Here is a 72089-nt window from a genome sequence, read left to right on the forward strand (position 1 = left end):
TTAAACATTTTTTAATAAAATAAATTTGAGTTGAATAACCAAGAGTTTTTTATTATGATTTTGTTTAAATCAAGTTTTGGAAAATTAATTAAATTACCTATATTTCATGGGTTATAAAAAATTTACTCATAATATTGTGGCTTAAAAGAAAGTATCCAAATTTTGAAGGAGCTAAACAAAAATGTCTTAAAGATCCAAAAAAATATTAAAACTATTCTTCCTTTATTTTATGTAAACCATATATCTTCTTTTACACATACAATTTTACTTATTATTTGAGAAAGATTTCCAGAAAGAGAAAAAAAAGTTCGTGATCATGATTTCGAGTGAAAAAAAAGTTCATGATATCGAAGTATTTATATGTATTATAACTTCAATCGTTATTACTTTTATTGATAATATAATTATATATAGTGTCTTATATAATAATTTAAAGTTGCGTGTAAAAATTAAAATGATAAAAAATTATAGGAGGTATTTTGTAATCATAATAGTAAAGGGTGAAATGATATTTTACAATAAAGGATGTTAGATATATTAGATAATATTTAAGGATAAAATGATATTTTATAATGAATGATGTTGGAGATATTAAATAATATTTGGAGGTAAAATGATATTTGATGATATAGGGATAAAGTAATATTTTCAAAAAAAAAATATCAAATTATTCTAAGTATATTTACAATATATAGTAGAATTATGGAATAGGTGTAATTAAGCAATAGAAATAAAATTACGAAACTAGAACCTATTAATAAAATAATGTAACACAAATATTTAATTAATATTTTTTATTATGTTATCTATGTTGATTATATATTTCATTGTAAGATTAATTCAAATGGTAGATATGCTTTAATTAGATACCGGGTGGGGGAAGGGGGGAATGGATAGAAATGAGTGACAACGTAATAAAATATATTGAAGGTAATAAAAAATTGATTAAAATTCTAGAAAACATGACATTTGAGGGATTAATTCAAATGATAAATAAAAAGTGTAATATAAATTGAAGGGTAAATAACATTCAGATAAACATGAAACTAAAAAATATTGACGACGACATCTCTGTTGAAATTTCAAATGATGAAGATGTTGAGATTGTCAATGGTCTGTCTAATCTCTTCAAAGAATGTACTTCAGTTTTTGTAACAACTATACTTAATGATGATAATTATAAGATTCAATAATCAAATGAAAGTTTACAAGGTGGTGAGCTGAGTAGTCATGCATAAGATCATGAGATTGGTTTATGAGGGGTTTAAAATATCAAGATCAATCCGAAACAAGAATTTTTTAAGAAAAACTTTGCATACTTAAATGATGTTCATGTTGATGTATTATATAGTGCAAAAGAATTTGTTCGTGGTAATGAAAAAAAATTTTCAGATTGGAGTGAATTTGATAGGAAGGTTATGCATGATATTCCCATCGAAGAATTAAAGTTCGAAGAGAAGACATATGTTAATGAAGATATTAGAGGTATAAGTAGTTTCTCACAAACAAATCTTGATGGTGAGAATGCTTGTATTGATGCATTTCATTGGTTACCCAAATTTTCTAACCAATCATCCACATCCACATCCATAAGTTGAAGAGTGCAAAGAGATGGTGATTCTCCAAAAATTGGTACATTATTTCTAAGTAAACAATATGTCATAGATGCAGTAACTTGAGATGCTCTTGAGAAAGGATATTAGTTTAAAGTGCACAAGTTAAACACAATCAGATAAGAAATTAAATGTCGTAATCAGCAATGTAATTGGCGTGCATGAGTAAACAAGGCGGGATAAAGTAACAGTTTTGAACTACGTCATTTGGATAGTCAACATATGTCATAAAAATCATATATTGTCTTATCATAGGCAAGTATGGGCTCGAGCTTTAGGGCAAATTTTGAGGACAAGATTTATATTGGTTGATTGTGTATATCGACCTAAGGAGATCATTATAGACATGACCGACTGATATAAAATTGATATATCATATGCACAAGTATGATAGATGAGAAATTAGACACTTTAATCATTGAGGCGCATACCGGAAGAGTCGTTTATATTACTGTTAGATTATTGTTATAATTTAGTATATTGTAATCTGAGGACTATGACACATACACTAACAGATCAGTAGGAATGATTTAAATACTTTTACATGACACTAGGTTGTAATATCCATGCATTTTAACAACATATTTGTCTAGTTATTTGTATTAATGTTGTCTTCTTAAGGGGTAGATTTCTAGGCCAATTATTTATCACTATTGTATTGGATGGTAATAATCAGATACACCTATTAGTTTTTGGCATCAGTCTAAGGGAAGATTATAACACATGGTGTTGGTTTTAACAAAGTTGAAAAACTGTTTGGGCAAGGTACCTCATTTAGTAATAATTTCAGATCGATATATCAGTATCTTCTCTGCAATGGCTGAAGTCTTCCTAGATGTGCACCATGACTATTGTTGTCATCACCTTCACTATAACATGCGACCCAAGTATAAGAAGAATGCAAAAGTCATATGGATGTATTAGAAAACAGCTAAGATATATATAGAGTATGAATTTTGAGAGATAATAAAGTCATTGTTTTATATGCACCCTGATACAACAGTGCCCCTGTGTAAGGTAGGTTATGATCAATGGGCAAGGGCATATTTCTAAATTCATAGGTACAATATAATGACAACCAATATCGCCTAGTCATTGAATGCTTTTATTAGACATGTTCGGGGTTCACCCATTACTATGCTTGTTGAGTTCATCAGAGGTACATTATAGCGACGGTTTTATGACAAGAGAAATAATGCAAGTAAGTACATATTCAATAATATAACATGTTATAAATATGTTTATGTATACTTAATTATTTAACATATGTGTTCATATTTATATGATTTGCAGATGTTTGCATTAACCTGGTAACACCTTGGGCAGAAGAGAAGATTGCCAAATGCATGTGAAATTCTTCAAACTTGGAGGTATGTCCTATTACATCTCAACAATACAAGGTTTTGGATAATGACCAATATGATCGTATGGTTGACTTTATGGAGCGAACACGTACATGTTGAAAATTTCAACTATTATAGATTCCCTATATGCATGCTATCGCCATAGCAAGATATATAAAGCTTACCACTTATGTTCAATGGGTGCATCCTTACCACTTGTGATCAATCATAGTGGTTGCATACAGATGAGACATGTGTTATCCATCCACCATTCGTCTATTGTCGTCATATGGGTCATCTAACAAATAAAAACAGATGTCTTTCACAATGTAAGGTAATTAAACAATAGATTTGTAGTCGATATCAAAAACCTAGACATAAAAGACAAAATTGCAAGAGTCCTATTCTGATACCCAGTTTTGTACCATCAATTTTAGCAACTAAAAAGAAAGGGTGAAGATAACTATACTTATGATTGTACTTGTTCATTTATATATAAAATTTATGATTGTGCTTGTTAATTTTATCTATAAAACTTGTGATTGTACTTGTTAATGTATCTATAAAATTTGGTGATTGTAATTGATATATATATCAATGTTGATTTCATATATCTATTTTCCGTCATTTGTTATTAACTTGATCGTGCGATTAGAGTAACTATATAAAAAACTAGTGCATATATGTACATACACAAACATATGGACATACTAATGTATAAAACATATAAACAAATAAACATATATAAATATACTAATACATAAAACATATAAATGAATAAACATCTACACATATGCAAACACATATAACATAAAAGTCAATCAATATCCTGGAAAAATAATTATGTGGCTAAGCACGTGTGTAGGCATACTGAGTCCTCGCTCTCAAAAGATAAAGGTTGGCCAAGTGCTAGACACTTGATGTAACATAACATGAACATACCATAATCCCTTAATAAGGGTGTTTGCTGTAGTATATTGATGACCCTATGTAATGCAAATAAATTGCCTTATGGAGTACGACCCCGCATGAGACCAAAATGTCATCGCAACTAGCAAATACGGTATCATAAATGTATACTCCAACATCTTCGTACCAAATATCTTTGGGTTAATAGTAAAACTCTTTAACTAGTTGTAAACTGTAATCGTCCATTCCTTAAAATCCACAATGTTTGCCACCTAATGTGCATTATTGAAGTTTATTAGGATAAAAACCTATATACATTGATAAAACATATTTAAGAGACTTTACTTAAATGGTATTAATTAATTAATCATTGTAAGGTAATTGATCATCAAATTCAAACCTCATCCACCACACCCCAATGTTTCAAATGTAAGTTCGAGAAATAATCTGCATTGGTTGGTTTGGTGAAAAGTAGAGGAAACTTGTGATTATCCTAATCTTTCATCTATGTGGCATACTCATAAGGGAGATGTGTAACAAAACAAGCCAAAACTATCATCTAATTCTAACGGACCTCTTCTATAACATCATACTGTTGCTGACATAATAATCCCAAAAAACAATCCATGTGCTGTATAAACATATAATATAACATGATCATGTATCTCAATGATAATTTATCTGAAAAAACTAAATTAAGACCAAGTGAACTCACCTTGTCAGGCAACCATTCAGATGTGTCCATCATTGTATCCCAAAAGGAAATTTTGGTCTTCATCCTTATGTCGTACACCTCTCTTTTTAGAAGAGGTCAGGTTTATAATACCATTTCTTGAAATTTTTCTCGTGTTCAGTCCTTAATAACCGTTTAACATGCCTTACCCTTTAGACCCTCAGTTTTAATGAATTTGTGTAAAAACTATGAACAAGCGGTCTTTTTTTGACAAGTTGACCATGAAGTGTGAGAAAATACTATACCAAAAAAGATATGTCATTTAAAATTATATTTGCTTGTGAGATTTCCAAATATATTTAAACACATTCTGTAAGACATGAGTCATAGTCGGTGAATTCTCAAGAGAGGTTAGATCGACTATATCAAACTTCTGGACTGGCTGCTATTAAATACATAAAAACAATAAATAAATAATATACTTACTTTATTTAAAATATAATGAGAACTTTAATTATCTCCCTTTGTGATGGGATCTGAATCACATCGTCCCCTTGAGAGTTATATCAATCAACTTATCACCATGAGAGGCTATATTAATCATCTTTTTACCCTTGCTTGAGGTGTTGAGATAGAACAATCGAATATCTTGTTATAATGAAAGATAAAAGGTGAATGACCGCATTTGATTCACTTATGAACTAGTCAAATCATCGAGTACTTATCTCAACCATCAAGGAAGGTGATAATGGGGAATCTTCTGGGGATGATCCATCATCGCCAACATCCTGTAACAATATTAACATTTTATATTGGTTAAGCAAAGTATTTAACAAAGATTATAATGTACACAGTTGATGTTATATGTACCTCTACTGTCGAAACAAATGTTAATCTAGGATCCCTCTTCGATGCAGCCTCATCAACCCCAGGGTACTGTTACAATATTGACAATTATAAGTTAACAAAGAATCAAAAATCGAATGCTGAATTTAGATATAACATATACATATGACATTATGCTTACTTGAACTATCAAGGAAAGTGTTAATAGGGAACCTTCATGAGATGATCTCTCATCACTAACATTAAAAGTCCATGTAGGATCCTTCCTTGATGGTCCCTCATAAAAAATTTGACATTGTAACAATATAAATAATCACGTGTTAACAGATAATCAAAGTATTTATGAAATAACACCTCTTAGATACCCTAACAATTAAGTACTTACTTTAACTGTAGATAGAGATGTAAATGTGGGACCCCCCTTGATAGTCTGTCATTATCGTCATAAAGAGACTATAACAACATATACGAGTATATTAGGGTTTACATGTTTGCATATTTGATTAATGTGTCTATTATTAACTTTTTTACCTATACGACAGTATCTATATAGAGATGAGATCGTGTGTCCTTCATACGAGTTATTTTATCTTTCATATGACTTAGCCTATCCTCCATAAAAGTTATCTGATCTAAGATAAGATTATCCCATCGAGCCAATGCAACATCATTTGACGTGAGGATCATTTGACATATGTTCGGTGATAGGAGACACAATAAGGGCTCTGATGATATGCACTTAATGACACAAGTCATAACATAGGCATCGAAAGAAGTGCACTCGGTGATAGTAGGCTGAATAAGAGTCTTGATATAAGACGGATCAATGATTGGAGAAGTAATATTAGGAGAAACAGATGATGCTTCTTTTGATGAGAATGAGAAGGATGTCAATTAAGAAGACTATTTATATGACATTCCCGTGTATCAAACAATGTCATCAAACCAGTCTATAGCTTTCTCAACTGGAGTTAAAACTAGTGAGAAATTAACATCATCCTGTAAACGTTGTTTAAGTAAACTTTGTTATACCTTATTCATATTTGAATCAATAACAAATTATTACTTACTGCATCTCAGGTGAAGATAGTTAGGATATCATCCCATCATTGGATGTTTTTCGTGTGCTACCTCAACATGCGTGTAGATCTAAAACTGGCATGATATCCGCCCATTGATATAGTGTGTCCAATGTCTCATATATCTAAAACTACAATTTTAACTTAAATATGTTATTCTAAAATATTACAATCGTATTAAATTGTTTTTATTTTAATCACAATTTGTGTTTAATTAAGAAATAATACAATTACCTGGAAAGCTACTGGAAACCCAATGATATCATACTGTCTCATAAGGTTTTCTTTCTTTTTCACAAGGTTGGAATCTATACAAATTCGAGAGATATTGTCATAAATCAATTGATACATCATCTGTCACACACATACTCCTCATGAGTATGTATTGAATCCATTAAGATGACTAGTCAACTGTAATATCTTTCGGGGATTGTTTACCTCAAATTACTCTCTAATAATGCTATATGAAGGTAATACAACAAAACCAACTTTACTACATCAGTGTCGTCCTCCCCTTAAGGCCTTTGTTGGAAAACACGACTTAAATCAATATATATAACTAACTTATGCTCGTGAAAATATGTATGTTAGATCCAATCTAAGGCCTTTAACAAGTCAATATCTAACAATCGACTGAATCAAAGGTCTTTTATAATGGTGAACTCGTACAGGTTAAACCTGATGTCAACCTCACTAACTCTAAACCATAGCTCATACTCGAGTTTCTCTTATTTATCTCTCTTAGGATAAAAAGAGTGTACCAATACTCCACTGAATCAATTATCCTTAAGGTCGAAGAAGTGTCCAAAACAGGTATGTTGAAACATTTTTAATTGGTTCTTTGTCAATATTTTCTTAATTATGACTCTTACATCTTTATATCTATATATAATAACTTGAGTCTTGAAGTGTTTTTCGATAGGAAATCTTATTTCACTCTTTTCATCATCTCTTTTTCTCTTTTGTGGAGCTTTCTGTAAAAAAAAAATGAAATTACAATTATATCAATTTTATATTAAAAATAATTAAATTCTTAATATAGATATATTATTCAGAAAAATAGACCTTAAATTTGAATTTTATAGGTTAAAAAAACCCTAAAATAGAAAAATTTTAATTTGCCCCCTTACATGGAAAATCTCAAAAAACACTCATAATTTAAAATTTTCATTCTACCACCAACCCCTACCACGCAAATTCTTGTGGTGGAAAAAGTTAAAAAAACTACAATTTGCCCCCCACTACACGAATTCGTGTGTCCACCTATTTTTACAAATTTATACTTTTGCCCCACCACATGATTCATTGTTTATAAACTTGCAATTTGGCCCTTGACCATACAAATTTGTGTGGTCTAGAAAGTTTGAAAAATGCATAAAACCTTTCGTCTCCAAGAAATCTCACCACACGAATTCGTGTGGTGAACAAAAATTTCATGTAGTCACTACCGATTTCATGTAGTGAGATTTCACCTCCCAAATTTTGTTTTTCAAATATCATTTCATCAATAATCAATTCTATACCTAATCTAACATAAAAGTCCTAAGAAAATTAGACCAAAACACCAGCACATCAAACAATTTTATCAAATGTTTTAAATCAAAACTCTAAGTTTAAACACCGAAATACCATTGCAAATCAACTAAATCTTACACCAAAATACATATAAACATGTTCACTAATATTTTTATCTATTTTTGTTGTCAGAAATATCGTCAAATTTGCTTTAAAAAATGGGCTGGAGAAATTTTGGTTGGGAAGAAATTTTGTCTTTTTCTTTGTTTTTTTCATAAAAGATAGCTCATCTTTATAATGAAATAGGGTATTTTTGTTTAAATATAAAAAGTTTGGATAAATTTTTTTGACCCCTCAATTTTGGGTAATTTAATTAATTTCTCTTAAGTTTTTATATTTATAAAAATGAAATATAGTTACCAATAAAACTATGTGTATCCATTTTTGGTACACAATTTGTGTACACAGATGATGTGTTATCATGTGATTAGATATTTCTTTATCATGTGATGACACCTGTTTTAAAATCACTTAATTACATTATGATACATCACTGTGTATATGAATTGTGTATAAAAAATGAATACACATAGCATTGCTCTATAGTTACTTATAAAAGAATAGATTTTTCATATGAGCAAGTCTAGAGTCAAATCTTAATTTAAAATTTATCCTACTCATTCTTATTAATTATGTCTCAGATGATAAAATTTTTTGTTACAATATATATAGTTATTTTAGATATTTTTATAATAAAATTTAGGGGAAAGGACTATTTCCCACCCATTGTTTAGTTGCATCTCAAAAGCATACCCACACCAGATAAAAAACCCAAAAACCTACCCAAAGTTTAATCTGTTTGCATCCACCCACATCTGCCATTAAATTTTCCGTTAAATAGAGGGGTAAAACCGTCATTTTACTGTTTATATTCCACTGATTTAATTTTAACGCATTTTCCCCCTCCGATTTTAAAAGTTACACTTTACCCCCATCCCTAAACTTTAAAAAGTGACTTTCACCCCCTCAAATCCCTAATTTTTTTTCATTTTCCCTCCGGCCACCGGCGACGACGTGGCTGGAGGGAGAGTGACGAGGGCTCGTCCATTCTCTGGACGATGCTCGTCCTTGGAATGGACTACGATCGTCCATTCTCTGGATGACGCTTCGTCGTCCAGAATAGACGACGATTCGTCTTCCAGACTGGAAGATGCTTCGTTGTCCAGAATGGACGATGATTCGTCATCGAGATCTGGACGACGAAGCGTCATCCAGATCTGGACAAAGCGTCGACCGTTCTGGACGACCGTCGTCCTTCTTGGACGACGATCATCGTCCAGAGGTGGTCGACCTCTGGACGAAATCTTCTCAGCCGTCGTCGGAAAAAGTGGCTGCATTTCAAGGGGGAAAAGTGAATTTTTTAAAACTTAATTCAGGGGATAAATGTTAGTTTTTCAAATTAAAGGGGGAAATATGAGATAAAATTTTAATTATTTAATATTATTGATGAAATTACTAATTTGCCCCTTAATCTAACTGAAAAAATGTGGGTGGAAACAAACAGATTAAATTTTGGGTGGATGATTGGGTTTTTCATCTGACGTGGGTATGTGATTGAGAAACAGCTAAAACATGGGTGGGAAATAGTCCTTTGCCCTAAAATTTAAACAAAAATTTTCATATTATATATATTAAACAAATAGATTGACTAGCGTGGAATTCAGTCACATCATTTAAAAGAAATAAAACAAGATTATCAAGGCATGATACGTACAACCCAAAAGAAGATAAGGAAACAAATCACTATCAAGATGATGTTTTTTTTTTTTTTTGTTTTCATTTAATCTTTTCAATACTATGATTGCTCAATTCAATTATTGTGATGTATATAAACTTCTTAACAGGTAAAATTCAATATGTCAAGTATTAGTTTCCATGCTTTACTTGCCAAGTGAGATAAACTTTAATAACTGGAGAAATGAAAAAAAGGTAAAAAGAAAGATGAAATTCTTTGAGATGATATCTATATATCAATTATAATGAAGGGGAAAGGTTTCTATATCGACAAATTTTTCTTCAAGAAAATAAATTTAGTCTATTATGCATTAAATGCATTCATATAAAGTTTTCAAAATCTCTTTCAAAGTGGTGGAAAAATCCACCGTATATATAACACTCTACTTTGAATTTTTATTATTTACAGATAATTATATTAACTCTATTAAAAAAAAATTTATTGAGATAAAAATCAAAACAAAAGAATATAATTATTTAATATTTTGTAAAGTGATATTAAATGTGTTTAAATTACTTCATTAAAACTTTACTAAGAAAACCAAGTAAAACAAAACCTATTGAAACGAAAAAAAAGTATAGTGTACATTTTATCTAATATGTGACAAACTTAGAAAATTTGCTTCCCATAATAAATGCTCCATTTGATGAATGTTCTCCCTCTTTGTAGTAGGATTAATTTGGTTGTTTATTGAGTCATCACATACCAATATTATACACTAACTTTTCAAATATTAAGATCGATAATGTCTTGATAAGATATGTTTGGTTTTGTCTTCTTTAATGCACTCACCTCTAATTTGGTTGCTTATTGAGTCATTACATGTTGCATTGTCTTCATTTAAAATGGAAGGAGTATCTATTGTAGAAGGACGACTACACGTATTTCGAATATGATGGATGACAAACCGTAACCATATAGATTCTCAGTTGGCTTCATAGAGAGCTAAAATCTTTGAATAATTTAAAAATGTTGCAACTAAAGTCTAATTAGAAGAGCATCATGATATTGTTGTGTCATTATATGTGAAAATATATCCCGTCTACAAGTGGGTCTTATAAGGGTCAAAATGATAATTAACATCTATATCTTCAATTAAACTAGGATTTTTAGGGAATTTAATAGAATAAAATAATTTTAAATATTTAGTTTCACATAGGTAACAGAATATTTGTTTAATTTTGTTCCAGTAGTGACGGGTTGGTGCAGAGCTAAATCAGATCAATAAATTTACTACGAAGGATATATCCAATCTAGTGCATTGCGTCAAATATAATAAGATTCCAATAACATTAAGATATAGTACTTTAGGATCGAGTATCTTTTCATCTTCTTCTTTAGGACAAAATAAGTCATTTTTTAGATCGAGAGATCGAATAACCATTGAGGCGCTAAAAAAATAAGCCTTATCCATATTAAAGTGTTTTAACAATTTTTCAATATTCACGGATTGATAGATAAATATTCCATTTAAATTGTACTCGATTTGCACATCAAAACAATATTTTGTTTTTCCCAAATCCTTCAACTCAAATTCTTTTTTCATATATTCAGTAGTTTTTAGAGCTCTTTAGGAGTTTCAATTAAATTTATGTCATCAACATAAACTGTTACAATAGCAAATCTCAATTTTGGTCTTTTGATAAAGACACATATGCATATACGGTCATTCACATAACTTTCTTTTTTCAAATATTCACTAAGATGATTGTACCATATTCTTCCAAATTATTTTAATCTGTGCAATGATATTTGTAATTTAATTGAGTACATGCCTCTTGGATTGACCATTTTTGCTTCAAGCAATTTAAATCCTTCAAGGAGTTTCATATAAATTTTTGTATCCAAGTTTCCATACAAATAAGCAATAACTACGTCAATTAGATGCATATCCAGTCCTTCAGCGATTGTTAAATTGATTAAATATTTGAATGTGATTATATTCATTACAAGTACATATATTTCATCAAAGTTTATACTTGGCCAGTGAGAAAAGTCTTGGGCTATAAGTCTTGTTTTATATCTAGCAATATCACATAAATACCTATTTATATCCAACTAGTTATACGTCCTTAGGTATTGGAACTACAAATCCAAGCATTTGACATTTTATAGAGAAACTAATTTTGCTCAAACTGCTTATTCCCACTTAGGGTAATCATATTTTTGTTTGCACTTGTCCATAGTATATGATTCAAAATCATCATCATTCATAATTTTAGTATCTACTACAAATGAAAATACATCATCAAGGTTAACCGTTTCACGGTTTCACATCTCTCTTGTATAAGTATAATTTAAAGATATTTTAGTATTCTCATTATCCTATTTTTCAGAGGTTTGTATCACTTCAGGGGCTTGAATCTCTTCAAGGATCATAAATTCTTCTGGAGGAATATTAGAATGCGTGAATTTTTCATTCATTTTAGGATTATCATGATTGATTTCTATTTGATTATTTGTTTTTCTTTGTTGAGGGACAGTGTCCTTTGATTCAATAGGTTTACCACGCTTTTAGCATGTAGTAGATTGATCAATCATGGTTCAAATGGACTATTCAATAGTTACATTAATTCTTACTAGTGCTTTGACAATTAGTACTTGTAATTTTGTCATTTTTACTGTATCCACAAATGTATTAGACATTTGGCTGACAATAATTTATAAACGCAATAAGGGCATATATAGTATAACCAAATATCCTTAAATAAGATATATTAGGTTGATGACCAATAACCAATTATAGGGGGGAATATTGATGATAAGAAAAAGTTCACAAGTGAATTAACGTTACAATATATAATATAACATGTCCCCATAAAGAAGTTGGTAATTGAGTTCTTAGTAATAAAATATATGCAATTAACTGAAGTCGTTTGATAAAAGACTCAGCTAATCCATTTTGAGTGTAAACATGCAAGATTGGATGTTCAACATCAATCCCTATAGAGATGCAATAATCATCAAATATCTTGGATGCAAATTCATCAGCATTATCTAGTCGTATTAACTTGATCGAATAATCTAAGAAATGTGTCTTTAATTTGATAATTTGTGTTAACAATTTAGAAAAAACAATATTTCGAGTTGACAATAAATAAACATGAGACCATCATGCAGATGCATCAATTAAGACCATAAAATAACATAATGACCCATTTGATGGATGAATGAGTCCACATATGTCCCATTGAATCCCATATAGGAATGATGAGGATTCAACTCCAATTTTGGAGGGAAATAGTTTGATTATCAATTTGCGTTATGAACAGGCGGTGCAGAATTTGCACTAGACAATAAAATTTTATGATTTTTTTAATGTATGTCTATGTGAATTTTCAACAATTCTACACATCATTATAGATTCTAGTGACTTAGAAGGCCATGCCAAAATATAAAGATGTTTGGATCAAAGAACTTTTGGTTTCAATTGTCTTTATAATTGTATAATATAATCGAGATAATAAAACAAACAATTTTTCTAGTATAAGCTTTTTTCCAGAGACATTATCAGTAATACAAATAAATTCTGCACTATTTTCACTCATAGTTTCAATGTGATAACAATTATTTCTTATATCTTTAAAACTAAGTAGATTTCTTTTGGGTATAATTGAATATAATGCATTATTGATGCTTAGTTCGTCTCATTTTTCAACAAAATTATAGTGCTTTCGGAGCTTGCAATCAGATTTATTGATCTTGAAATTGTGTTTACTTTAGCTTTGATTAGTGCTAAAATTAACAATAATTTCTTTTCCTTAAGAATTGTGTGTATTGTTGCACTATCTACCAAACAAATATCTCCATCATCAACGTTTGAAGTCAATGCTTCAACTTTAGAGTCAATTTTCTTTCTTTTAAAAATTACGTTAGTCATAACGTACACAAAATTGTGAAAAGAAGGAGAATATGATAATAAAACACAAAGTAATATTCATGCTCCAAAACAATCATATGTGATGGATTCTAATTATAAAAATCTTGGGACCCATATTTTTATTCACATCACTAATCAAGTGACCCATATTTTTATTCTTGAAATAAGTTTTGAAACATTAAGATTCATTTGATCGACATGATCTAAATCATCAATATGGTTGCTTAATGTAGATCTACTCAATATTTGTATGTACTACCACACCTATTGTTTTGTGGTTTACTCTGTATTATTCTTTATTTTGCTACAGTCTTAGTCTACTTCTGGTGGTATGATTGAGATTTTTTATTATAACTATCTTCGGATCGATAATTATTTCATCCATGACTTTACTCACATCTATGATAACTACTTATGATAGTTGCATTTAGGGGTGGATATAAGCCGAGCCGAGCTCGAACAGGGCCTAACTCGTTTTCAGTGAGCCCAAGCTCGGGCTCGGGTTCGGGCTTGTCGAGCTCGTAAAACATATGTTCGTGTTCGGCTTGTTTCATAATTTTAGTGTTCGGGTTCGTGTGTTCAGGCTCGGGTTCGCTTTGAGCTTGTATTTTAAGGAACAAATGGTGTCGTTTTTTACTTAAAATTATGTTTTTTTATTTGAGTGAAAGCTCGTGAGTCGGGCTCAGCTTGCTTAATCGGTGTTCGGATTCGGGCTCGTATTCATTTTTTGCTTCAAATTCAGGCTCGTGTTCGGGCTCGGGCTCGTTCAAGGCAAGCTCAAGCTCGTTCTAGCAAAGCTTGTTTCGAGCACGAACAAGCTTGCTTCGAATCTAGCCCTAGTTATATTCACTTTGTGTAAAAAACCCATTTAATATTATTTATCATATTTTAAGAACTTCAGGTTTAAATATTATCATATTTACAAAAATTTTGATTTTGTAGACAATATATAAGAATTAATTTTTGAAACATCAGGTTCAAATATTATCTTATTTTACAAAACAACTAATTTTGTAGGGAAAATATTGAGCTTAATTTTTGAAAACTTCAAGTTCATATATTATTCTATATTTACAAAACTTTTGGTTTTGTAATTAATATTTAGAATATTATAATATGTATTTTAATTATATTTTGGACTTCAAGTCGATATTTTTCACAATTTATACAAACTTTAGGTTGTAAAATGTGATATCGTTATTATAAAATAAATATTTTGATGAAACTTAGGACTTTAGACCCATATGTATATATATATATTCTCTTGATTTTACAAACTTTATGTTACAAATCGGATATAATTATTATAATAAAAATAAATATTCAAATAATATTCAGAACTTTTAGGCCAGACACATGTCTTTGTAAACTTCATTTTATAAATGATATTCATGAGTTCAGTTCCAAATTTATGATTTTGTAAATTTTGGATTACAAATGATATTCAAGACTTCAGGTCTGGATTTATAGTTTTACAAATTTCGAGTTGTAAATATAATGTAATTATAAATGAAAAATTAAATAGAAGATAACAATAATTAAAACATCAATAGTTTCTATTTTGTAAATATGATAATATCATAACATAACTTGGGTATTCGTATTTATAATATATAAACGAAACAATAACATAATTGAAAAATGATTAATATGAAAATACCTAAGCTAATTGTATTCATAATGTGTTATAAATATGATAAAAAATTATGAGTAAAGGATGTTATAATTAAAGTAAATTTAAAGTAGAAGAAGAATATAAAAGAAGTAAATGTAAGCAGAATAAAAATGAAAAGCTGAAGAATGAAAGTAGAACTTGGGAGGATTGAATGAAAATTTTATTAGGTGTCTATGTTACAAATGAAGACAGGATGGTGTATCGATAGGAACTCTTGCCGCCTCTCCAATCAATGAGATGACCATTTTCCAAAGTAAATTTCCAAGACTATTTAATGTTTTCACATTATCTTTTGGCCAAAGTCTCTTTCACATGGTGGAAAAATCCACCATTTATAACATTTTCATCATTTATACAACTTTTTGAAAGTGTGAATAGATGGCAAAAGAAAGAGGTCACGTGTGTGTTTCACTTTACTATTACCACCTAATATCTATTTAAGTCTAATGTTTCATATCATTAGAATTATTTATATTTTTAAAATAAAAAAAGTAAAAGAATGATTCAAATTTTCTTAACTTATATATATATATATATATATATATATATATAGCTCATTTTAGGCATCTGGATATGACTATCCACATATAATCTCATGCCAACCACGTGCATATTGAACGAGAAATAAAAGAATTAATTTTAAAGTAAAAAAGAAAATAAATGTCAGATTATACAAATGTATTGTTTATTTTGCCTCTGCTCAATCGTGATATTACTTAATATTAATGTTACTTATCTGGATAGGGAGGCAATTAAATGGGTGGCATGGATAACGTTACTTCCATTAAAACAAAACAAATATTAAATTTAGAATAATTATTTTTAAATTATACATGTTCATAATGTTGGGGTAATAATAATGAGGTATATATAAAAACTACATAATACTGCTGTGGACCGTTAATGAGGACACGAAAGATGATCACCCACCACCACCACCACCACCACTAAGGACGACAAAGTGTCATTTGGATGATATGACAATGAAGAATAACGCTTTGTTGTCGTTCGTCACATTGTCCAGACGATGAACTTGTCCTTCATCGTCTCTTTCCTATCTAGATGACGAAGGGTCATAGATTGAATTCAATAAGATTGTCAATCAAATTCCCTAACCTTAAGATTGGTAACCATATTTTCTAAACCACTGAAGATGAAACCTATAAATAGAGGTGGAAGTGAAATTTTCAAAATTTAATCATGAATAAAATTATTAGTTTTTTAAAGTAAGAGAAGAAAATGATATAAATTTTTAAGGTTTTAGATTTTACTCTTATTTTTAACTAAAAATTTTAATAATAATTAACTCATATATGCGTGTTTAGGTTTTTCATTTGTTACGGTTATGCCTTTGGCCATAAAATCAATTAACCAAATTGCTAATTATTTTTCTAATTAACAAAAACACCCTCTATATAAAAAACTTAGGGATTTTTATATATTATTTTAATCAAATAATAAAGTTTTAGAAATGAGGAAAATTTTCGAGTGAGTCATTAGCGCGTCTTAATGCTTACAATTAATAAATATTTATTTAATTATTTTTAATAATAAAAAATTAACGATTGTGAACCAAAACTTAATCATGAAGTAAGCCTTTATAGAACAATGTGCTATCTTATTCTTCTACAAAGTTTCATTTACTATATGAGATATCTCAGTTTAAATATAAATAATATATACGGTGTGTTTTTATAAAATACAAAACGCACCGTTTCTTTTTTAGCAATACTTCAAAAGGAGAAATATCAGTTTTCCTCTCTTTCTACTTTCATTTGAGAGTATCCAGTGAGAAGCTAAGACTGTGTTTTGCGCTCTCTTCTCTTTACTGCAACAATGGATTATGGTGATTGCTGATCGTTAAACGATCATGATAAGTTTTCTTTTCTTTTCTATTGTATGATTAGATAGAGGGCTATGATTAATCTTGATAATGTATACCAATTTTGCATCTTTTGATGTATAAATATCTTGTATATCTCTAATTTGTTTGTCAATGAGAAAATAGAGAAACTTTCCAGTATTTTTTACTCTATTTAGGTTCTTTGTAGATAGATTTGTAAAAACATGTATATGGTCTTTATCTAAGCATATATGTAGTGAGTATGCAAGATAGAAACCAAAATTAAATTACAGAATATTAAACACTGACCTCCAACCATTGCTTGACGATTTGATGCAGTATAATCCTCTGAAAATTGCTTGTAAATTTCATCTTCCAGATGATCTCTTTTTCCACATAGAATGGTGTATGTTTTTCTCTTAGGAAAAAGCTCACCTAGGGACCCTATTTATAGCCTTAAATTAAGCATTCTACCATCAAGAATGCAACGCAACGTGTGGAGTTATGGCATGGGAGTTACAAACCATAATGCATGAGAGTTACAGACCATTACTCCATGAAGAAATAACTGCAAGAAGCAGTTACCAGTAAGAAGAAAAAACTGACATTCTCCCACTTGCTCTATAACCCATGAATCCACATACTGAAGTAAAGAAATAAAATATACGAATTATGATGATAAGTCCTCTAAGAACGAGTATTATCTTCCATGTATCACAATGTATTCATTCCTTTATAACTTAATGAATAAACCTTATGTTTATTCTAGGTCCAAAATTGATTATTTTCTCAACCAAAATGTGCACATAAAAATGAGAAAAATTAATCAATTAAAAAACTGAATAATTATATCATAGAAAATGTATATACATCAAATCACATGATGGAACCAACTCCCATCACAATTACAACATGAGACCAATTCCCATTCACTCTACATGATCTTTAAAACTTTTTGGAGGCATGCCTTTTGTCAAAGGATCAGCAATTCAATTCAGTGCTGATGTGTTCAATGATCACTTTATTCTCTTTTACACGTTCTTTAATGGCTAAATACTTAATGTCGATATGTTTACTTCGACTACTACTTTTATTATTTTTAGCCAAGAAAACAACAGCTGAATTGTCACAATAAATTTTTATCGGCTTAGAAATAGAATCCACAATCCTAAGCCCAGATATGAAACTCTTCAACCATACACCATGTGATGTAGCTTCAAAACAGGAAACGAACTCAGACTTCATGGTAGATGTAGCAATCAATGACTGTTTGGCACTCCTCCAAGATATGGCTCCGCTGGCGAACAAGAAAATATATTCAAATGTTGATTTTCTTGAATCAACACAGCCAACAAAATCCGAATCGGAGTAACCAACTACCTCTAAATTATCAGTCTATTTATATATAAGCATGTATTCTTTGGTCCCTTGAAGGTACTGCATCACTTTCTTTGTAGCTCTCCAGTGGTCTATACCTGGGTTACTCTGATATCTTCCTAACATCCCAACAACAAATGCAATGTCAGGTCTTGTGCAAACCTGAGCATAGATAAGACTTCTAACAGCTGAAGCATAGGGAATGTTCTGCATTTGTTCCTTTTCAAGTTCATTTTTAGGGCATTGGTTCAAATTGAACTTATCACCCTTCACAATTGGTGCTATACTTGGTGAACAATCTTTCATCTGAAATCTCTCTAAAACTTTGTTGATATAGGTTTCTTGAGATAGCCTTAGTATGTCTTGAGGTTTGTTCCTATGAATCTTAATGCCAATGACATAAGATGTCTCACCCATATATTTCATATCAAAGTTTTTAGAGAAAAATTGTTTCACCTCATAAAACAATCTTTTATCATTGGTTGCAAGTAATATATCATCCACATATAGAATAAGGAAACAAATTTTACTCCCACTGACCTTCTGGTATATACATTGATCCATGATATTCTCTTCAAAACCGAATGAAGAGACAACCTTATGGAATTTCAAATACCATTGACGAGATGCTTGTTTCAATCTATATATGGACTTCTTAAGTTTGTATACCAAATGCTCACCATCACTAGAGGAGAATCCTTCAGGTTGTTTCATATATACCTCTTCCTCTAGATCTTCATTAAGGAATGCTGTTTTCACATCCATTTAATGTAGTTCCAAGTCAAAATGGGCTACTAATGTCATTATAATACGGAAAGAATCTTTCTTAGATACAAGAGAAAAAGTCTCCGTATAATCGATTCCCTCCTTTTGAGTGAAACCCTTAGCAACAAGTCTTGTTTTATATCTTTCGATGTTACCTAATGAGTCTTTCTTTGTTTTATAGACCCATTTACACCCAATGGCCTTTGCCCCATTAGGTAACTTGACAAGATCCCAGACTCCATTACTCTTCATAGATTCCATCTCATCTTTCATAGCATTGTACCACAAAATAGATTTACTGCAATCCATTGCTTGTGAAAACGTAACAGGATCATCTTCGGCTCCTAAATTATGGTCAATTTCTTGCAAATACACTACATAATCACTGGAAATAGCTGATTTCTTCATTCTAGTTGATCTTCTTAATGTTGTAACACTATCCTCTTGTGGAGTAGAGTGTACAACTGGTGGTTCAACAATATCTGAAGGTTGTTGAACAATTTGATCTACTAGAGTATTATCAGCAACTTGTGGAACTTCATTAATTGGTTGTTCAACATCCATTTGAACTTGAGGGGTGTTATAAATTACAACCAATCTATTACTCGAAATGGGTGGTTGAGTATCTGAATGATCTTTCTCAAAAACTAAATCCTGAGATTGATCGCTCCTACTGATTAAGTCATTTTCAAAAAATTTTGCATTTCAAGATTCCACTATTCTAGTGCTATGTGATGGACAATAAATTCTATAACCCTTAGACTTGTCGGCATATCTAATGAAATAACCACTTATAGTTCTTAGGTCTAATTTCTTTTCATGTGAATTATAAACTCTTACTTCAGACGGATATCCCCAAACGCGTATATGTCGCAAACTTGGTTTCCAACCTTAAATAACTCAAATGGTGTTTTAGAAACAACCTTAGTTGGAACTCGGTTCAATATATACACTGCCGTTTTAAGAGCTTTTACCCATAGTGATTTAGGAAGTTTGAAGCTGCTAAGCATACTCCGCACCATGTCCCATAGAGTTCGATTTCTTCTTTCCGCTACACCATTTTGGTCTAGAGAACCAGACATAGTATATTGGGCAACAATCCCATTTTTTTCAAGAAACCTTGCAAATGGACTAGGTGCTTGTCCATTATGAGTGTATTTACCATAATATTCTCCACCTCTATCTGATCTCACGATTTTAATTTATTTTCCAGATTGTTTCTCTACTTCTGCCTTGAAAATCTTATAGGCATCTAATGTTTCATTCTTGTTATGGAGCATGTAGAGATACATGTATCGTGAATAATCATCAATAAATGAGATGAAGTATTTTTTACCATAAGCGTCCATATCAGGACAACAAATATCTGTATGTATGATTTCTAATATGTTTGAACTCCTCTTGGCACTTTTCTTTGACTTGTTGGTTTGTTCTCCTTTTATACAATCTACACAAGTATCAAAGTCAGTAAAATCTAAAGTATCTAGTACCCCATCATTCACTAACCTTTTAATCCTTTCTATGGAGATATGTCCCAATCTCCGATGCCACAATATAGAGGAATTTTCATTCATAACACTCATTTTAATACCAATATTACCTTGAACATGCATCAAATTAAATGGAACATTGTTTTGTAAATGAATTCGGAACAAACCATCAGACAATGTACCATTTCCCACAACTGCAGATTTATAAATCAAACCAAATGTAGTTTCATTAAATGTAAAGGAAAATCCAAAGGGTACAAGTCTTGAAACAGAAATTAAGTTTCTAGAGAAACTTGGAATATAAAAGGTTCGTTCTAAATCCAAAACAAAACTAGAATCTAAAACTAATCTACACGTTCCGACTGCTTCCACATGTGAACGCATCTTATTTCTTGAATAGATGTTTTGTTCACTGGCCATCGACTTCCTTTGGTTTAGAAAGCCCTGCAAGGTATTTGAAATATAGATTGTAGAACCAGAATCAATCCACCAAATGTTATGACAAACATCAACCATATTAGATTCATAACATACAAGTGAGATTGGATTACTTTTCTTTTCAAGCCAAGCTTTAAACTTAATGCAATCCTTTTTCACATGTCCTTTCTTTTTACAGAAAAAACATTTGGATTCCTTCTTAAATTCGGGCTGATTGAATATTTTATTCTTTCCCTTATACTTAGCTTGGTTCTTCTTCTTCTTCCATTGTGTAACCATATGTGCACTTTTATTCATTTCAATCAACAACCTTCATTCCTCTTGAACACACATGGTCAGAAGTTCATTGATTGACCATTTTTCCTTATGTGTGTTATAAGAGATTTTGAAAGGTCCGTATTGTTGTGAAAGAGAATTTAGAATGAAATGCACCAGGAAAGATTCAGACATCTCAATCTCAAGAGCCTTAAGCTGAGCCGTAATATCCCTCATTTGCATGATGTGCTCACGCGCACCTTTAACACTAGTGAGCTTCATTGATGTAAACTTTGTTATTAGAGTGCTAGCAAGTGCTTTATCTGAAGACTCAAACTGTTCATCAATAGCCTTCAATAATTGCCTGACATTATTACACTCAGGGATTGAACCACGAATACTAGCAGATATGTGTGTCTTGATGAACATCATACTCAAGCAATTAGATCGCTCCCAACGCTCATACAGGGCAATTTCATTCTGAGTGCTAGTTTCTATAGTTGTAGGTGGTTCATCCTTCCTAATAGCATAATCAATGTCCATACACCCTAATTGGAGAAGAATTCTCTCCTTCCAAATTTTATAATTGTCACTACTCAAAATAGGAACATTACATACATTATCAGATATTTTTGACCATAAGTGTCCATATCAGGATAGTAAATATCTGTATGTATGATTTCTAATATGTCTAAACTCCTTTTGGCACTTTTCTTTGACTTATTGGTTTGTTTTCCCTTTATACAATCCACACAAGTATCAAAGTCAATAAAATCTAGAGTATGTAGTACCTCATCATTCACTAATCTTTTAATTCTCTCTATAGAGATATGTCCCAATCTCTGATGCCACAACATAGAGGAATTTTTATTTATAACACTCCTTTTAATACCAACAGTACTATGAACATACATCAAATTAAATGAAACATTGTTTTGTAAATGAATTCAGAACAATCCATTAGACAATGTACCATTTTCTGCAACTGCAGATTTATAAATCAAACTAAATGCAGTTTCGTTAAATGTAAAAGAAAATCCAAAGGGTACAAGTCTTGAAACAGAAATCAAGTTTCTAGAGAAACTTGGAATATACAAAGTTCGTTCTAAATCACATACAAAACTAGAATTTAAAACTAATCTGCATGTTCTGATTGTTTTCACATGTGAATGCATCTTATTTCTCGAATAGATGCTCTGTTCACTGGCCATCGACTTCCTTTGGTTTAGAAAGCCCTACAAGGTATTTGAAATATGGATTGTAGAACTAGAATCAATCTACCAAGTGTTATGACAAACATCAACCATATTAGATTCATAACATACAAGTGAGATTGGTTACCTTTCTTTTTAAGCCAAGCTTTAAACTTAATGCAATCCTTTTTCACATGTCCTTTCTTTTTACAAAAAAACATTTACACTCCTTCTTAAATTTGGTCTGATGGAATATTTTATCCTTTCCCTTATACTTAGCTTGGTTCTTCTTTTTCTTCCTTTATGTAACCATATGTGCACTTTCACCCATTTCAATCAACAACCTTCCTTCCTCTTGTACACACATGGTCAAAAGTTCATTGATTGACCATTTTTCTTTATGTGTGTTATAAGAAATTTTGAAAGGTCCGTATTGTTGTGGAAGAGAATTCAAAATGAAATGCACAAGATAAGATTCAGACATCTCAATCTCAAGAGCCTTAAACTGAGCCACAATATCTTTCATTTGCATGATGTGCTCACGCACACCTCTAACACTGGTGAGCTTTATTGATAAAAACTTTGTCATAAGAGTGCTGACAAGTGCTTTCTCTGAAGACTCAAACTGTTCATCAATAGCCTTCAGTAATTGTCTGACATTATTACACTTAGGGATTGAACCACAAATATTAGCGGATATGCGTGTCCTGATGAACATCATACTCAAACGATTAGATCGCTCCCAACATTCATACAAGGCAATTTCAGCCTGAGTGCTAGTTTTTGTAGCTGTAGATGGTTCATCCTTCCTAATAGCATAATCAATGTCCATGCACCTTAATTGGAGAAGAATTCTCTCCTTCCAAATTTTATAATTGTCACCATTCAAAATAGGAACATCATATATATTATCAATGAAATTCACAGATTAAATAACTGCAAATAAATATTAACATAAATGCTTAAGTCACAAAATTTGAAGCAATCAAAAATTATATCATGTTCTACCAATGTATAAACATGTTGCAAATATATAAACCACATAACATAAAAATTGCCTGTGGGCTAAGTTTTTAATTTAAATAAGTTTATATACAAATATATAAATCGTATGATGAAACTACCAAATTATATTCATTTTCTTAATTTTTGTGGGTAGATTAAGAAAAATAATTTGCTATTTCATCATAATTAATCACATAAATATAATAAAAATTCCTATAGGATAAGATTTATCATATTTACAATTGATGTCATATGACTAATTATGATTCTAAAATACTCAATGTATAACTTTGATATAATCAAAGATGCTGTAACTACTTTATGATCAATCAAAATTATACTAATCATATGACATCTAATTTTATGCATATAATCCTTAAGAAATTATTTAAAGTATAATTTCATTTAAACCAAAATTATGCACAAAATTAACCATATAAACAATATTAAATTATTTAATAAACACTAAAAATTAGATAAATGAAACTTAAATTATCCCATCAGAAAATAACTTTGGCAACCACATACTATAAAAATATATTTTATTAAGGCCAAAATGTATAATATATTAAATTTACAAGCCTTCAACATCGAAAAACTGAAGTATATGGAAAGAGTGAAATCTTAATTCGGCTATATCTAAATTTAATAAATAAACCACAATGAGCATATATTGAAAAGTTGAACCCTATTGGCTTTTATTTTTCATAGCAGAGGAAGGTCACAAGTTCAAACAAACTAAAATTTTATGAAAACTAAAACTGAAATGTATAAGAAGATAAGTTGTCCCAAATTCCCAACAAAATGAAATTGGCTTGGGATCAATATCTTATGATATATAATATATATTTTATATAATATATCTTATGATATATATTTTATAATATGATATGATATAGATGAAAAATGATACATATCATAAAGTATATTATAATTAATATGATATAGCAAACGTATTGTACCGTATGATACTTATTAACGATATTAATTTATACACTTTCTAGAAAAAATGATGATGTAGTAGAAATATATATGAGAAATTTAAAATTTTTAAAAGTGTTTATGATATTTTTCAGAATGATGATATATCAATTATATTTTTTTATTATTTTATTTCCTAAAAGTTGTATTATACGATACGATACTTAATACATGATACGTAAAAATAAGTTTTTGATGTATGATTCGACTACTATGATTGAAACTGTTTCTAAGGAGTCGATGTTGATTATTTATGTGATCCTCAAACTAATGAATACAAGAGTGGAATGCCAATATAAAATTAGAATTTAGATCACAAAATAGCCCCCATTGGACCTAATGATTCTTATATATAATGATGTGTGCATAATTCACGTACATTTAGAGTCTATTCACTTGGTTTTTAGGAGAGTTTTAGTTAGGTTTTGCTAAGTTTCATTTGATTTTAGGTTTATTATATGATATTTTCTCATTATGTGTTTTATAATATGTCATAAACATACAATACCAAAAATGCCATTGTGCTCCCACAAATCTTCTTGGATACACTAGACTCAACATTGGTTTTTATGAAACTAAATTCCCGTATGGTTTTGCAACTTACACACTTTATTAGCTTGTCTCTCAAGAATGAAACTATCGGATTTTGTCGTGATACATTCTCTATAAGGTTTCTTATTGTTTTGATATCCATTTGTTAGATCTTAAAATTGTGCTATAATTTAGATATTAAAAAAGTTTATTTTTTTTTGTTAATTAGAAGTTATATGATAATTTAAAAAAATGAAATAGTAGAGACAAAATGATAATTTTATTTTTTAATATTAATTTTTTATTAATAAAGTTTGATTTTAAATGAAAAAATATTATTTATCCTAACTATTGGTGAAAAAATGTTTTAAGATCAAACGTTAACCTTAACCTTAGGTGAGAAAATGTAATTTACTCCAAGTAGTTTTATTGTTGGTGAAATCTACGTTGCGTAATGGCGTGTAAACGAAAAAATGAAAAGTAAATATAAGAATGAAAGTGTCATCCATTTTATATATATATATATATATAGATTTCCCTCCCGCTAAGCAACATGCACTGGCTGGATGATTTGGGCGGTTCATGCAGGGCTTGGCGGTGGATAATGGCCCATTGTTGCTGGATTGTGAGTAACTTAAGCTCTCCTTCATCTTAATACACGTACACTTGAGCTAATATTTTGCGCACTCTTTTATTTTTCTCTATCTTCCGTTTCAAACTCAAGTTTTATTTCCTCTTTTATTTTCAATTCTTAGTCATTTACAATTATATTGACAACATCCTTGACTTAAATTTTTAAGGCTAAAATTTAAGCCAAACTTAAAGGATGAAATGTCATTATCCTATCCAATTGATCCTAGCAAGTAGAATTGACAATTTTTAATATCATCTTTTAACATGATATGATGTAACATAAAAATAATCAGGTAGGGTTAAGCATTTTTAACCAAATTATAAGTTAGGTCAATTTGGTATTATTCAAAATTAAATCAAATCGTATTTTAGTTTAAACAAAAATAATTTGAATTAATCTAAATTGATTTGAATATTTAGAGAAATATTACTATAATAAAATTCATTATGGGTAGATTGAACAAATGTTGAAGAACAAGTATTAACCACTATTAAAATTTATTGTACCTAGTTTTATCTTTATATAATTATAACTGCTTTAATTATTAATAATTTTTTATAAAAAAATATTTTTTTTGACAATGAGAATAAAATTTGGTAATTGAAATGCTTTGCATATATGTTTTAAAACTACTTATAAACATTATATCATTTGTTTTAAATAATTTGTTAGAATAATTTAATGAAATAAATAAGAACGGTAAAAGAAAGTTAAGAGAGTAGATAATTAACGTCAATTCGGATTGTATCATAACAATTTGAATATGATTCATATTAAGTTTAGGGTTTGAAAAGTTTTAACAAAATTCTAATCAAATTAAAATTAGGTTAGGAGAACCTCAAAACCAAAATGACCCAATACGACACAAGTAGTGTTAAAAGTTCCACTTAGTTGCTGCTCCTCACACGTTTCTCTCCCAATCTCAACTTTCTGCTCCTTATATCATCACCGGTCCACGTAAAACAAACGGTTCAAAATCATAGTTGTGACAGGTCAATCACGCCGCGTTACTCCAAATTTCCAGTTATAAATAAATAAACGTGGCGTAAGTCGCTAAGATCTCGCCTCTTCTCAACCCTCTCATTACATAAGTTTCCATTGAAACAACCTTCGTTTCATTTCATCACATTTCCTTTGAAAACTGAATTAAAAATAAATAAGTAAATAAACCAAAATCTAACTGAAGGAAAGCAGATAGGAAAAGAGAAAAGATATTCAAAACGACAGATGTCGGACGCGTATTGTTCGGATTGCAAGAGGAGCACGGAGGTGGTGTTTGATCACTCTGCGGGTGATGCGGTGTGTTCCGAGTGCGGACTGGTGTTGGAATCGCACTCCATCGACGAGACGTCGGAGTGGAGGACGTTTGCAAATGAATCGGGTGATAACGACCCGGTCCGTGTCGGAGGTCCGACCAACCCGCTTTTGGCCGATGGTGGGCTTGCAACGGTTATCGCGAAACCGAATGGAGCTTCGGGCGAGTTCTTATCGTCGTCGCTTGGTCGGTGGCAGAATCGCGGGTCTAATCCGGATCGGGGTTTGATTATGGCTTTTAAAACCATTGCTACTATGTCTGATAGGTATGGATTGAGATTGCTTTTGTTTCGGATCTGTGATCGGGTTACGGATTCTGTATAGTTTGGTTGAATTTTTAATCGTTACCAGTAATCAATAGTGAAAATCAGATTATATAGAGCAGAGTTTCATTTTTTTAATCATTATTATTGTGTTCATTAAGATGGCTGAAAGTTTGGATATTTACTTTGATTTTTTCGTTTTTTCAATTACATCATCATATTCAACACGAGAATAAAATTAGGAAATAAGACCTGAAAGAAAGTTACTTTATTTCGTGCATTTTCCTTTCCAAGTGAAAAAGAAAAATGAAAGTGGACATGAACTGGGGCATTTCTTGTGTGTTTGGAAAAGGGTGATTGTGTGATTTTTTGATTGCACAATTGATGGTCCTTTCATGCTAATATAGTGAAATATGTGTTTCAGGTTGGGCCTTGTTGCAACCATTAAGGTATGCAGCTCATTCTTATGGTAGTTGGGTTATATGATTAATGGTTTGACACTCTCTCATGGGAGTAATGTGTGAGATTAATTTATGAGATTGAACTAGCTTCTTCGGCTTTAGAAATCAACTCACTACTATGAACATTACTCATAGAATGTATTATGTGATATTCGATAGACCAAATAAGGATAATTTATATGAATTTCATATGGTGAACGGAGAATATTGATATTGTCATTAGATTGACACTTGATGACTTCTTGCAGATTCTAGATGTCTTATTTTAATTAGGGTAATACAGTCTTTAGTTATTTTTGTGAGATTTCTCATGCTTCATTAAGTGACAGGATATTAGGCAAGACATTGGATTGACTCTATTAATTTTTGGGAAGCAATTGAATGATTTACATGGGAGGTCATGTTACAGGTGTATTGGAGGTTTTCCCTTAGGTGACTTATGTGTAGGATTTGAATATAAGAAGTCTCTTTTTGGCTGTTGGTGCACTATGAAGGCTAACATTATGAAGGATTTGCAATAGAGCAATGATGTGCAGCCTCTGTTAGTATCACTGCCTATCTTTTTCTTTTAGACAAAACTTAAAGTAACAAGTTGCCTTTTAATACTTGCAAATTTTGGAAATAATTTTGGCTAATAAGTTATTTTGGCTTATTCAAAAGGTTAGTTTCTGTTGATAAATTATTTTGACTTGTTTAAATGGATAGTAATTAGTGTGAGCTTTTATAAGCATCTGCCTGCAAAATCCAACCAAACGGAACAAGCAAGCCAAGAGGGCATGGATGATTATGAATATTTTGGTCGTTTATTTACTCCCTTTTCACACTTACTGCTACTATCAGAATTGTATGGATATAACAAAAGATTGACAATTGGATAATCCCTACAATTCAGGAGCTGGTGGCCTCCCTGCTACCTAGCCACAAACACTTAATCCAAATTCCTTTTTCTGCATTCTATTTCCCCATATATTATTCTCCTCTAAACTTTTTCCTATTTTCACTTCGCTACTGCCTCGTAGCCTCTTTACCTTTATCAAGCCTCTCCCCAAAAGCCATTACAGCCCTTAGCATTGCTTCTCTTCCATCTCCTCTAATAGGATTGATGCAATTGAAATCATAATTAGAGATTATGAGAAGATTATGATAGGATTAGGAAATAATGGAATTGAAATCATAATTAAATATTATGATAACATTAAGATTGAATTAGTTTGAGAGAATCAAGGAATGTAATAAGTTTGAATTCGGATAAGATTATAGGATATGAGAGAATAAAAGGGCCAGCAGCAACAGGAGGAATAAAGAGGAGAAGCAAAATATTGTCTTTTAGGCATCTTAGGTTGCGGGCAGCCTCTTTGGGCTGATTGGGAGGTCTTTGGTGCCTTGATTGGCCGGAAATGGGAGACCCTAACTCCTCAAATTGTCGGCTCATCCTGTGTGACCCCCTTTATCAATGAAAAGTGTTTCCATTCTCTTTATTGTTTGTGTTATTACTGTTTTTTGGTAGAATAGTTGCTGGAATTCTATCATCCTCACATTCACCTTGACAGGCCTATCAAAATCATATATGAACATAACCTTTATAAAATAAATAGTTGTTACTCTATAAGCCTTTTACCCTTTATGCTGTTAATCTTCCAATGGGTCCACTGGTAAATACTCTTTCTATAAACGAAAACTCTGTCCTGTAACGAAATCTCTGCATCTGATGATACGCTTGTTTCTCTACATTTTTCATTTTCTCATAGCTGAATCATCAAAAGTATGACTTTAAAAGTTTATTAGGTATGAACTTCTAGCTGAATCATTTATGTTAGTTGGTGAAGTGATGATTAAACTGAAGTGTAAGCAGCCATTGATGTTCGTCATGATATAGCTTACCATAGATTTAAGCAAATAGCCGTTGAGACTTGCTATGTTTTGTTATGCTATCTGAATGATTTTCTGTGAGAGTGTGACTTGAAATTCTTGTTTGGTCTTGTTCTGTGCTGCAAAGTAATTTATAGGTAATACATTACGATCTTTGGATCTGAAGATTCTTGCAAATTATTTGGTAACTAGGGTAACATGTGTTCATATCATTGTCGTTATATTTTCAAATTCATTTCTTTGTTTGGTGTTGAAGGGTGTTAGCAATTAATGAAAGAAAGAGTTAACTTAAAATTTGAAGAATAGAATTAAGAGTCTATATAGTAAGGGATTGGTAAAGTAATTTTGCCTCTCTCTTTCTCACTCTCTCTCTCTCCCTTGGTATACATACACACACACATAAAATTAGTAAAAGTTCAGTAAAAAAAAATTACCAGCAGAGGGGAAACAAATCTGTGCTTTTATTTGTTGAGGGAAATGATCCCTGCATTATACAAAATACCTCACAACCATCTCAATTGAGATTAATTAAGAAAAATGTATGTGAAAATTCCTGGCAACTAAAGCTCCAAATGAAGAAATAAGTGAACTATGTCCTTTATATTGCTGCCGTTTGACTCTTTTCTTAGCACGAGTCTATTTGTTTAAGTCAAGCCATGTTGAAACAAAACATTGTCAAAAATTCAGTTTTTAAAAATAGGCGTGGAAAGTATTTTTGGAGTTATATGACCTCATCCCTTGGAATAGTTGGATGCTTATTTTCTATAGAAAAAGGAGGCTAATCATTATACTTATCCCCCTCAATTGTTTGTTTATCTTACCATGTTTCTTCTCTCTCCATTATATTTGCTTTCTGTATTCGATACCTGTTATTTTCTCATCTTCTATCTTTATTCTTGTCTTTTTTCCTCCTATTTCTCGTTTTCAGTTATCTCTTATGTTTATAATTCTCTTCTCCTACTTTTTATTATCAATTCTTGTTCTTATCTTTCTCCTACTATTGTTCTTTTTAGGATTTCTATTTTTCTCTTGCTCTTTTTAATCCTACCATTTCCTTTCATGTTGGTTTCTGCTTCCTGACCAACATCTAAGCTAAATACTAATGACAGAATCTTATAGGAGTATTTTTATTTTTTTCTTTGGTTGGTTTCGTCAGTATCTCTGTTCAGCTATGTGTCACAAACTGTTATACATCAGTTCAGGTTTAACTGTAATGGAAACTTCAATTTTAGAATATTATAGTTAAAAAAAAAAATATTATACTTCTGTCTCCTGCTGGACATATGTTACTTATGCACTTAACTTGGTTCTCATGGTGCGCCTGTGAATTCTGTTATTGTAATGGTGTGACAGTAGATTTTTTTTTTTTTTTTGTTAATTGGGGAATCCCATCCGGTTTGGTTGAATGGATAAATCTCGGGCATAGTGAATGGATCTATAACCACTGAACCGTGAAAGTTAGGGTTTCACAAGTGTGACAAAGACTCAAACCCAAACCTTTCTCCTAGAAGCTCTAATGCTCCACTAGTTTTATTAACTTTTCTGGGGTCTAACACTAGAAAATTTTTCTTGCAGAGTGTACTGGACATTTTCATGTAGTTATATCAACCTTTTTATTCATTTATTGTGAAGTCAAACTAAGTGTGCATGGAGTTGGAATGTGGTCCAATATGGTTTAGACTTTAGTGCTAGCTCATATGCTTACAAAATCTGAACCTTCAAGGGATTAGTGCAATATCTTTTAGAGCAATGAAATTTATCCATTTGAACTTTTGATAACATTAGAGAAATATATTTGACATTTTTGTGGACCTGCATTCTTCAATTTTCGAGGATGTGGAAATGTAGTTTTGGTTTGTTAATTTACTATACTTTTAGGAACTATGGAGAATTCAAATGGCAGTTGAGAAAGTGAAAATATATCAATGGGTAAGAGGAATGGTTAAATGGAGAACCCTGGTAAACTTTGTAGGATGCCTACTTTCTTTTTGCTTTGTTTCTGGGTGTTTGGGGGTCTCTGCAAATTGTCTTAAAATTCAAATGACACAAATGATGTTTGATGGATCAAAATATGAATAAATTGATGTAATGATGATTTTAAATCAATAATGATGATTGCATAATTAACTTAATGCGTATGATCAAACTGTTCCTTTAATGGATTTTTGTTATTCAATTTTTGTTTTTCAGCTTTAGTGTGCAGCACATAGTTTTTGGTTGTCACTGATGCTTTGTTTCTGATTGTCTTAAAGGATCGGGCAAATGAGATATATAAGAAGGTGGAAGATCAAAAATCTAGTAGAGGAAGAAATCAGGATGCATTATTGGCTGCTTGCCTGTACATTGCTTGTCGACAAGAAGACAAGCCACGCACTGTTAAGGGTACAGCCTAAGATTCTCTTAACATATGGATCCTTCCTCATTTATCTTTCCCTTTGTGTATGAGCTTCCCTGAACCTGTGGATTTCAACTAGAAATATGCTCTGTCGCCAATGGAGCTACAAAGAAGGAAATTGGCCGAGCAAAAGAATACATTGTCAAACAGCTGAAGCCAGAGGCTGGTCAGTCAGTGGAGATGGCTCAGATGGGAACTATACATGCTGGGGACTTCATGGTGGGAGTTTATTCTCTGTCCTGATATATAATAACATTTCATTTTATTGGATATTTGTTGGTTTTTTATCAATATTTATATTGGACACTGATTCCAACCTTTTTATGAACGTTTAGAGGCGCTTTTGTTCCAATCTTGGTATGAATAATCAAGCAGTAAAAGCTGCCCAAGAAGCTGTTCAGAAGTCGGAGGAGTTTGATATAAGGTCATTATAATTTCTCACTTTCATCATTATAGATTTCGCATGGTTGTTAATGTTCTTTACATATATTAATTTACATTAAAGTTGAATGTTCTTTCTGAACTTCAGATGGTTTTTTATTTGGTGGGGACAACTGAATGTAAAACAAGCCTAATTTATGTCACTAGATTCCTAATATCAGAGTTCATGCTCCTAATTTGCTCTGGACTATTGTTAAAGTACTAGGTTTTGACCTGCAGAGATGGGACAAATCCTGTGGTTACCATCAGGACTCCTTGGGAAGGGCTAAAACATTGTACCAAGGCCACTTAAAATAAATGTTTATTATAAAGGCGAGTCAAATACTTTTTAGGAGTACTTCTTAGAAATAAATACATTTTCAGTAAAACAAGCGAGCTTTTAAAATTTAATTTAAGGTTATTATTCATTAAGCTATTAATTTGTTTCAAACTTCTAACTAGTAACTAGTGAAAAAATTTATTAGAAATAAATATAAAAAAGGGGAAAAATTCATAAGTGCATGAAGTATTGTGTTCGTACATGTTTAGTTTAACCATTTTAACAGATATGATCATACCGGTGTAGAGCAGGCTAGTCTATACTGTAGTGAGAGTAGTACTATATTGTTCAAAGTCCTATATTGCAGGAGACAAATAACAGAATTCAGGACAGATATGTGCTGTATGCAGCCCCTTTTTTAATTGAAACCAATGGAGTTCACGTGAATAGAAATTTCTTTGGTGTTGTGTAATTCATCTAGAACAATGATAGAAAGAAAGAAGGTTGACCAATCCTTCTTATTTTTTATACATTAATTCTTGTAAAATATCTTGCCCTGTTGCTGTGGGATATCATATTTGAGCATCAACATGTTTTATTTTAGGTTCTTTGAGCCCTAAAACCTGGTTTGTAAATAAGGGCTCAACAATAGCTAATACAATGACTGTCTGCAACCAAAATGTTTCTAATTACCAAAATTATAGAGTTGAATCAGGTCTGTGGCATTTCCAATAAGATGTAGAGTTCTGAGTCTCCTCATGGGCATCTACCTGACAAAAGGCTGTTGTTTGTGTTTCCCAATAATTGTACGGTTTGAAGGGGCTTTAGTTTTGAACTCGGGTTTGCAAAGAGAGTTCAAAAGATTTCTGAAAAAGGACATGATTTTTTAATTCATTAATAGCCTAAAAGCTAAAGTTAATAAGAACTCCAAAATAATATATAAGCTCTTATAATTTGAGATAAATACTCTCTTTCCCATTTTATTATCACACATATTCTCATTTAACTTAGGTAACTAGAATTTCGCTTGTTATGTATCTTCCCATGAGAGTTTTTAGTGATGCTTACCTTGTGAGCAGGATGTCGGGAATTTGCCTTTTGTGTGCTCTTGAATGGTGGGCATGAATTTCTTGAGTCATTGTGATAGTGAACATCCTATGGAATGGCTGGAGTTAAGTTCATGAATGGTAGTAGATGCACTGGAAAGCAATATTTCATGTGCTTGTTGTCATAAGTGGGTCATGGTATGTCGTGGCATACCGAAATTAACAAGGGACTGACATAGCTTCCTGTGCATCAGTGTTTTTGAGCAGATTTAAGCTGCCATGCCATTCAGTAAATTGTATACATTTCAATTAGAGCAGAGGCTTACATATAGCTTATGTTTTTTGCTTTAGAATCCATTCTATACTTTTAGCTATCTCGCTTTGCCTCTTAAGTTGTTTATAACTTTTGCAGGAGGAGCCCTATATCAATTGCAGCTGCTGTTATTTATATTATAACTCAGCTTTCAGATGACAAGAAGCTGCTCCGGGGTTCGATACATCTTCATCTTATTTATGTACTTGATACCATCTTCATGAACATATTTAATGTTCTAACCCTGAATTTGTTTTTGCTTTCAATGGACTTGGATAAATCCAGATATTTCACTTGCTACTGGAGTTGCAGAAGGGACAATAAGAAATTCATACAAAGATCTCTATGCCCATGTCTCAAAAATAATACCAAATTGGTATGCCAAGGAGGAGGATCTTAAAAACCTTTGCAGTCCATAAAATGCAGAGCATACAAAAAAGGTGAAACCAAGAGCTTCAAGCTTAATTGTTTTTTTAATTTTTTTTTAATACCTTAGATGGGAAAAAGGAAAAAGAGCTACTCGTAATTTATTTATTTTAGTGTATGTTTGAACAAGGTAACTATTAACCTGGAGCTTTCATCAAGTCAATCCTTGAATTTGACGTGATTTACTGTCTAACATTACGGTGGAATTAAGACTATGTTCTATATTGATTGAGTTTCAGTGTCTCAAAAACAGTAAGACAGGATCTTCCTTGTTCCAACTAAGTGGAAGGTCCCATAAGCTAATTTGTATTGCTGAACTGTGGTTGCACTTTTCTTGTTAGAGGGAGGGATTTAAAGTAGGGTTTGCAAAATAGTAGTAATGGTCTGACACATTTTAAGACAAGATGAAGCAGTTGTAACTAAAATGGTCATTGTATGGAAACTAGAAACTGTCAAAAATTTTGCTGAGAGACTTTTAACATTTTTTCATTAACAACCTCAAAATTATTAAATTGAATTTTGCTACTATTTATATACGAGGATTGCTTGATAATCCATATGAAACCTTGATCTTAACCAGATACAAATAGCAAGCACACACATTAGGCTTTCCTTCTCACCGTTGACTCGCTGGCTCCTCACTTCAAACTTTCACTACCGACAAAATTCTTGATAGAAATCAAAACCGAAAGCCAATTAAAATGTTGTCACCTACTGAACAAAACAGAGAAGGGAAAACGGGTTTTGTTTAATTGCCATAACCAGTAAGAAGTTTGGCCTCCCGCATAGGTGTAAATAAAATTATGTGTCTCTAGTTATGAGTTTTTAATTAGATCTCTAGAATATATGTTATTATGTGATTAGTGATTGTGAATTAAAGATAAATAAATAAAACTATGTGTACTCATTTTGGGTATATAAATGTGTACATATTTATATATTACATCATATAATTTAATGATTTTAATTTAAAAATAAGATAGTACATAATCATGTGATAACACATAAAAGTATGTACATAATCGTATGCCAAAAGTGGGCATATATTATATTATTTAAGATAAAATAATATTCAATCATATGATGATATATTATATAAACATTCAATTGAATATTCAAAATTAAGTGTACATAATATTACTTTAAAAAATTATCTCCTACTATAGAGAATTAGTAGATAATGAAATATGCTAAATTAACCGAGATAAAAAAGTATAAGAAAGAATGATTCAACAATTATATGAGGTTTCTCTCGATACAATTCATAGTGCATGAGCTTTTCAACAAATGGAGGTTGAAGGCAAAGTGGGAACACATCATTTTACACTTTTGGCAGACTCTTGAAGCACTTTTTTATGTTGTCAGTCCTCCTCAGTCAAATTCTCCTTGACGATTATTAGAGAATAGCCAATGAATGCTACTCTAGCCCACAACTTAGAAAGGAAACCTACAATAGGATACAATCTCCTCTAAAAGCTATAAACAGGTTATAATGGTCCATATCCTTCATGAGTCCCAAAGTTTGTCTCACATTAAATAGTAGTTTCCTATTTTTAGTGAATGACTCCTCCCATTTTCCTTGATTATAATTAAATTGCAACTATACTTCTACCACATTTATATTACAATGGTGTCAATCAAGATATCAACTTTTGAACTACATAAGATAGTTTAACCTTCACTAGCATTATAATCTTGGTTTCCATACTTTGATAATAGCATTATTGTGGATGAAGACTCTAGGTGTTTTTGACCAAACAACATTACAAATTGAGACTCTTCAATTTCTCTTATGTGTCGTGTCAGTAAGAGAGGACATTATATGGGTTGCTAAATCGAGTAAGCTTATTGGAGTTAATACAAGCAAGGAGTGGGAAAAGAATCATCATGACATACCAAATACCATACTACCTTGCCTTTTGCTCTATGTTATCGAAAGGCAAAACCTAATCAATAGTTTGACAAGTTCCTCAAAATATTCAAACAAATTCACTTGAACGTGCCATTCATGGAAGCAATCGCTTAGATGCTTGCATATGCAAAGTTTCTAAAAGACATCATTTCGAGCAAGAGGAAGCTCGAAGAATTTGAAGCTGTTGCATTGTCAGAGGAATGTAGTGCAATACTTTAGAATATATTTCCACCAGAGTTAGAAGATCATAAGAGTTTCTCAATTCCTTATATTGTAGGGAGTGAATCATTTATATGACATTATGCAATCTTGGAACTAGTATTAGTCTAATGCCATCCTTTATTTGCTAGAGACTCGATATAGAAGAACTCAAGCCAACCACAGTTATGTTGTAACTGGCAGATAGATCGATCAAGTATCTAAGTGGCATGTTAGAAAATGTTCCAATATAAGGTATCAGGTTCTTTGTTCAGATCAACTTTTCAATATTTGAGATGGAAGAAAAGGCTTATGATCCTCTAATCCTTAGATGACCATTTTTGGCAATAGGTGGAGTAATTATTGACATAAAGAATTGGAAGTTAAAATTTGAAATCAGAGAAGAAAAGGTTGATTTTAATGTTTTCAATTGACTAAACAACCCTCTTGTGTAAATTCATGTCACCAGATGGATATCACTGGGAAAATGCATGAAGGAGATATTTAAAGAAAAATACCCAGATGATCCACCAGAAACATGCTTAGCTCATGATGGGACCACAAAACATGAGAACATGGAAATAACAACCTATATGTAACACTTGGAAACAAGTAGGCCAAAGGAACTCGTATTAAGAAATAAATACAAGGAGATACAGAAGGATATGGATATAAAGACAAACATATTTCAACTCTCAATAGAACATGCACCTAAGGTAAACCTTAAACCCTTACCTGCCTTTTTGAGAAACACATTTCTAGAACTTGATTCCACGAATGTAGATCTTAACATTGAATAGGAAGAAAAATTACTACATGAATTACACGTATAAAGAAAAATCATAAGATACAACATACATGACTTTAAAGGTAGCAACCCTTTTATATGCATGAATCACATACACATGTTAGATGGCCACAAGGCCACAATAGAACATCAAAGGAAGCTTAACCTTAACATGAAAGAGGTAGTACATAATGAAGTCATTAAGTTGCTCGATGTAGGGATCATATATCCTATATCTAACAACAATGAGGTGAGCTCGGTACATGTAGTTCATTAGAAAAGGGGGATGATTGAAGTGAAAAATGAAAATAATGACCTAATAGCTACTAGGATAGTGACAAGTTGGCACATGTGCGTTGACTATAAGAATTGAATAGTGTTACTAGGAAGAATCATTTTTCTTTACCCTGCATTGATAAGGTTTTAGAGAGACAAGCTACTACTCATATTTGTGTTACTTTGATGGATGTTCAGGGTTTTTCCAAATCCTCATCCACAAGGAGAATCAGGAAAAGACTAACTTCACATGCCTAAATGGTATATTCACATATAGAATGATGTCTTTTGGTCTTATTAATACACCTACCACGTTTCAATGATGCATGATGACAATATTTTTTTATTTTGTTGAATATATAATTGAAGTTTTCATAGATGATTTTTTAGTTTATGACAATATATTTGATAGTTGTTTGGCTAACCTTTCTAAAGCCTATAAAGATGTGAGGAAGTAAATCTTGTACTCAAATATAAGAAATGTCATTTCATGGTTAAAGAAGGGATTGTATTAAGACACATGATATCTAAGCGAGGGATCAAGGTAGATAAGGCTAAGATAGATGTAACTGAAAAAATCCCTCTATCGACAAATGTGAACAGAGTAAAGAGCATTCTTGGACACACTAACTTTTACTACATATTCATCAAAGATTTCTCAAAAATAGCGAAGCCACTATCTAATATCTTTGCTAAGGATGCGCCATTTGACTTCAATACTAACTATGTTACTACTTTCCTAGGTTGAATAAAGCACTAGTCTCGACTAGAACTCATTGTGTGAGATAATGTGATGTAAGTGATTATGTCATAAGAGTTATTCTAGGACAAGGAAACGATGAGAAGGCTTATGCAATCTTTTATGCGAGCCATACATTAGATGAAGCATAGATAAACTATGCGACTAAATAAAAAAAGCTAGTAGTAGTGGTGTTCACATTTAATAGGTTCTGGTTGTACTCGGTAGGATCCAAAGTAATGGTATATACAAATCATACAACCATCAAGTACTTGTTTGGTAAGAAGGATGCAAAGCCACGCCGATACAATGGATACTCCTTTTATAAGAATTAGATCTAGAAATACAAGACAAGAAAGGGACAATAAATTTAGTTACAAATCACTTGTCATGATTAAAAAGAAATAAGTGTGGGAGAACTAACAAAGAATTGCCTATTGATGATGCTTTCCCTAATAAGTAGCTAATGTAAGTATCCAATTTTAAATTAAATGTATATTCAAAATAGACAATTTAGTGATGTTTTCTTTTAGAGGGTGGTATTTTTAGAGGGGGTGTTATACAAAATCTCCTTATTCGGCTAATGTGGCAATGATACACGGGTATGACCTCATTCTACACTATCGTGTGTTATTGAAAACTCACACTTTGACTTTCGATTCATATTGACTCATGCATATATTAAACAAACTCACACATAAAGACTATTTTGCCCTCAAGATGTACTATGGGTGTTACATTTAGTATAAATTAAACACTTTCCTATAATTTTAAACTGTTGTTAAACATCTTTGAGTAGAAAAATATGTTCTTTCTCTTCCCTTGCTCAAAAGCATGCAATGCATTCAATTTTCAACATGATCTAGCGTTCATATGTCTCTGACAATTTCACCATCATCCTGTGGTCTTTTGGTGTCTTTGTATGGGTGAGTAGGAGCCTCGTTACTTTGCGAGGAGATGAAGAACCATTCAGTTTGGAATTCACATTAGTAGGGTCTTTAAGCAATGATATGTTTCATAACCAATGTATTTTATGTATATTTTGATTCAAAACTCTTATGTTCACTTAAAAAGTATCTTGAAATTATAATTTTCAGCCCATATTTTGTTGTATATATTTTAGGGCTTTAAAGATTCTTTCATTTGAGATATTACTATGTCTACTTTTACCTTTTTCTTTCTTTCCTTCATTTTTCCCACTTCTGATTGTTGAATATTTTTTCATGATTAGAAAAGTTGTTATAACCACCACAATTATAATTTTGACCTCGACTACATCTATAGCCAGGACTGCAACTACAAACTCTTCCTCACCTAACATTACTGGAGATTATTGCATTCACTTCAGAGAATGAATTAAAACACATTGGATGAGTATTATGATTTTTTATTGATGGTTTGTTGTATTTTTTTCAACCACATAAAGACGTGATTATTTAAAAGTATTTCTTAAAATCTTTCTCTCAAAATTGCTATTGTAGGAGCAAATTCCAAGCAACACAGATGATGTGTCATTTTGTGATTAGATGATTTTAAATTAAAAATAAAGTAACACCCAATTGTATGGTGACATATCATTTGTGTACTCAAATTGTGTATAAAAAATGTGATACACATAGTATTGCTTTTGGAGGAAAATATCATTACCTAAGAATTGGAATAGATCGACAAAAAGAAGATACTGACTTCAATTATGGAGTTATATCATTTGTATGATCTAATACTACATTCAAAAACTTAATGAGGGTGTCATGAATCGCCACATTAATGTCAATTTGTGATACTATTAAAAGATTAAATTTTCATCTGAAAATTTTTATGAACTAGTAATACCAGTTTAGTTAGCACTATTATGACACAAATTTAAAGAAAGATCGTAGAAGCAAAAATCAGGGCATAGGTATCAACATGTTAGAGTAATTTATGTAGTGATCAATTTGGTTTCAAACATGTTATAAGAACAAAATTCAGCTACATAGCCCGCTATTATCTTTTTTTCTCTTTTTGGGTGGTTAGAGGTATAAGAAGAGATGCATTTATTCATATTTTTATTAAATAATACTAGTTATAGAAAAGACATACATTCCAAAAATGACTTATTCCTTGCATAATTGTGTTGTCTATAAATCCAACTAGTCAAAATAAATTGGATACTTAGGCTGCTTGTTAAGAGAAAAGAGTCCCCAATGTTTCTCCAATTCTGGATTCTTGATATTTTCCTTAAACATAAGCTTAGGTAGTAGCTTATTTTGCAAGATGGCACTAGACTCCTCTAAAAGAGCTACCATTTCAAACTCTTCAAGTCTTCTTTTATGTAAGAGGATATCTTTGAGAAATCTGGCATATGCTAGCATTTAAGTAATAACCTCTATAAAAGGAACATCGAGATGTATCTGTTTAAAGACTTCCAAAAAATTTCTAAATTGTTGATCAAACTTTGTCTTTTGGAATCTTTGAGGAAAAGACAAGGCTGTAACATAGCTTTTGGAAGGGACTTTCTTCTCTGGAGCTTATTGAACACTTTTATTAACCTTTTTCCTTAATAAATCTTCCTTACCCAACTTTTCAACTTCCTTTTGCTACCCTTCTCATCAACCTCATTCTCAACCTTGTCTACAAATTCACCCAATTATTTGCCACTATTGGTAACAATTACATTACAATGTTCTATTGGGTTTTAAAGTTGGTTGGGCAACTTTCCTATTTCTCTAGAATTAGAAATGCTTACTTGTTGAGTCAATTGTACCTCAAACATCCTATTATGTATGACTTATTGATCAACCTTGATAATGAGTTTTCTAATAGCTTCATCTTCGGCATTGGCTTTTTGTTTTTGAACAAAGATAAAATTCTCTATTGCCAATTCCAAATTTGATTTTTGCTCTTGAGAGGGTTGAGAGTGGTGTAAAGGTTATAGGTTAGTATTTCTAGCTTGGAATCCTACAGGTGGCTACCTAAAATTCTAGTTTGGGTTAGAAGTATTGGCTTGGTTTGACCATGTGAAGTTTAGGTGGTTCCTCTAACTTGGGTTGAGAAAATTTGCTTGTGGTTGAGAATTTGCTTGGTTTTACCCTATCCCCTTTAGTTGTAGTTGAGAAATTTGCTTGCTTATTTAAAGGCTTTGGTGTATAATGGGTACCCAATTGACATTCATAGCTCACATGATCTCTTCCACACATCTTACAATTAGAAGTACTTATAACTTTTATATCTAACCTTTTTAATTTCTTTGCCAATGCATTCAACTTAACATTTAGCATGATAATTTCATCTACCTAATGTACTTCCAAATGTCTTTTATGACTAGCTTTATCATTAGACCATTGACAACTGTTGGAAGTCATTTCTTCGATCAAGTGCAAAATTGTATCAGATATTTTACCTATTAGTGACCTGTTGGCGGTCACATCTAAAGTACTTTTCAACAAGTAAGAAAGACCATTGGAGAAAGTTTGAACAACTAACCAATCAAGTAAACCATAATAGGGACACTGTCTTTGTAAATCCTTAAACCTCTCTTATGCTTCATATAAAGACTCGTCATCCTTTTGGAAAAAAGTGACAATTTTATTTTTCAATTTAACAGTTTTACCACGTAGGAAATATTTTGCAAGAAAAGTTAGAGAAAGTGTCTGCCAGGTAATAAATGTACCAAGTGCCCTAGAATCCAACCAAGTAGTTGCCCTATCCTTAAATGAAAATGGAAATAGCCTCAATTTAATTGCATCTTTAGGAATCCCATTCATCTTAAAGGTGTCAAATATTTAAGAGAAACATAACAAGTGGACATGTGGATCTTTATTTGCTAACCTTTCAAACTGATTTTGTAGTACTATATGAACAGTAGAAGGTTTGATCTCAAAATTGATGGCATTCACAGAAGGCCTTACAACACTATATTAACCATCATAAGTAGTGGGTACAACATATTCACGAAGAGTTTGCTGATTGTTGTTGTCTTTTATGGCTACCTTTGGTCTCACTGGTCGTTCTATTCTATGTTCTTTAAAAGTTCTCTTGATTTCTGGCCAAAATCCAATAATAATAGTTTTGAGATTTGGTCGTAAACTAATAAAGGACATACAAGAAAAAAAACAAAAACAATAAGAAATCAAATAAAACAAAGGTAAAATGACATAAAACTCTAGTCTAGTCAAACAACAAATTATACTAATATCAACAAAGTATCAATCCACAACAACCACGCTAAAAACTTAATCAAATAATATAGAAAGATGTTGGTCCCACAGAGATTGATTGTCGAATATTAGTTCGTTTTGTAATTTAAATTAGTTAGAGAATTGAATGCTAAATAAGGGAAATTGAATTAAAATTAATTGAAATGTGAACTAACAAGCTAAAATTAATAAAAGAAATAAACATCCAACAAATTAAAAGTGAAATACCAATACAGAGAAGCCTAGGGTTTATGATTTCATTATGGATTACTCAAAAATCAGTAACAAATCCAATTAAAATCAATGGTAAAATGAATTGTTGATGGTTGATTATTTTATTTTACTCAATTCTTCTCTCAAGATTAATTACATGTGTTCACATTAAATGTTTACCTACTTTCATGGTACGATGTTAATCAAAACTCATTAATTTCTATGACAATCAATTTACCTACAAAAGATTTATATTTATCTCTAATTAAAACCCTAGGTTTAGTAAAGACATGAACTAATTAAGTATGTATTTCTCAATATCATACTTTAATCTACAAAAAAGTAGATATTAGGCCCTTATACAAAACAAGAAACTAAAAACACAATTAATAAATCAAACATTCATCAGCATTAATCAATAATCAAAATCCATTACATAATCTTTGAGAATTTATAGATTCCTTATAAACCTTGGCAAAGGAAATTAGCTATTCATTTCAATAAAGTTCAAACTACAAAATAAAGTTGAAGAGAGAGACATTTTAAATCAGTAAAAGAAGATAATAAGAGAGATAAGAAAAACTCTAAAGTCTTCAAATCTTGATTTTCTTGGGTCTTCTTTCTGTAATCTTGAATCTTCATTTGTCTACTTGTTTTTTGAAGCTTTTTCTCTCCAAAAATCCTTTGGGTTACTGTATTTTGGTGATCAGGAAGTGGAGAAGACATAACTTTCTTTTTATATGTTACCACTTAACCTTATTTTCCGTTTTTCAAATATTATTTACACCCAATAATTATGACAATTATGGCCATAAGACTATCTATAATTGACCTCTGCCTCTTTATATAAAGTCTGCTTATTTACTTCTTTAAGCTTCCACTATTGCTTCAAAAAGGCTTGAATATCTCCAAAACATCTAAAAATATAATTAAAACTGCAAAATAAGATCAAATCATCAAAAATAAATAAAAATTAAAGAATTTGACAAATTAAACTAAAATTCACTTTAAAATATATGTATTTCATACATACATCATTCTTTTGGTGTGGCCCCCAATGCTTGAAATGCCAATTTTCTTGCTCGCCATGTTTATGCATATAATATATCAATTTTATATCGGTCGATGATGTCCATAATGATTTCCTTAGGCCAATACACACAATCAACCAATATAAATATTATCCTCAAAATTTGGCCTAAAGCTGAAACCCCAGCTTGCCTATGATATAACATTATTTGATCTGTCAAATATGTCTGCTGGTTATCGAAACGATGTAGTTCAAAACTGTCATTGTCTCCCACCCTATTTGCCCATGCACACCAATTACATTGCTCATGACAACATTTAACCTCTCATCTAATTGTGTTTGACTTACGTATCCTAAACTGATATCCTTTCTTAAGAACATCTTAGGTTACTGCATCAATAACATGTTGTTTACATGAGAATAATTTACCAATTTTTAAAGAATCACCATCTTTTTACACTCCTTAACTTATGGATATGGATATGGATGTGGAAGGCTGGTCAGGAAATTTGGGTAACTAATGAAATGTGTTAATATGAACATTCTCGACATCAGGAATTGCATACGGGAAACCATCATAGTTAACATATGTCTTCTCCTCGAACTCTAATTCCTCGATGGGAATATCATGCATAACCTTCACATCAAATTCAGTCCAATTTGGAAAATTTTCTTCATTGTCACGAACAAATTCTTCTGCACTATACAATATATCAACCTAAACATCATTTAAATATACAAAGTCTTCTTCAGAAAATTTTTATTTTGGATTTATATCGATATTTTGAACCCCTCTTAAACCAATCTCATGATCTTATGGATAACTATTCTGCTCACCTCCTTGTAAACCCTCATATGCCTGTTGAACATCATAACCATTGTTATGAAGTGTAGTTTTTATAAAAACTGGAATACATTCTTTAAAGAGGTTAGACAGACTATTAAAAATCTCAACGTCTTTATTATTTGAGATTTCAACAAGGATGTTGTCGTTAAAATTTCTTGGTTTCATGCTTATCTGAATGTTGTTTACTCTTCAATCTATGTTATACTTTTCGCTCACCATTTGGATATCCTCTCGAATGTCGTGTGCTCTGAAATTTTAATGAATTTTCTATTACCTCTAACATATTTTATTATGTTGCCATTTTTTTTTATCCATTCCTCCCTGTATCGAATTGAAGCATATCCCACCATTTAGATCGATCCTACAATGACCAATATTGATAACAAAATTTATTTGAAAATAACATAAGAAAGTGTACAAATATAATCAACATGAATAACATGACTAAAAATACTATTTAAATATTTGAGTTACATTATTTTAAGAAGTTTAAGTTTCATGATTTCATTTCTATTGCACGATTACACCTATTTTATAATTCTACTACATATTGTAACTGTTAATATGTTCTAAATAATTTGGTATTAATTTTATAAAATATCACTTTACCCTTATATCGTCAAATATATTTCAAATATTATCTATTATTTCTAACACATTTCATTATAAAATATCAATTCACCATTTACTATTATAATTATAAATTATCCTCTATATTTTTCTACCATTTTAATTTTTAGACACAATTCTAAGTCATTATATAAGACGCCACATATAATTGCATTATCAATAAAAGTAATAACGATTAGAGTTATAGTATATATAATTACCTTAATGTCACAATTTTTTTTCCCTCTTGAAATCAAGATCACAAACGTTTTCTCTCTCTATTGAAATCTTTCTCAGATAATGAGTAAGATGATATATGTTAATAAATTATAAAGTTATACTTTATATAAAATAAAGTTTGGGTATTTTTTGGGATATTTAAGGACTTTCGTTTAACTCCTTGAAAATTTGGGTATTTTTGTTTAACCCACAAAATTATTGGTAATTTTGTTTATGACCCATGAAATATGGGAAAATTAATTAATTTCCCTAAAATTATCATATATTATTACTCAATCCAAAGAGTAATTAATATAAATATTAATGCAAGCTGCACGTATTGGAGGGCTACCAAATATTTCATAACCTCTGACACTACACACACACGCACATATATATAGTAACTCTTTAGTACCCATTTACTTATGCCAATCAATGTTGTTTAATGCAATAAAAAATGGTGTCATGAAGTTCATGTGGACATTTATACTGAACCATGAAAGCTGATACATAAAAACAATTTTTAAAATTAATGCATGAAATATCAAGTTTAAATATTAGCCATGAAGACATTATTATAACTGGAATGAAATAGAGAGACCTGTTGAGTGCAGGTCAGACATTCGTTGTTGGGATTTCAGGGTGCCAGTAACTCGCAACATATCAGAATTAAAAATTTTAAAAATATAGAATCTTGAAAACCCTAACTAGGGTACTCGGTTAGACATATAACTATGAACATACAAAACACACATAAGGTATTTTAGTTTTATACCTACATTGGTAACTCGTTCAAAACTTCATGTGGCCTATGAAAGAAAGCTATCTAACCCTCGAAAGGTGACACATTGGTTGCCACGTGAAGCATGAACATGTAAGAAGTAATCCAGGGAGAAGGTCACTAGGGCTTCTTTGCTGGATTTTGTGTTCATGAGAAAAGGGAGAGAAAATAAAAACCAGCGGCTAGGCTTTCTCTTTAATATGTGTTATGTTTTTCTAGTTCAATTCTAAGTCATGCTTTAATATGTGTAGGTGTCCAAGTGCAACAAGGATTTTATTATGTAAACATGCCAACTAGCACATTCCTCAACTTGTACAAGTGGCACACAAGTGTGCCACCTGTCAAGTTCAAGTCTTGTATAGGTGGCACATAAGTGTGCCATATGTCAAGTTCAAGTCATGTATAGGTGGCACCAAAAGTATGTCATTTAGCACGAATTTTGGCTTTGCATGACTAGACAAAATATTGTCTAGTCGTGTCAAGCTTATTTTAATTTACATGGTACCAGTTATCACCATACACACCAAACATTTGGGTTTAAATCAACCTTTATATACGTGTGACCTATAAGCTCTTTATCGAACCAATAGTGTCTAAATTTAGGTTGAATTTAGACACAAACTAAGATTGGCCTCTAGCAAAGCATCATGGTCACCCGAACAACAAAGTGTCACTAGACATCTCTTAAGTTTTTATAATGTCACAGCTCTATGTAATTCAATTTTTTTATCAACCAATATCTCTCGAGGCTTAGACATAGAAAAGTGTCTATTTTAGTAGTTCCTCAATCTGAACTTATACACATCAATGACTAACACAAATTAGACTATAACCATATCCTATTATGGCCACAGATTCAAGTTGTCATGAATGTCATCAAGTATTTTCATGTGAGATATCTTTTACTGTGCCCACAAATGACAAATCCTTTATCGATCAACCATAGTCTCCATGTGTATCATGATATGGTTGATTACTACTTTTATAGTTATAGTTATTACAACGACACGTTAGATAACATCAAACAATATCGATCCTTATACGAGACAATTTGGTAACCTCAAGATGAAGATCACATGCACTTGTGATGTTTAAAGGATTTATTCCATAGACACTGGAGTAACCATGTAACATCCCTTTCCAGAAGTACTACCAACCGAAGGAGAAATGTCACGAATTAATATCCGGAGCATCTATATTATTTTAAAAAAAAAATACTTTAAAATGAATGCATCACTAAAAGTGTTTAAAAATTATTTTAAGAAAACTGAAAATCTGGAAGCGAATAAAAGATGTATATATCCCATATGAAAACTCATCTGAAACATCTAAGATCATAAAGTAATCATATGCATGCCCCTAGATACAACTATACAACTATCTAAATAGGGCCAAAAATCAACAGTATCATATGCATGTAACAGAAACCAAAGGTGATCAGCTCCAGCCTGGGTCTATCTTCGTTGACTTGACCCTGCCTCACAGCTACCTCGATCACTCGTATCTGCAATCATGAAAGAAAAGGAAGTGAGAGATAAGAACACTCAGTAAGGGGAAAGAATGAAGTAAACTATCTCCTTTCCTATTCTAACTCACTCTCGGGACTCAACCCCACATTATAACCTCTATAAGAAATCGAGGGGATAATCTACTTCATTTTTTACTATTTGGGTCATACTTTGTCCCAACTGGTATTTATTTGATACTTTCTAGAAGCTGACTATAGGGATTTGACACTTTTCTAAGCTCGAGCTCCCTTCCTTTCTCTCACTATACCATTTTTGAATCTGAATTATGTTTTACTACGAGTATGCTCTACTGCGAGCGGACCCTATTGTAGGTCTATGTCCTACTACGGACGTACCCTACTGTGGGCGGTATAGTGTAAAGTATCCCCTCATAGTTCATAGCATGCATGTGTGTATTATATCTTACTAATCTTGCTTCCATCTAAAACTATCTATAACTAACCAGACCATACTCTTGGGACGACCTCTAAATCTTGAGCCCAAATTCCTTTTCTTACTTTTTTTTTCTTTTTTTTCTTTTTTTCTTTTTCTCTCCTTTCTTTCCTTTCCTTTCCTCCTCCTTTTCTTTCTTTCCAAAAACTGTGAAATACTGTTCACGGGACTGTTCATATGGTAGGGCAACCTTCTTTTTCATATATTTTAACAGTCCCAATGGTTTTTAGTTCATACAAACTATACATCTTTGAAAAGAGGATTCAAAGAGCTTTCCAACAAGCTATAATAGCACTCATAATTCATTAGATAAGACGGTCAAAATGTGAGATGAAATCAGTGGTAAAAAATTGTCTTCATTGTTTATTTGGTAAAACAGTCTTTTTGGTTCATACAAACAATTTTTTTGTTCATGCCATTTAACAGTCCAAACAGTCTCTAGTTTATACAAGCTATATATCACTGAAAAGAGGATTCAAAGATCTTTCTAATTCATTAAATAAGACAGCCCAAACATGGGACGAAATAAATGGCAAAATTGTAAATATTATCTAACTCTCTGTCGTGAACAAAATCACACGCATAGATATCCCAAATGACAAAACAACATTTCTCAACTTCAAAATCATCATTTATAACATAGATCCAAGGAACCAAAAGCATAAAACATGAAACATATCAAGGATAATGCCTTTTACTTTGTTTCAAGCCAAATCTTGACAAGTTGGCTCCTTCCTTTTTGTTTTGCTTCCTTTATCACCAAAACCACTTTAAATCAACACCAAAACACACTAACATACTCACATAACATGCATATAAACATAGGTAAAGGGAAAGAAATGAGATCTTTTGGTTACCAAGGCTTTTAAAGTGCTTTTTTGCTTTCTTTTCTTATTTTGTCTTCCAAAACCCTTTCAATTCCTTCTTTTATCTTCACAAAACAAAACAAAAATAGCATGAAGAATGTTGGCTATTGGAATGGATAAGAAGATGATGGAAAAGCCTTGAAGTTTATTTGTTTTGTCTTTTTTCTCTTTATATATATCCATATCTTTTTAATATATACATACACACACACATACACACACACACACACACACACACACACACATATATATATATACATATATATATATATATATATACATGTATATATACATGTATATATATATATGTATATACATGTATGTGTATATACATGTATGTGTATATACATGTATGTGTATATACATGTATGTGTATATACATGTATGTGTATATACATGTATATATACATGTATGTGTATATACATGTATGTATATATACATGTATGTATATATACATGTATGTATATATACATGTATGTATACATGTATGTATGTATACATGTATGTATGTATACATGTATGTATGTATACATGTATGTATGTATACATGTATGTATACATGTATGTATGTATACATGTATGTATACATGTATGTATGTATACATGTATGTATACATGTATGTATATATACATGTATATATACATGTATGTATACATGTATATATATATATATATATATATAAGCACACATATATAGGTGAACATATATATTTAAACTGGAAGTATCTCGAAACAGGGTTAAAAGACATAAATGCCCCTGAAACGTACCTGAGGGTATTACAACTCTTCCCCTCTCACAAGAATTTCGTCTTCGGAATTCATAAAAACAACTTTGGATACTTCTCCTTCATGGTTTGCTCCATTTCCCAAGTAGCCTCCTTTATCTTTTGGTTTCTCCATAAGACTTTTACTAGAAGAATTTGTCAATTCCTTAGTTGCTTAATTCTTCTGTCAAGTATCTGAATCGGTCTTTCTTCATAACTAAGGTCTTCTGATAACTTAATATCATTTGTATTCATGACTTGGGAATGATCATCAAGGCATTTCCTCAATGATGAGACATGAAATACATCATGAATCTGGTCCATACTCGCTGGTAAGGCTAATCTGTAAGCCATTTTACCAACTCTCTCAATTATCTCATATAGACCAATAAATATGTGACCTAGCTTTCCTTTCTTTCCGAATCTCATCAAATGCTTGAATGAAATAACCTTTACAAATACAAATTCACCTACATTGAATTCCAAGTCTCGGCGTTGATGATCTATATAGCTTTTCTATCGATCTTAGGCTTGTTTTATTCTCTGCCTGATCAGTTGAACATCATCAATCATTTTCTAGGTCAATTCGAGCCCAAGGGATTGGGATAACACATCTCTCTCTCCTATCTCATCCCAATGGAGAGGAGAACGACACTTCTTACCATATAATAGTTATTATTATAAGCAAACTGTACCAAGGGCAACATTTTTACCCATGTAGCTTTATAATCCTGGTAACAAGCTCTCAACATGTCCTCTAAAATCTGATTAACTCTTTCCATCTGCCCATCTGTTTGAGGATGATAGTCTATACTAAATGTCAAATTAGTACCTAAGGATCTTTAGAGACTTTTTTAGAAAACTGATATAAATCTTGTATCACGATCCAATACTATGGTCTTGGGAACCCCATGTAATCCAATAATCTCTCTAACATATAATCTCCTTAGCTAATCTGTGGAAGTAGTATCTTTGATGGGCAGGAAATAAGCTGACTTGGTTAATCTATCCATAATCACCCATATAACATTGCATCCATTCTGAACTCTAGGGAGTTTACTGATGAAGTCCATAGAGATATGCTCTCATTTCCATTCTGGAATAGGCAAGGGTTGAAGCAACCTTGAAGGTCTCTGGTGTTCTGCTTTAATTTACTGACAGGTGAGACATTTGGTAACAAACTCACCTATATCCCTTTTCATGCCTAACCACCAAAAATATTTTTTTAAATCCTAATATATCTTTACACCCCCAGGGTGGCAGTGTAAAGAGAACTATGAGCCTCTATAAGAATTCTCTGTCTCAATTTTGTCATCTAGGGAATAGACACTCGATCTCTAAATTTGAGAACTTCATTTGATACCTGAAACTCTGTCTTGAGACCCTCTTACACTTTCTGAATTTTCTATTGACACCACTTATCTCTTGTCTGAGCTTCTCGAATCTCATCTATGAGAGTGGGCTGAATCTTTAATCTGACGAGGGCCCTGATCACAAGCTCAATCTGCTCTCGGTCTATATCTCTTTGAATTTCTCTCTAGACCGTCAATTATGATATCATTATGTTTCTACTGATGGCATTTGTAACCACATTAGCCTTGTTTGGATGGTACTTAATATCATAGTCATAGTCTTTTACTAACTCGAGCCATCGCCTCTGTCTCTTATTTAACTCTTTATGAGTGAAGAAATATCTGAGACTCTTATGGTCAGTATAAATATTACATCTTATCCCATATAAATAGTGTCTTTAGATTTTTAAAGCAAAAATCACCGCTGCTAACTCCAAATCATGAGTAGGGTATCGGGTTTCGAATTCTTTTAACTGTCTTGAGGCATATGTTATCACCTTGCCTCACTGCATCAACACTACTCCTAAACCACCATATGAGGTATCGATGTATAAATCATACTCAACTCCCTCCTCTGGAAGTACTAACACAAGAGCAGTAGTCAATCTTCTTTTCAATTCTTAGAAGCTTGCCTCACAAGCATCTGACCACTGAAATGGCATTGCTTTCTTTGTGAGGGCTGTAAGAGGTTTAGCTAATCTGACAAATCCCTCCATAAACCTCCGGTAATACCCTGCCAAACCTAGGAAACTACGAACCTCCTTAACTGTCTTTGGTCTCTGCCATTCAATTATAGGCTAAATCTTATTGGGATCTACGGATATACCCTCCACTGAAATCACATACCCCAAAAAGGTAACTCTATCTAGCCAAAATTCACATTTCGAGAATTTGGCATATAGTTGTTTCGTTCTCAACCTCTGGAGGGTAAACCTCAAGTATTGCTCATGCTCCTCTCGACTACGAGAATACATTAAGATATCATCAATGAATACCACAATAAATTTATCCAAGTAGTCATGGAATACCTTGTTCATCAAATCCATAAATACCACAGGGACATTTGTTAATCCGAATGATATTATTACAAACTCAAAGTGGTCATACCTCGTTCAAAAAGCTATCTTGGGTATATCCTTCTCTGTCACTCTCATCTGGTGATAACCAGAACTCAAATCTAGCTTGGAGAAGATCACGAATCCCCTCAATTGATCAAATAAGTCATCAATCTAGGTAACATATACTTTTTCTTAACTGTGACTTTATGTAGCTCTCTGTAATCAATACACATCCTTATAGACCCATATTTCTTTTTTACAAATAGGTTAGGAGCTCCCCAAGGAGAACGGCTCGGTCTGATAAAATCATGATCTAATAACTCTTGAAGTTGCTTTTTCAATTCTTGTAACTCGACAGAGGCCATTCGATAGAGTATTCTAGAAATAGGTGCTGTGCCAAGTGCCAACTCCGTAGTAAACTCAACTTTTCATTTAGGAGCTAATCTGGAAACTTTCGTACCACTAGCATCTCATCAATAGTTCGGCCTGACTCAACCTTGCTCACTATATGAGCCAAATATCCTATATACCCCTTTTTCAACATTTTATTGGCTTTCAACATACTTATCATCAAACTCTGAATATAACCCTCATCGAACTTGAATTGATCTCCAGAGTCCAGGTTAAATCTCACTTTCTTCTTTTTACAATCAATCTCAGCTTCGTATCTCTCCAAAACGTCTATCCCTAAAATCATGTCAAAATCTAACATTTCAAACACAATTAGGTCCACTAGTAATTGTTGACCCTGAATTATAATACTTTATCCTAACAACATCATCTCACTAATGATTGACCCCCTATCAGGCAACTCGATCATAATCATTTGGGTTATTCTAACGGGTTATACCTTTAGCCTCTCAAGCAAACTCTTGGCTGTAAAACAATGAGTAGCCCCATAATTAACTAAAGCATAAATAGGAGTATCAAGATAGAGAATATGACCATGACTGCTGATGGGTTAGCCTCTGTTGAGCCCTAGGTGATCATATAAACTCTGGTTGTGGCCTCTCCTATAGGTTGTTGCTACTCTACTCAAACTGGGGCAGTTATACAAAAATGGGTAATATGTCTAAGCTGACAACATTTGAAACAAACTATCTGGCTTGTCAAACACTCTCATTTATATTGCTTCTTACATTTCTGGCAAGCTGGTATCTCAAGTCCTCGCTGTTTCTTTCCACTTTTCCAGTTCTTTTTCATGCCTCTGAACTGGAGAGGTCGTTTACCCTTTTTGTCTCATTCTAAAATTGAACCATTATTTATCGAAGGAATTAGCATAACAGCAAAGGGTGTAACCTTTTGTCGTATGGTATGACTGAACCTCTTCCTTACAAAAACCTTTGCCTTTAAAGCTCTATCGAGGGCCTCTGTATAAGCCTTGGATGACTGTGCCCCCGTCATAACATCTCGGGCTATCTTCTGATCTAGCCCATACATGAACTTCTGCATGCGTCTTATCTTTGTACTAGCTATCTTAGGGGCATACTAGGACAACTAATTGAACTTCGTGGAATATTCCTTTATTGAATTTGTCCCCTACACTAGATTAATAAACTCTTGGGCCTTAATACAAGTAACATTGGTGCCCTTGTGCTTTACCTCAAATCGACGCTTGAACTCGGACCAAGTCATCTCTAAGACATTGATTGTCTCTCTGACTAAGTTCTATCATATTCTTGCCCCTAACTTGAAAAGATAGGTGGCATATCTTACTCTCTCCTGGTTTGTCATATCAAATAGGGTCATTGCACTCTTTACTGATTCCAATCACTCTTCAACTACTATTGGGTCTTTTGCACCATCAAAGTTTTAAGGTTGGTGCATACTTGAGAGGTTGAAAATAGGATGCAACAGAGTCCTCACTAGGGTTGCTATAGATGTTGAAGTAACCTCCCTCATATTATGTCCTTGGGTTTGTGGTGTATACACCGTTTCACTTCCCTGCGTAGGAGCACATTTATGCTTTCTCATAATCTCTCTGAAGATCTTTTGCACATCATGTGTACTGAGTCCCCCTTAGGGTACCTGGGGAGCTACTCTTTCATTTTGGCTCCTCTGAGAGGGATCAACTAGTGTTCGACTCATAGGTCCTGAAAATGAACACATCAATCTCATAAAACTTAGTAGGTATAAGTGAAAACTTAACTTACAATGATCGGCTGCAAGGGTGGTCAGTGTGGCTGGAGGGTATTCCATCTCTATGTTACTTTGATTACTTCGTTTGGTTTTAGAAAACATTTTTTCGGTTCCCAAAATCATACTCTAATACCAACTTGTAACATCCCTCCCTAGAAGTACTACCGATCAAAGGAGAAATATTATAAATTAATATTCGGAGCGTCTATATTATTTTTTTTAAAATACTTTAAAATGAATGCATCACTAAAAGTGTTTAAAAATTATTCTAAGAAAACTGAAAATTTGGAAACGAACAAAAGATGTATATATCCTATATGAAAACTTATCTGAAACATCTAAGATCATAGAGTAATCATATAAATACCCCTAGATCCAACTATACAACTATCTAAATAGGGCCAAAAATCAACAGTATCATATGCAAAAAACAGAAACCATAGGTGACTAACCCCAGCTTGGGTCTATCTTCGCTGACCTGACCATGTCTCACAGCTACCTCGATCACCCGTGCCTGTAATCATGAAAGAAAAGGAAGTGAGAGATAAGAACACTCAATAAGGGGAAAGAATGAAGTAAACTATCTTTTTTCCTGTTCAAACTCACTTTCAGGACTCAACCCCACATCATAACCTCCATAAGAAATCGATGGGATAATCTAGTTCATTCTTTACTATTGAAGTTATACTTTATCCCAACTAGTGTCTATTTGATACTTTCTGGAAGTTGACTATAGGGATTTGGTACTTTTCTAAGCTCGAACTCTCTTCCTTTCTCTCACTACACCATTTTTAAATCTGAATTATGTTCTACTACAAGCAAATCCTACTGTGGGGTTATGTCCTACTACGGATGTGCCCTACTACGAGTGGTGTAGTGTAAAGTGTCTCCTCATAGTTCATAGAATGCATGCATGTATTATATCTTACTAATCTTGCTTCTATCTAAAACTATCCTTAACTCACTAGACCATACTTTTGGGACGACCCCTGAATCTTGAGCCCCAAATTCATTTTTTTGCTTTTCTTTCTTTTCTTCTTCTTTTTTTCTTTTTCTCTCCTTTCTTTCCTTTCCTATTCTCCTCCTTTTCTTTCTTTCCAAAAACTGTGAAATATTGTTCACGAAACTATTCATATGGTACAACAACCTTCTTTTTCATATAATTTAATAGTCCCAAAAGTTTCTAATTCATACAAGCTATATATCGTTGAAAAGAAGATTCAAAGAGCTTTCCAACAAGCTATAATAGCACTCATAATTCATTAGATAAGGCAGTCAAAACGTGAGATGAAATCAATGGCAAAAAATTGTCTTTATTGTTTATTTGGTAAAGTAGTCCTTTTGGTTCATACAATATTTAATAGTCGAAACGATTTCTAATTCATACAAGCTATATATCATTGGAACGAGGATTCAAGTAGCGTTCCAACAAGCTATAATAGCACTCATGATTCATCAGATAAGGGAGCCAAAATGAGGGATGATGTCAGTGGTAGAAAACTATCTTCACTGTTTATTTGGTAAGATAGTTTTTTTGTTCATGCCATTTAGCTATATAAACGGTGTCTAATTCATACAAGCTATATATCTCTGAAAATAGTATTCAAAGAGCTTTCCAACTAGTTATAATAGCACTCATAATTCATTAGATAAGATAGCCAAAATGTGGGACGAAATCAGTGGTAAAACTGTAAATATTATCCAACTCTCTACTATGAACAAAATCACACGCATAGATACCCCAACTGGCAAAACAACATTTCTCAACTTCAAAATCATCATTTATAATATAGATCATAAAACATGGAACATATCAAGGATAATACCTCTTACCTTGTTTCAAGCCAAATCTTGACAAGTTGGCTCCCTCTTCTTTGTTTTGTTTCCTTTATCACCAAAACCACTTTAAATGAACACCAAAACACACTAACATACTCATATAACATGCATATAAACATAGGTAAAGGGAAAAAAATGAGATCTTTTGGTTACCAAGGCTTCTAAAGTGCTTTTTTGCTTTATTTTCTTATTTTTTCTTCTAAAACCCCTTCAAGTCATTCTTTTATCTTCACAAAACAAAAAAAAAAAAACATGAAGAATGTTGGCTGTTGGAATAGACGATAAGATGATGGAAAAGTCTTGAAGTTTCTTTGTTTTGTCTTTTTTCTCTTTATATATATCCATATCTTTTTAATATATATATATATAAGCACACACATATAGGTGAACATATATATTTAAACTAGAAATATCTCAAAACAGGGTCAAAAGACATAAATGCCCTTGAAACGTACCTGAGGGTATTACAAACCATCAATTTGAATATCTTCTGTTCAGGTCAGTACGATGAACACATTTACAACGTGCACCCACATGCACTAATGGTGTTCAAAGGATTTATTCCATAGACAAATTTACAATATATGAGAATTGTCACCACTTTCAGTAAGATCACTTAACATTATGATAATCTCATTATCATTATATTTGCCCTTCTTTATTGTAGAATTGGGATTATAAACATTTCTAGAATGACCACTAAAAGTGTATGTAGGGTTCCTATGATTAGTAATTTGATCCCGTCATCACAATTCAATTATTCTAAGGGTATGTTATTCGTATGATCATATAAATAGATAACATATGAATTGAATAACAATAAATCATTTATTAACTATTAATATAAAATTATATTTACAAATGCCAAATTCAATTGGTTTTAGGGCACCTACCCTAATAATTTTTCACTCGCACTATAGCCAATCGATTATATATCTAATACCAAGCTCGACTACATGTCTATCATGCTTCTACTATAATAGAGGCCTTGTTAGTGAGTATGTGCTTGGACCTCTGTTAAGATAGTGGCTTCTTTGCCTGAGCAATCATTCCATTGTTATCAAAATAAAGCTTAATCAGTTTAGTTATGCTCGAAACCACTCCAAATTTGGTTATAAACTTTTTGATCCATACAACTTCTTTTGTCACTTTAGAAAGGGCAATATACTTAGACTCTATTGTAGAATCAGCCAATGTACTTTGCTTTGAGATTTTCCAACTAACTGCACCACCATTCAAACAAAACACAAACCTTGATTAGGGTTTGTACTCATCTCAATTAGTTTGCAAACTGATATCACTATAACCTTTTATAGTAAGTTAAGATTCCTCTCTATAAACTAAGAATGTAACCTTAGTTCTTCTTAGATACTTCAGGATATTCTTGACAGTCATTTAGTAGTTTTCACCTAGATCAAATTATATCTGCTATAAATGCTCAAGACATATGAGACATCAATACTCGTACATAGCATGACGTATATGATTGATTATATAACCAAAGCATATGAGATCATACTCATATTATCTCTTTCAAATTGTTGCATGGACACATCTCTTTTGAAAGATATACACCATGTGACATAAGCAAAAATCCTTTCTTAGATTATTCTATATTAAATCTAGTTAATACCTTATCTATGTACATTTTTACTTAGGCCCAATAGTTTACGCTCTCTATCTTAGTAAATTTTACTCCTGAGAATATAGGTTGTTTCTCCTAAGTCTTTCACGGAGAAATACTTATATAACCAAACCTTTATCGATTATAATTCAGTAAGTCTTTTCCAATAATCAAGATGTTATTGAAATACAATACTAGAAATGCAATCACATTTCCACTAACCTTCTTGTACACACACGTTCATTTTCATTTTTGATGAACCCAAACTCACAAATAACTTCATCAAAATGAATATTCCAACTTCTTGAAGCTTGCTTACGTTCATAAATGGACCTTTCTAGCTTGCATACTTTATCTGCTTGTCCAATAAGAATAAAACCATTAGGTTGCATCACAAAGACATCTTCTACAAGGTTTTTCATATCCATTTGACAATTTTCATTGTCATAGTATATATTTATAACAAGCATAATCCTAATAGACTTAAGCATAGCTACCGGTGAAAAAGTTTCATCATAGTTGATGTCATATTTCTGAGTGAAACTTTTGGTAACCTCATATTAGTTTTCTTTTTGAAAACCCATTTGCACCCTATGAGTTTTACTCTTCAAGTATATCCACCAGAGTCCATACTTGGTTCTAATACATAGAGTCTTTTAGATTTTACGGCATCCAATTATTTATCAAAATCTATACTTGAAATAGCCTCGTTGTAAGTCTTAGGTTCGTCATCATTGATGATTAGTACATCACTGTGCTGAGTCAGGAGAAAACCAAATCTCTTTAACTTGTGACATATTCATGTAGACCTATGTATCACTTGTGTGCATTGAGGTTGTTTTACTTGAAGTGGAGAAACTTCCTTATCATGTTCAACCTTTTGTGATGACATATTGTCCTGTTTAAAATCTGTGGTATCTTATGGTACAAGAACTTCATTGAGCTTTACCCTCCTCTTACTAGTTCTCTTAAAAATGATTTTTTTTCTCAAATAACATATTAATACGAGTAACACAGACCTTTTGCTCTTTCGAGTGGTAGAAATAGTATCCCTTAATGACTTTCAGGTACCTTACAAAGACACACTTTTTAGACTTAGCCTCAGTTTATTCAAAGTCAATTTCTTGACATAAGCTTCACAATCCCAAATCATTAAGTAGTCTAGATTAGGCTTTCACCCAGTCCACAAGTCGCATGAAGTTTTATCCATAAATTTAGATGGGGCATAATTTAGTGTAAAAGTAGTAGTCTCTAAGGCATGACCCTAAAAAGACATGGGCAGATCGATAAAACTCATCATGGACTTGACCATTTTCATCAAGGTCTCATTTCACTGTTTAGATACACTATTATGTTACGGAGTGTTAGGAAGAGTGAATTAAGATACTATCCCATTTTCCTCTAGGTATTGTCTGAATTCAGCACTTAGGTATTCACCCTCTCGATCACTTTAGATGATTTTACTTTGTTTTCCAAGTTACTTTTCTATTTCGTTCTTGAATTCTTTGAATTTATCAAAGCATTCAGACTTGTATTTCATCAAAAACATATAGCCATATCTACTAAAATCATTAGTATGTGTGACGTAGTTAGCTTCACCATATTTGCTATGCACTATCATTGGGCCACATATATTACTGTGAATGATCTCTAGTAATTCAGTTGCCCTTTCATTGTGTCTAGTAAAGGGTGTATCGGTTATCTTATCTAATAGACACGATTCGTATTCATCATATGATTAGAAGTCAAATGATTATAATACCCTTTATTCAAGAAGTTTTGATATACATTTCGATCCTAAATGGCCTAGCCTACAATACCACAAATATGTGATATTCAAATCCTTCGATTTTAATCCTTTATTATTTTTCACATTGAGAATTGAATTATCTAGTTTCATAATATATAAACCATTATGTAATTCAACTGTTCCATAGAGAATGTTATTTAAGTTGATGGTTATAATACTACTAGCAATAAAAAATAAATATCTTTCTTCATCCACAACAGATATAGAAACTAAGTTTCTAGAAATAGAAGGAATAAAATAACAATGTTTGAATTTTAAAACTAACCTATTAGGCAATCTAAGATAATAAACACCTACGGCTAATGTGGTAACACATGCTCTATTTCCAACACATAGGTCAATTTCTCCTTTGACGAGGAATCTATTCTGTTACAGTCTTTGTATATTAGAACAAATTTGAGAACCGCATCTTGTGTCTATAACCCAAGTTAAACAAGGAGAATAGTTTATCTCAATAACAAATATACCTAAAGTAAAGGCTTTAGTTGTCTTTTTCTTCTTATTCTCTAGAAAGACCTTGCAATGTTTCCTTTAGTGACTTGCCTTGTCATAATAGAAACAGATAACTTTTCTTTTCCCTACACCATCTGTAAGCTGAATAACAATATCAAGTTGCTTCTTCACTTTGGGTTTGGCTTAGCCTTAGCCTTAGCCTTGACTTTTGAAGCTTGGGCTTCAACCATAAGTAAATTAGTTGAAACTACCTTTCATATCTTTTGTGCAACTTGTTTAAGCATATACAACACTCAAGGGTTTTCTCCTTTTTGTTTAGGTTAAAATTTATGATGAATTAGTCATGATTTAAGAAGGGATTTCACCACCAGGTAAATAGTAAGCTCATTATCCATGATGAAACCCAAGCTTACCAACCACTCAATATAGCCAACATCTTGACCACATAAGGGCCAACTTTTTCTCTCTTAGAGAGTTTGCAATCAAATAGCACACTTAAACACCTCATATCGTTCAGTCCTCTTATAACTGGTATATAACTCTCGAAGGTGTGCAAGTGTAGATTATGCATTCATTTCCTCATGTTTTTTTTTTAAGCTCAAGTGACATGTAAGTAAGCATAAGACACCAAACTTCCATGAAGTCATTAATATACTTGTTAAAAGTATCATTTTGCTCCTGGGTAGCATCGGGACTAGGCTCAAGGGGCAACAACCCCTCAAGGATATATAGCCTCTTCTTCTGACGTAGAATCATCTGAAAATTTTTGTAATAATCAATGAAATTGCTTCCAGTAAGCTTATTTTCTTTTTTGAGAATTGATTAATATATTGGATTTGACATGGTGATTAAGTAATCTACAATTTACAGATAAAGAATTAGTAATTTTACTCAATTAATTTATTTTAACTATGGATTTAATAATTAAAATACTTCAACTATTTTTGTCAAGCTAATAGCCATCACTATTAAGCTAAAGAGTTATGGTGAACTTCATAATGGACCGAGACCTTATTGCATTAATTCTCTCTTTCATTTTGGCGACTAAGTTTGAATTTATCAAATAAATTTCAAATTAATCACCAAAAGTCCACAATCTCAAGCCAGGTGTTACCTCAATAAATCATGCAACCTTAAATGTGACTCTTGGTATTAGTGGGGTGAATACTAAATATCTTATTGCATCAACAAATGCATTCCCTATTTATGCCTCTAATAAATTAGTAGGAAATTTTATCAATACAAATGGTTTGTGTGTGGTAGAACTTTATTTACATAGCGTCATGTATTCCATATCATTTAAAAGAACTAGAGAACACATAAATCTAATAGTTCTATAACATCACCAATATGGTTATATTGGAGAAGATTAAATTTGATAATTAAGAGAAAGTGGACTTTTAGGTTTATTGGGTTTAGATCCTTATCCTCCTTATGAATCTTGTCTTCGAGGAAAAATGATCAAGCTTCTATTTAAGAATAAAAGAAGCGAGTTAAAAATATATTAGAATTGATACACACTGATTTGTAGGACCCCTTTAATGAAATTGCCCAAGAAGGTTTTTCGTATTTCATTACCTTTATCGGTAATTATTCTCGATATGAGTATTTGTATTTAGTGAAATACAAATCTAAAGCTTTTGAAAAGTTCAAAGAGTTCCAAAAGGAAGTAGAAAACCAGATTGGAAAGAGTATTAAAGTTTTATGTTCATATCGTGGAGGTGAATACTTGAATACATAATTCCAAAAGTTCTTAAGAGATAAGGGAATACTATCTCAATTGACTCTGCCATTCACACCACAACATAATGGTATGTTTGAACGAAAAATCGTACTTTGTTAGATATGGTACGATCTATGATGAGTTTTACTGACTTGCCAGTTTATTTATAGGGATATACTCTTTAGACAACATTACATATACTGAATAAAGCACCACAAAGTCTATTCGAAAAACGTCATACAAATTATGGTATGATAGACTTCCAAGTGTAAACTACCTGAAAATCTGGGGATATCCAGCATTTGTCAAAATGGTTAGAATAAATAAATTGGAGTTCCGAGTAGAAAAGGGTCGGTTTATTATGGTATCCAAAAGAACGTTTTGGATATTATTTCTACTTTCACTCTGATCAAAGGATTATGGTCAATAAGAATGCATATTTCTCGAGAAAAAAATCTTAGAGGAAGATGATGCAAGAAGGAAAATTATACTTGAAGAAGAGTTTGGAGAGCCAGTAACTGATCCTATTGAGATAAATCCTCCTAGTATACAATCACCTGTACCAACTACAATGGCTTAAGTAAGAAAGTCTACTAGAGTGTCTCGACCTCTCAAAAGATATGGATTTCTAACAAAGAAGGATTTTGAATCACTTCTAATAGGAGAAACTAAGCATCTAAAGGATCTAAAAACTTACTAGGAGGTAATATTGGACATTGACTTTGACAGATGGCTAGAGGTAATGAATTTAGAAATTGAATCCATGAATGCCAATTAAGTATAGACACTCGTTGATCCACTTGATAGAATAGTTCTGATCGGATGTAAATAGATCTTTAAGAGGAAAATTGGCAAGGATGGAAAAGTTGAAACGTATAAAGTTCGATTGGTAGCTAAAGGTTATACTAAAAAATAAGGGTTGGATTATGAGGAGACTTTTTCACCAGTCACGATGCTTAAATTCATCATAATCCTACTAACTATAGCAGCATACTATGATTATGAGATATGGCAGACGGATGTTAAAACTATTTTTCTCAATAGGTATATTAAGAAAAATATCTACATAAAACAACCAATCGGTTTTGTATTCGCTATCGAGAGGCACAAAGTGTGCAAATTGCATCGATCTATATATAGATTGAAACAAGCTTCAAGATACTAGAATATTCGATTTGATGAAATGATTCAAGTGTTCGGTTTCATTAAAAATCTGATAAGCCATATGTCTATAAATTGGATAGGGATAAAATTATCGTTTTCCTAGTTTTATATGTAGATGTCATATTATTAATTGGAAACGACATTGGTACTATGACTGAGGTTAAGCTATGGGTAGCGAAATCTTTCTCCATGAAGGATCTAGGAGAATCAACCTATATTCTAGGTATTCGCATCTATAGAGATAGAGTGAAAGGATTAATAGGTTTATCTCAAAAGTTGAACATAGAGAAAGTGTTGAAACGCTTTCACATGTAAGACTCTAAGAGAGGTCTTCTACCATTTCCTCATGGAACATATTTATCGAAAGATATGTGTCCAAAAACTGATGAAGAGTGACAGCGAATGTGTGAGGTGTTATATGTTTCGACAATTGGTAGTCTTATGCACACCGTATTTTGTACACGACCATTGCTTTTGTAGTTCGTGTGGTAAGCAAATATCAGTCAAATCTTAGAGAAAGACATTAGATACAATAAAAGCTATTCTGAAGTATTTAAGGAGGATCAAGGAGTTGATACTAGGTTATGGGGGTTAGAGTTAATACTCAAAAGATACTCAAATTTTGATTTTCAATCAGATGTAGATGATAGAAAGTCTACATTTGCATTTGTCTTTATCTGTAATGGAGGCATAGTCAGTTGGAAAAGTGTCAAACAGTCGACTACTATAGATTTTACTACAAAAGCTGAGTATATTGTCATCTCAAAAGCTGTGAAAAAGGTCGTTTGGATGTGTAAATTCACTATAGAGTTAGGCGTGGTTCCGAAGATGAGTCAACCAATAATTATATTCTGTGATAATACTAGTGTCATTGTACAGGCAAGAGAACCAAGGGCGTATCAAAAGTCAAAGTATATTCAACCAAAATATCACATCTTAAGAGAATTCATTGGAGTTGGATATATTGTTATTCAGAAGATTGCTTCGATGGACAATCTTGTAAACCCACTAACTAAAGCACTGACGTAAAGACTGTTAGACTAATATCTAGAGAGGATAGGTATTAGGTACTATAACGATTGACTTTAGTGCAAGTGAGAGTTTTTGTTAGAGTATGTCTTAAAAACCAATAACTTTGTTGGTTTCAAGGCTTGTATATCTTGTATATACATTATTAATAAAGGAAGAGTTCTGTCATACTTTGCATGTTTTCTGCGTCACTTTTATATCTATGTTATACTTGTATATTACATCCATATTAGCTACATACATATGACATGTGAGAGATCTCAATGAGTTTTAAAAAATATCATCAAATTGTTCCCTACATAGGCAATCTATTTGGGCAATAGTATTGCATAGTGGGTGTGTGCTATATCACCATAGAATATCATTGGATAATATTTGGCATGGTGGATGTACACATGGGTAAACAATAGAACCGTTTGATGGTTGGAGAACTGATCAAAGGTTATTATATTATATTATTTATCAAACGTGACCGCTAAATGATGATCACGTGGGCATTAATATGCAGTCAATAATACATCATAAATCATACTAGTGTATCTATCCTTTGACTTGAGATATCACAGTTGTACTTCGTTCCGAGATATATGGTTCATATGGTGTATACCACGAGGCTAATCATGCTTTATTCAAAAGTCGAGTTGATCATATGTTGCTTGAGAGAGCGGACAAGTGATGATCATATAGGGATCCATCGACTTGACTGCTCTCGAGTTTTCGTGCAAATATCAAGAAACATAAAAAGAAAAACTAAGACACTAGCTAGTGCAGATAAAAGACCACATGAAAAGAGTTTCGATGTGGCATGTTCTGATGTATTTCTTGACATTCGAAGAGATTAAATATTGGATTTTGATATTTCATGAATCCAAGTTTAATTGGGATGTAACGATAGAGAGATTATACTACATGGTAAGTGTGAGTAAAAAAGGTTCATTTGACATTATGTGAAGTTTGTACTTCATTGTGATGTAGAGGTTATAGGACATTGCTAGATGACACCACATGATTAGTGGAAGCTTCGTTTCGTAGCAAAAAATGAAGTATACCGGTTAACAATAGTTTTAGGTTATACAGTGATATAACGAAACGTATCGTCTGATATAGGATCCACAACTACATCACTATAGACCTTGAAGGTTTCAAGGAAGAAAATGGTGTTATAAAGATGAAAATATTTATTCACGGTTGGCAAACATTTTCCGAGGATAAAAATGACGCTTTTCGAATAAGATTCAGAAAAGGGACAAAATTGTTATTTTACACTTTTGAAATTGTTTAGAAAGTTGAACACATAATTTTGGGCACAAATTAATCAACATGTGTAAAAATATTAGTTACCCTTTATTATAAGCCAATAGAAAATGAACACATGATTAACTTGATAAATATCAAATTTAAGCTTAATAAATGGGAGAGAAGAATAGAAAAAATAGAGAATTTTCCCTTTTCTTCCTTAGCCGTGAAAAGCCTTCATTTTTCTTCCTTGAAGGATGCAAATCAAGAAATCGCTTATTTTAGTGATTCAAGCTTTCTAACGTCAAATTAAATTACAAGGTACACGGTAGTTTACATATTTCTAGGCTTTATTTCTTGAAACAACATGTAAATTTTATATACCAATTGTTGCATATGATGTGAACATGATCTATATGGTAAGATTTTGTTACCAAAATCTTACAAAACAATGATTTGAAAATTGAACTAGATCGGTTGGTTCAACCGGTTGAATTGGGAACCAACTCTAAATTTGGTTTGGTTAATATAAAAAACTAGTTTTACTATTGACTCAGTCTCAGATGAAGGGATCAAAAACTAGGTTTGACTGGGTTTGATTTTTGAAATTTTGAAATTTTAATTATTTATTCTTTAGTTGAACCGATTGAATCGATCGAATCATGATTCAATGAGACAACTGGTTCGATCATCAATCTAGTTGTAATGTAAAGAATTTTATTAAAATTTCATTTAGAAAATTATAGATGTTATCATAACACCTATATTTCAAATTAAGATAAGATGTTAGTTACATAATAAAATTATATGTAAGTACTTTTAAATATATAAATTATTACATAGATGATATGTCATCATGTGATTAGATAATTTTGAATTAATAATAAAATAATATTTAATCAATTATATGATAATATATCATATATATATATATATATATATATATATATATATATTAAAAATTATGTACATATAATATTGAACGTTGGTTAAGTTGGATTTTATATGGAATTATGAAAATAAGTTGGAGAGTACTATTAATAAATTGGATTTTATTTGTGTGGAATTAAGAAAATAATTAGAGAGTAAAAAGATAGTTTCCAATGTTGGAATAATGAGGCATGCTTAAAGATAAAAAATGAATATGGAGAGTACTGTTAATACGCATCCATTACAGCATGGCACTATCTGAAAATAGGTGACAAAATACTTGTTTTTATTTTTTGTTAGTTCTATATACACAAATTTATATATAAATTATAATATATCTAATTTTAAATTATATAATTATATAATAATATATTATTATTTATAGGTATAGTTCCATCGATTAATTTTTCCTTACAAAATGAATGAGGTTATTAGTAATAGCTTAAGGACATTGAATTCGTATTCAACATTTAACGTAAAAGACAATTTGATGATACGTATTGACCGGGCCAAGTGTGAATGCAAATTGAATACTTCTTTTTCTCACATTTAATTTTTTGTGTGGGAAATTGTAGACTAATGTACTGTCATGGCCCTCACACAAGTTGTCAAGCAATAACGAATTTTATTTTATATCGTGGAAACTCAGGGCTGCTTGACTTGGGTTGAAAGACTCGGATGCATAACAACAACTATATATAAAATAGGCCAATAGACCATTTCTCATTCAAGGTATAGTAAAATTTTAAATTTTTATTTTTTAACTTTTAAAAATTTAAATATCTACTTATAACTAAATTTTTATTAAAAATTTCAATTAAAGTTATGGTTAAAATCATCATTTATTAAAAAATTAAAATTTTATCACATTTTCCTTTCCATATTTAAAAACATACATTTTCCTCCCATTCCAAAGTTTAAAAAATGACAAAAACCCCCTTAGGGTTTGTTCCTCTTCCTCTGTCACTGATTTCTCCTTCCTCTACCATCGGTTATCCTCCATTTCCCCTTTATCTCTCCTTTGGTCTCTTTTCCTTGCCTCTTCAATCATCTTTGACTAGAGACGAAGAGACAATCGATCTTTGTCGAGATAAAAACACGTCATCTTCATCTGAGAGACAAAGATTTCATCTTCGTCTCTGATCGAAGACAGTTGGAGAGATAAGGGAGAGAGACCGAAGGAGAGATAAGTAGGGAAGAGAGGATGAGCGACAACCTAGGAAGAAGAAATCAGCGTCAAAGGAAGAGGAACAAACCCTAAGGGGGTTTTGTCATTTTTCAAACTTTGGGTTGGGGGAAAAATGTAAGTTTTTAAATATGGAAGAGGAAAATGTGATAAAATTTTAATTTTTTAGTAAATGATGGTTTTACCCTTGACCTTAACTAAAATTTTTAACAAAAATTTGGTTATGAGTAGGTGTTTGGATTTTTAAAAGTTAGAGGGTAGAAGTTTGGAATTTCACTATACCTTGGGTGGGATAAAAACCAAAGTAGATAAATGCAATTATTTAATGTTCTATAATGTGGTGTTAAACATACTTAAACTACCTCATTAATAACCTTACTAAGAAAATCTAGTAAGATAAAACCTTATGAAGGGAAAAATAGTACAGTGTACATTTTATCCAATATGTGATAAATTTAAAAATTTTGCTCCCTCTGATGGATGTTCTCCCTCTTTGTAATGAGATTAATTTAGTTGTTTGTTAAGTCACCACATACCGATGTCATATACTAACTTTTCAAATGTTGATGTACAGTAATATCTTGGTGAACAAATATGTAAGGATGTTACTAGATTGTATTCGTTTGACATTAATCTTTTGATGTACAGTAATATTGATGTTATATACTAACTTTTCAAATGTTGATGTACAGTAATATCTTGGTGAACAAATATGTAAGGATGTCATTAGATTGTATTCGCTTGACATTAATCTTTTGACTTTGTTAGAGCTTATAAGTGTAAAAGAACTTCGGTGAGATATGTTTGGTTCTGTCACCTTTAATATATCCACCTCTAATTTAGGCAATACATGTTGCATTGTCTTTATATAATATGGAAAAAATGTTTGTTGTAGAAAGGAGACTATATGTATTCCAGATATGATGGATGATAGACCATAACCATATGCATTCTCAGTTGGCTTCATGAAGAGCTAGAATCTCTTAATGATTTGAAGATGTTGCAACCAGAGTTTGTTTGGTGGATCGTCATCATATTGTTATGTCATCATAAGTAAAAGCATATCAAGTTTGTGAATGGGTTTTATGTGAGTTAGAAAGATAATCAGCATCCGCATACCTAACTAAACTAGAATTTTTAAGGGATTTGACAAAATAAAATAATCTCAAATCTCTAGTTCCACATAGGTGTTTGATTCCGTTTTAGTGGCGACAAGTTAGTGCTAAGCTAAATTAAGCCAATAAATTTACTATGAAGGATATATTCGGTCTAGTGTATTAGACCAAATATAATAAACTTCACTAACATTAAGGTATGATACTTCAAGACTGAGTAACTTTTCAGCTCTTCTTTATGACAAAATTGATCTTTTTTGAATTAAGAGATCGAATAACTATTGGGATGCTCAAAGGATAAGTCTTATCCATATTAAAGTATTCTAATAATTTTTTAATATACCTTGATTAATGGATAAGTATTCCTTTTGAATTGTACTCGATTTGTAAGCTAAGGTAATATTTTATTTTTCCCAAATCCTTTATCTTAATTTCTTTTTCAAATATTCAACAGTTTTTGAAAGTTCTTCAGGAGTCACAATTAAATTTATGCTATCAACATAAACTACTAGAATGACAAATCTCGATTCTAATCTTTCGATAAAGACACATGGGCATATAGGGTCATTTACATGGTCCTATTTTTTTAAATATTCAATGAGGTGATTGTACTACTTCCTTCCAAATTGTTTTAATCCATCTAATGATCTTTTTCACTTGATTGAGTACAGGTCTCTTGGATTAACCATTTTTGCTTCAAGTAATTTATATCCCTCAAGGAGTTTTATATAAATTTTAGTATCCAATTCTTCATATAAATAAGTAGTAACTACGTCCATTAGATACATATCTAGTCCTTCAAGATAGCTAAGCTGATTAAATATCTGAATATGATTATATCCATCACAGGAGTATATGTTTCATCAAAGTCTATACCTAGCTTTTGGGGAAAACCTTGGGCTATAAGTCTTGCTTTATATCTAGTAACCTCATTTTTCTCATTTCTCTTTCTTACAAATATCCATTTATATTCAACGGGTTATTCGTCTTTAGGTGTTCGGTCTACAGGCCCAAACACTTATTGTTTTACAAGTGAAGCTAATTCTGCTTGAATTGCTTCTTCCCATTTAGGCTAATCATGTCTTTGTCTATATTCAATCATAGTACGTGGTTCAAAATCATCATCATTCATAATTTCAGTAACTACTGTAAATGAGAATACATCATCAATGTTAACTGTTTTATGATTTTATATCTCTCATGTATAAGCATAATTTAAAGATATTTCAGTATTCTTATTTTCCTGTTCTTCAGAGGCTTGTGCCACTTCAAGGGTTTGTGTCTTTTTACGGATTATAACCTCTTCTAAAAAAATATCAACAAGTGTGGACTCTTTAAGTATTTTAAGATCATCATGATTGATTTCTATTTATTTCTTTCCCTTTATTTTTTGAGGAACAATATCCTTTGATCTAACAAGTCTATCGTGCTTTTGGCATGTGATAGATTGATCAATTATGGCTTTGATTAATTCTTGCAAGTGCGTTAGCTAGTATATGTGATTTTGTCACTTTCGTTGTATCCACAAATGCATCAAGCATGTGATTGGCAATAATTTGTAAACGCACTATCATTTGTACTTCAGTTTCACTTTAGGATATGTGAGAATCTAAATGAGATATGGTAGGTATGTACTAAGTAAGTTCATACCTAACTTCAAGAGGTATTTTTTTTTCCCTAAAAGTAGGAATATCATTTCATCAAAGTGACAATTTATAAGTCATGCATAAAAAGATCACCCATTAATAGTTTTAGATACTTGATAATAGATAGTGAATTTATCCAATATAAATTCTTTAAACGATGTTGGGGCCTCTTTTTTGTATATTGAGGAGACGCAATAGAGACATATATAACACAACCAAATATTTTCAAATAGGATATATTAGGTTGGTTAGCAAAAATCAACTGTAGAGGAGAATATTGATGATAAGAAGAAGGTCACAAATGAATTAATGTTACAACATGTCCCCACATAAAAGTTGGTAATTGAGTATTAGTAATAAAGTATGTACAGTTACCTGAAATGGTTTGATGAGAGACTCAACTAATCTATTCTGAGTATAAACCTGCAGGATTAGATGTTCAACATCAATCCCTATATACATGCAATAATCATCAAATATCTTGAATGTAAATTTACCAGCATTATCTAGCCGTATTGACTGAAATAAGTAATATGAGAAATATACTTTTAATTTGATAATTTGTGTTAACAATTTAACAAATGCAACATTTCGAGTTGGTAATAAACAAACATGAGACTATCGTATAGATGCATAAATTAAGCCCATAAAATAATGAAATGACCCATTTGGTGGATGAATAGGTTCACGTATGTCCCCTTGAATCATTTATAAAAATGATTGAGATTTAACTTAAATTTTAGAGGGAGATGGTCTTATTACTAATTTATCTTAAGAATAAGTAATACATAATTTTTTACTAGATAGTAAAATCTTGTGATTATTTAGTGCATGTCTATGTGAATTTTTAATAATTTTATGCATTATTATAGATCTTGGGTGACTTAGACGGTCATGCCAAAACATATAGACTTTTGGATCAAAAAACTTTTGGTTTGATACTACATAGGTTTTAATTGCTTTTATGATTGTATAATATAATCTAGATTGTAAAGCGCACAGTGTTTCTAGTACATGTCTTCTTCCAGAGGCATTATTAGTTATACAAAGATATTTTGCACTATTTTCATTCATGGTTTCAATATAGTAACTATTATTTTATACATCTTTAAAATTAAACAGATTTTTTTTAGATCTACTTAAATATAATGTATTATTTATGTTTAATTTGGTCTATTTTTCAATAAAATTGTGGCTTTTCTAGAGTCTTTAATCAGATTTATTGATCCTAATATGGTGTTTACTTTAGCTTCAATTAATGAGAAAGTTATGAATAATTCCTTTTCCTTCAATATTATGTGTGTTGTTGCATTATCTACTAGACATATGTTTCTATCACTAGTTTTTGAAATTAAAGTTTCAATTTTGGAGTTCATTTCCTTTCATTTTAAAATTTACATTAGTCATTACAAAATTTGAAAGGAAGAAATACATAGTACTAATTACACAATATAATATAAATAATTTCTTAATTTTGAAGAAATTTTAAAATATCAAAGTTCTTTAGATTGACAGGATCCGAATTTCATCACAATTCGATTTGATCTCTTACCTGTATTTTTTATAGATGCTTGGTATAAATCCACTAGATATCTAGGCGTATGACAAGCATATGACCAATGGCCTTTGAAACCACATCTATAACATTTACTTTCATGATTTTGTGGTTTAGTCTGTATCAGTTTTCCTCTGTCCTGTTTTGCTTCATCTCTGGTCCATTTATGATGGAAAGATTTTCTATTAGGACCACCCTTGGATTGAAACTTATTTCGTCCAA

General features: G+C 31.7%; 1 protein-coding gene and 1 non-coding gene across 2 annotated transcripts; both read left to right on the forward strand.

Moving 5' to 3' along the window:
• Positions 1–26849: 26849 nt before the first annotated feature.
• Positions 26850–34859, forward strand: LOC123197865 (transcription initiation factor IIB-2-like). The gene is made up of 7 exons (XM_044612343.1): positions 26850–27420; positions 27842–27866; positions 32000–32129; positions 32222–32361; positions 32478–32566; positions 34301–34377; positions 34487–34859. The coding sequence occupies exons 1-7, from the start codon at positions 27068–27070 to the stop codon at positions 34618–34620; spliced, it is 948 nt and encodes a 315-aa protein (XP_044468278.1). The 5' UTR covers positions 26850–27067; the 3' UTR covers positions 34621–34859.
• Positions 34860–42013: 7154 nt separating this feature from the next.
• Positions 42014–42120, forward strand: LOC123198433. Its single transcript, XR_006498016.1, has one exon. It is a non-coding gene; the product is annotated as a small nucleolar RNA R71 (small nucleolar RNA).
• The last annotated feature ends 29969 nt before the right edge of the window (positions 42121–72089 follow it).

Source organism: Mangifera indica, chromosome 15 (assembly GCF_011075055.1).
Source record: "Mangifera indica cultivar Alphonso chromosome 15, CATAS_Mindica_2.1, whole genome shotgun sequence".
Classification (NCBI taxonomy): Eukaryota; Viridiplantae; Streptophyta; class Magnoliopsida; order Sapindales; family Anacardiaceae; genus Mangifera; species Mangifera indica.

Excerpts from the sequence above, each read along its gene's own strand:
- LOC123197865 (XM_044612343.1), top strand. The coding sequence starts at position 27,068 with ATGTCGGACGCGTATTGTTCGGATTGCAAGAGGAGCACGGAGGTGGTG. Across the intron at positions 32,130-32,221 it reads CAAGCCACGCACTGTTAAGG|AAATATGCTCTGTCGCCAAT; the intron begins GTACAGCCTAAG and ends GATTTCAACTAG. Across the intron at positions 32,567-34,300 it reads TCGGAGGAGTTTGATATAAG|GAGGAGCCCTATATCAATTG; the intron begins GTCATTATAATT and ends TAACTTTTGCAG.